The 72,089-nt window shown below is 41.6% G+C and overlaps 1 protein-coding gene across 1 annotated transcript; it reads right to left on the bottom strand.

Moving 5' to 3' along the window:
• Positions 1–15,525: 15,525 nt before the first annotated feature.
• Positions 15,526–28,150, bottom strand: LOC117870858 (killer cell lectin-like receptor subfamily G member 1). Its single transcript, XM_034758273.1, has 6 exons — positions 28,070–28,150; positions 19,914–20,009; positions 19,436–19,534; positions 19,213–19,364; positions 17,553–17,656; positions 15,526–17,330 (listed from the first exon to the last, which is right to left on the bottom strand). The coding sequence occupies exons 2-6, from the start codon at positions 20,005–20,007 to the stop codon at positions 17,219–17,221; spliced, it is 561 nt and encodes a 186-aa protein (XP_034614164.1). The 5' UTR covers positions 20,008–20,009; positions 28,070–28,150; the 3' UTR covers positions 15,526–17,218.
• Positions 28,151–72,089: the final 43,939 nt, after the last annotated feature.

Raw genomic sequence — 72,089 nt, 5'->3', positions numbered from 1 at the left:
CAAGTAGTCCAGCTATATTCACCTCTTGTACCAGATCCTGTGCTTCACTTAGGACTAAATTAAGAATTGCCTCTCTGCTTGTGGGTTCCAAGACTAGCTGCTCCAAGAAGCAGTCATTTAAGGTGTCAAGAAACTTTATCTCTGCATCCTGTCCTGAGGGGACATGTACCCAGTCGGTCCAGGGATGGTTGAAATTATTATTGAGTTTTTTTATTTTTATAGCCTCTGTAATCTCCCTGAGCATTTCCAATCACTATAACCATCCTGGTCAGGTGGTCAGTAATATATCCCTACTGCTATATTCTTATTATTGAAGCATGGAATTATTATCTATAAAGCTTCTGTGGTACAGTTTGGTTCATTTAAGATTTTTACTTCATTTGATCCTATGCTTTCTTTCATATATAATGCCACTCCCCCACCAGCACAACCTGTTCTGTCCTGCCGATATATTTTGTACCCTGGTATTACTGTGTCTGATTGATTATCCTCATTCCACCAAGTTTCTGTGATGCCTATTATATCAATATCCTCATTTAATATGAGGCACTCTAGTTCACCCATTTTATTATTTGGACTTCTAGCATTTGTATATAAGCACTTAAAATTGTCACTTTTCAGCTTTCTGCCATTACGTGATTTAATTGAATGGGACTCTTTTTCATTTGACTGTTTCTCATCAGATCCTTCCCATCCCTTAGGGAACGTAATAAATAAGAAGCTCCAAGGAAACAGATATTCTAATATTATTCAAATTCCCCACAGTAATAATGAATTAGAGGGAGAGAAGTATGGAGAACAACTGAATATCACTAGAGTTGTATCTTTGTAGGATGCTTTGCAATGGGCCTGATCCATCATATGTCAGAAATGTACAAGTAGATGAACAGAACCGAATAGTTTCTACCACTGGGCAGCACTTACAGGTCACTGGAAGGAGCTGTGCCATCCTCCCACACCCAGGAATCATAAACTGCATTATGGGATAGTCCAATCCAGTGATAAGAATGTGTTTTTGAATTTATGAAATCCTGCATGGAAGGAAAATCAAATCATTTAATAACAATACAAAATATTCTGCCATCTTATCAATGAATAGACTTCAGGGAAGGGATTGTGGCTGGGGAGTTCTGGCTAGAGCTCATTTACTTCCAGGGCCAGTTCACAGACACCATCCTTCCAGCTTAGGAGACTGGATGGGATTCTCTGGAGAGCCTGTCACTGTTGCTTCATAGTCATCCACAGGAGGTGTTGTTGAGCAATGTAAGACACCTACTTCTCTGGAGATCAATGGCCCATTCCTCTAGGATGCCCAGCTGATACCAGACCTGGAGTGCAAGAGACTAGAATAGGGAGTATAACCAAACTGTCTTGGATGGCAGTGAAGAGTCCTAAACCCTAGGGAAGTAAACCATCCCCATCATATTTCTTTCAATACTTTTCATGGGGACTAGACTGTCTATTCACACTTTCCTCTAATTATGTCCAATGTCTTGTTATAAACAGGTGTTCAATATATTTCACCACAGTGGGAGAAAAGCTCATGGAATAATCGCAGTCTTAAGGTCAACAGAGAAATGGAGTGAAATGTCACCTAAAGACTTAATTGAAATTGTAATGGGATAATATGTCCCCTGAAGAAGCTTCATTGTAGAACTTTAAAAGTTACGTTTGTTAAATCTGATAAAAAAGGGAAATTCTCTGAGGGGCCAGGTAAATGTACTTTAAATTGCAGTAATGTGGGTTTTTGGGTCCCTTCTAGATGAAGTGTTTCATGACACGTTTGATTGTAGTATGAAACCCCTGAGATAAGGGAGGTGTCTTTGGTTTTGTTATTATCATCCCTTTTCCATGCAAAGAAATTTGAAAGGATACACAGTACCAGTATACAGATTGATTGGGTGAAAGGAACAAATTATTGGGCTACACTTTTTCAGGACGTTTGGTGTGGGAAGGACCTATTGGTCTACACACACACATTCTAGGTATAGTTACATTTGGGAGTGTCCCCCCAATTGTCTTCTCATAATTCCTTCCCAAATTCTGAGGCTGCCACATGCATTACAGTGTGTTGGTGATGGACAGTAATGAGCTGCATTTGGGAAGAGGGTTGTGGCAAAAAAAAAAAAAAAAAAACTGTTTTGTAGACCCATCCAGAAATGCTAAGGATAGTACTGGGAACTGAAGGGAAATAAATTACCCATTCTTCCTTGCTGTCAATTTTAAGGAGGTTGGAGCCCAAAGAAGTGCAGTAATCTTTACTCCTTTGCCAAGTCATCCAGTTTGTAGAATAGAGGTAACAGGAATTTCCAAGTTGCCTCCAGTCCTCTGGGCAAGGGCTGAATTTATGTCCTTGAAGAAAAAAACACATTTATACACGCCACATGTTTCTGTGTTGATGGCTGTGATGTAGGTAGAGATTGAATCTGGTAATGTACTGACTTGGCATGTGCCTCACTGTTGCTCTAGTGTATAGAATGAAGCCTACTCAACTATTTGTCTCATGCCCTAGTGACTGGAGGCCTGAAAATACAGTATAAGTTCAAGTGCAGTGTTTAATTTGTAATGAAAAAGGTGTGAGGGCTCAAGCAATTAGGTGCTGGGGCTATGAGCTGCCAAGCCTAGAGGTACTGGGGCTCAGCCCTGGCACAAATTAAGCACTGCTCAAGTGACAGAGGCCTGTGATTTCTGAACTGAAGGCTACGATTCCTATTCCAGATACAGTATATGTTTGGTTTATCTACTGAGTAATGTTAACTTTCTCTATGTGGGAGCGTATTACCGGCTGACCATACAAACCACCTCAAAGTCCACATGTATTATTTCTGGCCTGCTGATATTGTACCTCTCATAGCATCTGTGTTGGAAATGACACCTAGTTTTTCACCCAGTTCACATTGGATTATTCACCATTTCCCATCAGATCACCAGTAAATGAAACATTGTGTTTAAATGACAGGTTATATCCTGGGATGTCTATTTACAGTAACTTCAACTTTACTTGCTCTTTCCCTGCTGTGGTGTTTCCAGCAGCTATAGGCTGATGTTCCAGTTAAAGTGAATCCCTCCTACTGAATTAATAATATGACATTATCATTGTGCATAATATCAGAACACTAGAGGACACAATGATCTCTGCATGTCCTCTTTCCCTACGGCCTAACAGAACAGAGTAAATGTGACAAGGATCACAGACAAAATTTTCAGAAGCAACTTAGTGCATTTTAGGCACCTAAATACCTTTAAAAACCTGGCCCTAAGTGCCACTGATTTTCAATGAAATTTACAGATTTTACCCCACATTAATTCCTGCCTGAGCTATTAGGGAAACATTGGGTACATAAGCAACAGATGTGCTCTAGTCCTGTTCATTCCAATCATGGCTGTGCCAAGGTGCTTTTACAACTTCCTCAAACTGGTCATTTGATTTTGTTACATTTGGCTCTGTTATTATAAACTGGAATGTTATTGGATACATTGATGATTTTATGCAATATTTGCGTCATTTTAAAATCAACAAATAGGAAGCTACCCAGGGGAGACAATGCAGAACCCACCAGACTACTTACCTCCAGTTTTCTTGTATGTTTCTTGGCTGGGGTGTGTAACCAGTTGCTTGTGGGTGAAATTTCCTGATGGATGGGATGCCTGGAAAACTTAAATTGACAATGAGAGCATAATGAATGATGCTACTTCAAATTAAGCTACAGTTGAGACAAATTAATTTTCCTTTACATTTGAAGGAATTGGATTTGTTATTTTTGATCTTTTTTGTAGTATTATTTATCTCAAAACTTCTATTTATTTATGTTTGCATATTTTGGAAAATTTATTTTAAAATTGCGTGGCCAAATCCTCCAGTCTTGTGAAACTTGGCACAAGACTAGTGAGGAGCGAAAAGTGGCTTTAAGTCTCCTTTATGTTCACCCAATCCTGGAGCCAGCTGCATGGCCACATCTGTGTGCTGGGAGCAGGAGGGAGGAGGTTCTAGGAGTCAGTATGGGAAACTCCATGCCACCAGAGGACCCCTTTCAGAAAGCAACCAGAGTGTGAATAAGGTTCTGGCCCTCAGATATAGATCTGTTCCATCTCCAGGAGAAGGATTCCTATGAAACAAATCTTGCCATTGCTATTAGGCTTGGAAATATAGAGAGCTTTTCTATGCTGAAAGTTAATAGTGCAATCACTAAGCGGTTGCTCCAATTGTTTGTCAGAGCTCAGGATTTTAAAGTATTTTGCTGCACATAGCATGACTGCTAACTATCTTATTACATGGTACCTGGTGTGTGTGTGAGAGAGAAACCCACAGCCCACAAAAAAAGTAAAAGAAAATATACTACAAAACTGAGCAGAATAGATCTGACTGACCCTTTCATCAGCCTGCAGACTACAGGAAACATGATGAGCAACTAAGAAATATTCAAGGAAATATTTTACTGTGCTTACTAGAAGCGATGGGCCTGAACCAAATCTCTATATCTGAACAGTAGATCTTTGGAGGGGATTAAAAATCCAGCTCTGACATCCAAATTTTGCAAAGGACCCATATCATAATAACAGGCTGAACAAAAATCTCAGATACAGAATTTGCTCTCCAAGTTTGAGCTGTTCAAAACCCCACTTTGGATCTACATTTCACAAATAGTCCGTGTTTGTAAGAGGCCGAACCAAAAATTGAATACAAACAACTTTAAACTTTGGGGTGTTTAAATCCCTGATCTGGATATAAATATTGTGATTTGGGGGCATCATAAAAACTTTGGAGAAAACAAAAAATCTGGTGAGCATAATGTTGCTAGTTTATGTAGCTGGGGTTCAAGCAAATTTAGATACATAATATGTGTATACACTTATCAATAAAATACCATGGATTCATCAGCAAAATGGTGTCTTCAAAATATTTATAGAGGCTGAGGTCAGATTCTTAGTGTCTCTTCTACAATTACTTACACTTGGCAACCAAGGCCACCACTGCTCCCAGTGACACCAGGCAGGAGATCCCCAGAATCACTGCAATGATTCGCCAGGGAGGAGCTGGAACTGATGGGTCTGAAGGGAAGAAAATGAGCATAAAGATGGGCAGAGCAAGCCTGTGTTCTGAGTATCTGTGTCAGACTGTAGTTAATATGGGCAGCAACTAGATCCCAGAGTCAGCTCCCACCTGGGCAGGTCTGAAAACCAGCTCCAGTATAACTGCCATTGATTACACACTCAGTAACTCTGGCATCTACGGACAGTGCTTGGAACAAACAGGTACTTCTAATTCCTGCTAGAACAGAGAATTCTGTGTTGTCACCCCTGTGTGAGAGCTACCTCCTTTCACCCCTGTCTAACCCATAAGGAGCTATCATAGCCCCAGCAACATGGCAGCAGGTGACAGATTACAGGAATATTTAAACTTTACTATTTCAGAACATATTCTCAGGGCAGGTGAAAGAGGGGGAGGGGTTTGAAATAGAAAGTGGTGATTCAGCAGCCTGTCATATACAGTACCTTTGTTCTTGATGGTCTTTGGTCTCTGTATTCTCTGCTGTTTGGAAGTAGTGTGAAATTTCAGTTCTGTGTAGGTCACTTCCGGCTCACTCATTTCTGGTGGGTTATAATGGTGGGAAGTTTAGGCTCTTTTTTAGTGGCCTAGAGTGAGTGATGGCATTTGATGAAAAACTGATGAATCTATGGGACATTCATCACAGCAACTCAGCTCTGTTCGGTGGTGAAGTGAACAGAAATGTTGACATAAGGCATTTTGTTCAATATATATATCTATATATCTGAACACCTCCTTCTGATGCCCGTCTATCTATGGTTATATAAACAATGAAAAACTTTAAATCCAACTTTTCACTCTTCAGCACAACCCATCTTGGGGAATTTTCATGATACTGCTACTAGATAAATCCAGTTGCTAAGGGGCTTACAGGAGACATTTGAGAGGAGATAGGATAAAAATCTGGAGCCGGAACAATTAAAACTCAGCCATGAGCTAATCTCAGAATATGTCTTCTTCTGACAGCACCTGTTACATACAGATATGCAGGCACCTTAGTATCAAAAGGTAAATCAGGAAATAATGAATAAATAAAATCAGAGATTGGTTTATGTGGAAAGATTGAAAGAATTAAATGTGTGCAACTTCAACAAACATTGTGTGGCTGGGGATTTCATGAATTATGCTACAGGTATTTGAAGAATTGAAATGGTAATGAAGGTGAGAAATTGTGTAAGGAGATCTGATAGTGTAATAACCTGAAAATGGGCATAAAGGACATTTTCAGCTGATTATTAGGGAACATTAATGAGTGAGGAGATCTGTTGTAAAGTTAAAAATCTACTAAGGGAAATGACAAATGCTTTAAAATCTGGACTAGATGGACGGATGGATTCTCCCATTGCTTTGATGGACAAGTGTTCAGCTAGCACTGACAAGTTCTGGATTTATTTGTTTTTATGGCTTCTCACATGGGAAACTAGTCAAATCCTGGATTTGCTAACCTGGTTGCATGTGTGTTCTTCATTCTGGTCTTGGTCATTGTGAAGGGTTCTGAGATTCCATGACCTCAAAATCAGTCTGTGAATCTTTGCTTTATTTTGACCACTGAGTTGGATTACCAGCCAGGAGCGATATCCTGACAAAAGGTAGGCTGTGTTTACTGTTCCTTTTCAGTCCCCTTTTCCCAGACTGGGGAGAGCAGCTCTGTGCCTAAAAAGGCTGCTCTGTCAGCTCAGGAGGATGCGAACTCCATATCTGCCCTCATCTGTGGAGAATGACCATCACCCTATGGCGGCCTTTGTGCAGAGTTGTGACTAAGGACTGCCAGGAGCATCCTCTGCCTGTCCCCATCACTAAGGCTACATTTATGTCATGGAAGTCATGAAATCTGTGACTTGAAGAGACCTCTGTGACATTTCTGCTTCAGCCCCAGGGGCTGCGGGGGTCTGGAGCTGGCAGCCAGCGGGGCCCTGGCAGGGTTCCAGCAACAGGCAACAGCAGGGACAGGGGGTTCCAATGACAGGTGTCAGACTCCTGAAGGGGCCCTCCTTGGGGTTTCAGCGTCGTCCGACAGCCTTGTGTGGGGGAAGGGGACGCCTCAGGTTGTATTTATTATTTATTATTAAAGATTATTGAAATCCTGGACTATCCAGATTAATCTTCCTCTCTTATTCTTTCCTTAGTATTTATAAAATTACTGTACATGTAAACTGCTTCATGACCTTTTTAACTCACTACTTCCTCATTGTTTAACTAAGCTGGTTTATATATACACACTTAATTAGTTCTTTTCAGATTTCTTCATACCCTATTTGTCAATCACTCCTTTTAATCACTTCTTTTTCCTCTTCTCTGAGTATTTACCAATTCGCCTGCATCTCTCTGCTATCCTCCAGGTGCCCAGAATACAGAACACAGTGTTTTAGGTGTGAGATCTCAGTTTTGTGACGAGATACCAACTTGTAGACAAATCTACTATTGCAAACTCATATTGTTTGGTCCATTTTCACCCCTACATCTCTTGGCAGTGATGATTTTGGAACGTCTTTTGTTCCTTAAATTCCTGCGTTTCAGATGATTTTTCTCTAGCCACATTAACTTCTTTTTGCCCTGTTAAAATCTTACGTTTTTATTGCCTGCTAATATTTCTAGCCTCTCTAAGAACCTTTGAATTATATCTCTGTTGTCAATGGTGTCTACAACCCCTTCCAGTTTAATTACTTTGCTGTTTACCCACCCTTACGTCTTATTAATGAATATGACAGATAACCCCAGATTTAACAGATTGCTGTGATACCCCTCTAGACACTTCTTTCTCAGCTTCATATTGTTATGGAAGGTGATGCTGTTACACGTAGTCTTTCAAGTTCCTTTTCTTACCACGAGAGCAAGTTTTTAATCTTGGAAGAAACACCAGTGTTCTTGATTACACAAGGGTCTGGGTAGAGGGGGACTGTATGAGTGGCAGGAGAGTTTGCTCTCTGCTTAAATTCCTGAGTCAGAGTTCCTGTCTGGGAACTGGGCATTTTTGTTGGACTGAGATTACTGGAAGGAGGGATCGGCTTGCATGCTATGTTACAACCTCTGTTCCAGGACTGCTGTTTATGTGTCAATTAAGCAAGTTACACTTAGAATATACCCAGACTCTAGGTCACAAATTTTTCCTGTATTAGGAAACTGACATGCAAAGCCACTGACATCTGCTACCACTCAGCAGAAGGATGACACTGATGTCAGAAAGAGGAGACGCAATATACGGCTATTTATAATTTTTTACACCTTCAGACAATTTTCAGTACCAATGACATGTTCATATCCTAGCTAATGTGATTTTTTTCCAAGCATGTTTGCTTGACACACTGAATCAAATAATTTACTAAACTCCAGCTATAGTACATCTATAGACTTCCTTGGCTGGTGCTGGTCTTGGAGATTTTATATATAAAAGTAAAAATAACTAAAACTGGAGCCAGATAACTTCCTCAATTTGAAAGTTGTTCAGATTCAGGATTTTAGCTTGAACCCAACTCAGAAAAGATGAATAGAGCACAGACCTAAAAACAGAAAACTATGCCACATGGACAACCCTAACAATGAATTCTTAAAAAGCAACAGAGGGTCCTGTGGCACCTTTAAGACTAACAAAAGTATTGGGAGCATAAGCTTTCGTGGGTAAGAACCTCACTTCTTCAGATGCAACTTCAGCTTATGCTCCCAATACTTCTGTTAGGCTTAAAGGTGCCACAGGACCCTCTGTTGCTTTTTACAGATTCAGACTAACACGGCTACCCCTCTGATAAATGAATTCTTAAATACACCATGCCTACTGCTTGTACTGAACTTTAACAGAGAAGAAATAAAATCAAAGTTACACATCTATATAATCCCTTTTGGTGTAATAAAGCCACCATTTTCTGAATTAGGTATATTTTATTTATGTACATTTATCTAATACTGTCACATTAAAAGCCCTGGAAGCATTTGGGTATGACACCTTAGTTTGTACCTGTAGGTCCTTAGGAAGAGGCTGGAGAGCTGGAATTGAACTTTCTGAGCTGTATTTGGTCTAGTCCCAGCAGAGAAATTGTGGTATCACCAGCAGACTGTCCTGTTAGAAGATGGATAGAATGACCCAAGAAAGGCAGATGTATTTGCTCTGCAATTTTCCATTTCAGACCGCACAGGAAGTTTTCAAATTGAAGTGAAATGTTCTACTCCAATCCAAATAGCTCAGAGCAAAGGGGCTTACATCTATGAGAGTTAAAATGACACTACCTAAGGCTACAGTGTTAACTTTAAAATCTCGCTGCAACTAGTTAAATGCAGAATTTATTAAGCAACAATGCAGACTAAACAATCTGTGACACTTAATGTTCATATAGCCTGATCAAAAGCCCATAGAAGTCAATGGAAAGACTCTCAGGGTATGTCTACACCATGGGATTAATCTGAATGTACAGAATTCGAATTTTGGAAACAGATTGTATAAAGTCGAATGTATGCGGCCACACTAAGCACATTAATTCGGCGGTGTGTGTCCATGTACCGGGACTAGCATCGATTTCCGGAGCATTGCACTGTGGGTAGTTATCCCATAGCTATCCCATAGTTCCCGCAGTCTCCCCCCGCCCATTGGAATTCTGGGTTGAGATCTCAGTGCCTGATGGGGCAAAAAACATTGTCGCAGGTGGTTCTGGGTATAGCCTCACCCCTCCCTCCATGAAAGCAACAGCAGACAACCGTTTCGCGCCTTTTTTCCTGGGTGAACACAGCAGACGCCATACCACGGCAAGCATGGAGCCCGCTCAGCTCAAGACAGCAGTCATGAACATTGTAAACACCTCGCACATTATCGTGCAGTTTATGCTGAACCAGGACCAGAAAAATGAGGCAAGGAGGAGGCAGCGACGGCAGCGCGGCGATGAGAGTGATGAGGACATGGACATGGACACAGAATTCTCTCAAACCGTGGGTCCTGGTGCTTTGGAGATCATGTTGTTGATGGGGCAGGTTCCATCCGTGGAACGCCGATTCTGGGACTGGGAAACAAACACAGACTGGTGGGACCACATAGTGTTGCAGGTGTGGGACGATTCCCAGTGGCTGCAAAACTTTCGCATGCATAAGGGCACTTTCATGGAACTTTGTGACTTGCTTTCCCCTGCCCTGAAGCGCCAGAATACCAGGATGAGAGCAGCCCTCACAGTTGAGAAGTGAGTGGCAATAGCCCTGTGGAAGCTTGCAATGCCACACAGCTACCGGTCAGTCGGGAATTAATTTGGAGTGGGCAAATCTACTGTGGGGGCTGCTGTCATGCAAGTAGCCAAAGCAATCATTGAGCTGCTGCTACCAAAGGCAGTGACTCTGGGAAATGTGCAGGTCATAGTGGATGGTTTTGCTGCAATGGGATTCCCTAACTGTGGTGGGGCGATAGATGGAACCTATATCCCTATCTTGGCACTGGAGCACCAGGGTACCCAGAACATAAACCGCAAGGGTTACTTTTCAATGGTGCTGCAAGCACTGGTGGATCACAGGGGATGTTTCACCAACATCAGCGTGGGCTGGCCGGGAAGGGTTCATGACGCTCGCGTCTTCAGGAACACTACTCTGTTTAAATGGCTGCAGCAAGGGACTTACTTCCCAGACCAGAAAATAACCGTTGGGGATGTTGAAATGCCTATAGTTATCCTTGGGGACCCAGCCTACCCCTTAATGCCATGGCTCATGAAGCCGTACACAGGCAGCCTGGACAGGAGTCAGGAGCTGTTCAACTACAGGCTGAGCAAGTGCAGAATGGTGGTGGAATGTGCATTTGGCCATTTAAAAGGTCGCTGGCACACTTTACTGACTCGCTCAGACCTCAGCCAAACCAATATCCCCATTGTTATTGCTGCTTGCTGTGTGCTCCACAATCTCTGTGAGAGTAAGGGGAAGATGATTATGGCGGGGTGGGGAGCTGAGGCAAATCACTTGGCTGCTGATTACGCGCAGCCAGACACCAGGGCAATTAGAAGAGCACACCAGGAAGCGCGGTGCATCAGAGAAGCTTTGAAAACCAGTTTCTTGACTGACCAAGCTACTGTGTGAAAGTTATGTTTGTTTCTCCTTGATGAAAACCCGCCCCCTTTATTGACTCATTCTCTGTAGGCAACCCACCCTCCCCCTTCGATCACAGCTTGCTTTCAAAGGAAATAAAGTCATTATCGTTTAAAAATCATGTATTCTTTATTAATTGATTATAAAAAGAGGGAGAGAACTGACAAGGTAGCCCGGGTGGAGTTTGGGAGGAGGATTGGAGGGAAGGAAAAGGCCACTAAAAAAAGGTTAAAATAATGACAGCCTTTTGCTTGGGCTGTCCACTGGGGTGGAATGAGAGGGTGCACGGAGCCTCCGCCCCCGTGTTCTTGCACGTCTGGGTGAGGAGGCTATGGAACATGGTGAGGGGGGAGGGGGCTTATACAGGGACTGTAGCACCAGTCTGTGATCCTGCTGCCATTTCTGAAGCTCCACCAGACACGGGAGCATGTCTGTTTGCTCACGCAGCAGCCCCAGCTTTGCATCCTGCTTCCTCTGATCTTCCTGCCGCCACCTCTCATCTCGAGCGTCTCTCCTCTCCTCACGTTGGTCCCTTCTGGCCTCACTTTGGTCCCTCCTGTCCTCACATTCACTGGCATCTTTCCTATACTTTGAAACCGTGTTCTTTCACTCATTCAGATGAGCTCTTTCATTGCGGGTGAATTCCATGTTTTCCGCGAACATCTCATCTCGCGTCCTCTTTTTCCGACGCCTTATCTGAGATAAGCCTCCCTCCTCCATCCCAAAGGCTGAAAAATTTGCAGCTGCTGGAGGGAGGGAAAAAAGGAGAGAATTTTTTTAAAAAGATACATTTTACAGAACAATGCTTATACTCTTTCACGGTAAACAACACTATTCACATTACATAGCACATGTGATTTCTGTGCAAGGTTGCATTTTGCCTCTTAATATTGAGTGCCTGTGACTTTGCTGCTAGAGATCACAGACGCAGGTCCGGGCAACAGAATTTGGCTTGCATGCGGCCATGGTAAGCCATCGTCTTTCGGCTTCTGCGTCCTCCTTTCCCACATACCAAGCAAAGCCCGTTGAGTGCTGCAGTTTTCCTGTTAACCTTCAGCAGCAGAAAACAAACTCCCCCCCACCACCCAATTCTCTGGGATGATCGCTTTATCCCTCCCTCCACCGCATGGCTGGTATCAGGGAAGATCCCTGCTAGCCACATGTGAAAAGCTCAGTGCCAATCCCCCCTCCCGCCCGTGTGCTTGGCTTACTATAGGGAAGGATTTCTTTTCAGCCACAGGCAAACAGCCCAGTAGGAAGGGCCACCTCTGTCCCCTTAACTAAATTCCTGTATTTCAACCAGGTTACCATGAGCGATATCACTCTCCTGAAAATTACACAGCGAAATAAAGAACGGATGTTGCTTGAATGCCAGCAAACACTGGGACCATACGCTACCAGGCTTTGTCATACAATGATACCAGATTACTTGCAACTAGCATGGCATGGTCAAGTGTCCTACCATGGAGGATGCAATAAGGCTGCACTGCCCAGAAACCTTCTGCAAAGGCTTTTGGAGTACCTCCAGGAGAGCTTCATGGAGATGTCCCTGGAGGATTTCCGCTACATCCCCAGACACGTTAACAGACTTTTCCAGTAGCTGTACTGGCTGCGAATGCATCCCAAGACCTCAGGGCAAAGTAATCATTAAAAAACGCTTGCTTATAAACCTTGTTTTATATTTTAAAAGGTAAACTCACCTGAGGTCCCTTCCATGGGGTCATGGTCTTGGGTATTTGCTTGGGAGGGTTGGGAGGGTACTTCAGTCAGGCTGAGAAAAAGATCCTGGTTGTTGGGGAGAATGGAGTGCTGTGTGCTCTCCGCAAGATCGTCCTCCTCCTCCTCCTCCTCCTCCTCTTCCCCATTCGCAGAATCCTCATGTGTGGCTGATGAGATTACCCCCGCCTCGGAATCCACAGTCAGAGGTGGGGTAGTGGCGGTGGCCCCCCCTAGAATTGCATGCAGCTCAGCGTAGAAGCGGCATCTCTGCGGCTCTGACCCGGAGAGACCGTTTGCCTCCTTTGTTTTCTGATAGGCTTGTCTGAACTCCTTGACTTTCATGCGGCACTGCTCTGAGTCCCTATTGTGGCCTCTCTCCATCATGCCCTTGGAGATTTTTTCAAATGTTTTGGTATTTCGTCTTTTCGAACGAAGTTCTGCTAGCACTGAATCCTCTCCCCATATAGTGATCAGATCCAGTACCTCTCGTACGGTCCATGCTGGTGCTCTTTTTTGATTATCGGCCTGCATGGTTACCTGTGCTGATGAGCTCTCTGTGGCCACCTGTGCTCTCCTGTGCTGGGCGAAGAGGAAATGAAATTCAAATGTTCACGGGGCTTTTCCTGTCTGCCTGGCCAGTGCATCCGAGTTCAGATTGCTGTCCAGAGCGGTCACAGTGGTGCACTGTGGGATAGCTCCCGGAAGCCAATACCATCGAATTGCGACCACACTAACCCTAATTCGAAATGACAATATCGATTTCGGCGCTACTCCGCTTGTCGGGGAGGAGTACAGAAATCGATTTTAAGAGCCCTTTATTTCGAAATAAATGGCTTCGTTGTGTGGATGGGCGCAGGGTTAATTCGATTTAACACTGCTAAATTCGAATTAAACTCATAGTGTAGACCAGGCCTCATTGATATCCATGGGCTTTGGATAAGGCACATTTTACCTTACATTTTTTACCATCCAGGACAGGCCTTTTGCTACCTATTCTACAAACACAAGTTTTACAACTCATAGGATACATCTACTCTGCGCGCACACGCGCGCACACACACAAAAAACCTTGCAGCAGCCAGTCTCAGAGGCCTGGATCAATTGAATCTGGGTCATGGGTCTAAAAATAGCACTGTGGATGTTCCCATTCAGGCTGGAACCTGGGCTCTGAAACCTGGCGAGGCTTTTTTAGCTTCATAGTGTGAGCCCCGTGAGTTCGAGTCAGTTGACCCACACTCTCAGACTCGTTGCCCCACTGCAGTGTAGATGGACCCATAGTCCCTGGACTGTAAAGAACTGAAGATCTCTCTGCACTTTTATCCTTTCAATTGTTCCTTATATTTTTCTGTTCCTCATTTGGGTGAAAGAACCCCTGGAATTTGGAAAGATATTGACAAATTAGTGGGAGTTCAGAGAAGAACAATGAAAATGATTAGGGGTCTAAAGGGATGGAATTCTGAGAAAAGATTAAAATAACTAAATATTAGAGGTAGTTGAAACTTGGAATTTCCATTCTGCAGGAAATCCTGATGTTCTGAAATTTATCTTTGTTTTGAATAAGAACAAAACCAAGACATTTCAAAATTTCTTATGAAATGAATTTTTTTGAGGATTGTTTTTAATGTAGCTTGAAATGTTACATTTTGATAAAACTGAAACATTTTTTCCAGTTTCAAGTTTTTAAAATTTAAAATATAATATAAAGTTAAATGAATTTTTAAATGAAAATTCACTTGGAAACAAACATTTGAAAAAGCTTAATTTCTTTCTTTTTTTTTTTTTCAAAATAAAATTTCAACAAAATTGATATGTTGCCCAGGGAAAGTTTCGATTTTAAGAAAAAGACATTTTCCTGTGGAAAATGTTTCAGGTCTACTAAATTAGCAAGATTGGCTAAGTGATGAATAAGTGGAGATATGAGAAGAGTGTACAAAGAGATTAAAGTTGTGAATCCCGAGGAGGGGAAAGAATTATTTATGTGGGGACACTGAATTATGATTAAGAATAATGGGATGAAATGAATAAAGAAAAACTTCAGGCTAGACATCAGAAAAAAAATCCTGACATTGAGGGTCTCTTAGATGGGAAGTAGTCTTCCCAAGTGAAGTATCTGAAGGCCCAGTGCTGAAGCATTTAAAACAAGGACTGGGGAGAAAAACAATGAAAGCCAGAAAAACAATTAAATCACCTGTAGCACCAACACCAGTCCTGTCAGCATCTTCAGCCCTCTTTACCCAGACACTGCAATCCACCACCCCAGTGGGTAATAAACGAATGCCCTGAAGAATGAGAACCTTATAGTCCTGCTATCTTTTTCTCTAGCTGTAAATGCTGCTGTAACCCACAGGCTCATATTGCAGCAATTCTTTTTAAGTCTAATGTAAGGGAGAAAGCAGTGGGGAGGAGACATGAATTTTTGTTGAATCCTACATATCTCTAGTCCACACATATGCAGAGAGCAGGCCAAGACACTTAGTTAGAAGGGCCCAACCCTAGAACCATCTAGAGGTGGTGGTGGGGAGGTATAGTAATCTCTGGGTATGTATGCTTAGTAATTGCCTCTGAAGTTGTGCAGAGAGTTTCCATTAAGGCCAAACTGTCTGCCAGGTTCCATACATCCACCAAGAGCAGAGTGGGGAAAATGGTATGAACAGAAGGAGCAAGAGACTGACCTGTGGCCTCAGCAGCTGAACCATGCAACACTAAGAAATGTCTACTGAGAAAGCTACATCCCAGAGCCTTGTGCCACTTTGGATCCAGATTACAGATGCCCCATCTTGCTCAAAGCTGAGGAGATGCCAACTGTTGATGCCAGAAGTGGAGTTGGCCATGAGGAGTTTCATGGAAAACTGTGGAGCTTCCATTGCCATCTGGTTCTGTGGCATTCAAGTGACACATGCACTATTGATGGCACACTGCGGAGACTGAGAATTCATCAGAGTGTATGCGTGTGTGCATGCTAAGGTGTGCAGCTGGCACTATAATTCATATAACAGAAACAAAGTGAGGAGTTTGTGTGGGAAAACGCCAACTGAGTTACTGCTTACTAGTTTTGTATAAAGCAAAGTTTTAAAAGTATTCCAAAGTCTGGTTGCAGATGTTTGTATCGATATTAAATGTTCATCCTTAAGAAATTCTATGGCACTCTCTCTCAGTGGTTTAAATCTGTGTAATCCTTTTTTTCTAAGTCCTGAAAAGACTGAGCTCTGGCCTATGCTTCAACAGACAGATGGGTTGAGGCGCAGATAAAAAGGGAGTGTATTAGTTACACATAATATTACCTCAGCACACTTCTAAACTGTTACACCTGATTCTCTCCTTATTTTGGTGCAAGTCAGGAATAAGTCCTTTGAATTCAGTGGAATTACTCCAGAGTAAAACCAATGTGAGAAGAGAATCAGATCCAAAATAGTCTCATCCTTGTTCTAATATTACTGAGCTAGTGGGGTTATTGCTTCACAATGTGTTACTCAGGAATATCCTGAAGCATTGAATTCCACGGGTTAATTTTACATTTTGTTAATGAAATACTGTAAATTGTAAATGGATAAAATGTACTATTTTTAATTTAATTGAGAATCCTCTGGTTCTATTACATCATAGGAGCAAGCTAAGAGATGTTTTTGAAGGGCTTCCCGTGTCCCATTCTTGGTTTTACAGATCTCCATCACATCTCCTCTTAGTCTTCTTTAAAAAAAAAAATTAAAGGGGATATCTAAGTATAAGTAATAATTGCTGAAGGGAGTAAATGTTAGAAAAAAGGGGAGTAAATGTTAAATCTATTTAGCTTGAAATATGAATCATGCCAGAGTATTTCCCTCCATTTGGGAAAAGTATTGTATCTAAACGTTAATTGAGTAGAGTAGGAGTGAGTAAATGTAATAATTACTTGAGAACACTAGAGCAAGCCTGCTAAAGAAAGAGGAAAAGACACAGTGTAACTGTAACATTTTGTGAATGAATAAAAAAAATCCAGTTTAATCCTACTCATGCTGCTTACTTCACTCCAAATTCAACAGTGAGATATCATCTTTAAAGGAGAAATACGTAATATTGTCCCATTATTTTCCTTTATAGAGTTTTTTAAACAAGTTTTAATTTCTGGTAGTCTGAGCCACTGTGCTGAAAATATAAATACAAAGATCATCAACAATATGTGTATTAACAAGAACTTTAGCTTTTTTAGCTGATGCTGCATTCACTAGGTGCTTAGACACAATTGTATACCTACACTACAGCTGGAATCAAACCTTGGTCTCCCACAAGGCAGTGCATGCTGCTAACCATCTAGGAACAGTATCAAACCTATCCCACATGAACAAAGGAAGGAGCATCTTTAATGGGTTCATGATTCAGGTCCATTGGCTGAGTCTGAGTGAAGACTATTCGGTGGGAAAGTGCAGCAGGAGGTTACTTGGAGGATTTCTCACAGATGCATGGGAAAGGAACTGCACAGCTGGAGGCATGGAGGGCCCCCGTCACCAGGACACCACAGTGCTGCACAGGGCTGTTAGAGGTGACCCTGCAAAAGACATAAAAGGAACACAGATGGGGTCAGGGAAGAATAGTGAAAGATTCCCTGCCAAAAGAGAAACAGGCTCATGTTTTACTCCACCCATATTCTGGTTAATGACTTCAGAGGGAGTTTTTTCCCTGAGTAAACACTGAGTAAGGTGCTCAGGATCTGTCTTATGGACTTAAAAACAACTGAAAATCCCCAAACTAAAAATTGAATCAAACCAACTTTATATCGCTGAATGTTGAGCCATCTTCCCAGGCCCAGCCAGAGCCATTGAGATTTGTCAATCCAATCCAGTGTTCTTCTGTATGGATCCCCAGGAACAGGTTCTACAAGGGGAAGGAGGACAGAAGGGACAAAGGAGTTGAACAGAATCACCCTGGGCAAAAACAGCAACATAATGTAAGGGAGTAAAATATTCCAACCTTTCAAAAAGACCACTGTGATTCCCGCCGACTAAGACCTGCTCTGTGAGCCAAGCAATTTCAGTCATATTCAGTCAGCAATTGAGTCATAGTACTTGTGGGAAAGACTCACAAGAATTGAGAATTTGGGAACTAGTGGTGATCCCAACTAGTGGTGAAGGGGAGCAAAGATTCCACACCTTCAGGGTGCATGTAGAGGAGCAGGAGCATGTCCCAGCACTCACTTGTGTCATTTTGCATGTCTGTTAACTAGAAACAAAAGGGGCTAAACAATTCTTTACCAGATGTCATTCATCCCATAATCTTACAGGTCTCCATTTCTGATGCCTGTACTCCCATAATCATATGGGACTCTGCACTAAATGTCAGTCTCCCATAATCTCACAGGTAGATTTGGTCCAAAGATGGTATTATTTTCTGTAGAAAATTTCTACTAAAATGGAAAATTCTGACTATCCATTGGTCATGAGGCAGGACTCACCCCTGTGGCACCTCCTGCTGGTCGTCCAGGGAATTAGCTCTCCAGCCTCTGGAGTGCCCTCTGCAGGCCAGTGTCCCACTGTCCTGCTGGGCCTGAGTCCCTCTTGTGCCCCAGTGCCCCTTTCAGGCCGGGTTGCTGCCCCCTGGCAGTACCCCCACAGATCTGGGTCTCCCCTCCCCAGGGAACCCCCACCTCACCTCAGACTATGGCTACTGCCAGTCTCAATCATTCACTGGGTCAGAATGCAGTGTAAATGCCACTCATCACCAGCAAGGGGGGTTTGGACCTGCTGCCTCTGCCTACCCTTGGGTTGCCCCTCTGCAACCCCAGTACCCTTTCCGGCCTTTAACAAGGCCTTCAGCCTGGGGTGGGGGAGGGGAGTTCCAGGCTGGAGCTGCTGGAGCTCCTCTAGCCTTCCCCTAGCCCTGCTCCAGATTAAGTACTCTGTTCAGCTCCCAGGAAGCCAGGCCCTTCTCCCTCAGCAAGCTAGAGAGAGACTCTGTCTGCTCCTAGCCCAGTGCCCTCTTATAAGGTCCAGCTGGGCCCTGATTGGGGCATGGCCGCAGCTGAGGCAGCTTCCCCAATCAGCATTTCCCCAGCCACAGCCCTCCCCAGGGCTGTTTTTAACTCCTCTGGGCAGGAGCAGGGTGACCACTCGCTACACCATCTAAAACTCCAACCAACAGAAACTAGAAATATTTTGATTTTCAGAAACTTAAAACTGAAAATTTTCAGATTAAAACCAAAACATTTCAGTCAAGCTCCCAAAATTTTAAGTTTTGGGGTGTTCAATTTTCCAAAATCTAAAAATTGTGAGGAAAACAGACACTTGGTATGAAAATGGTCATTTAGTCAAAACACCCATTTTCTGTCAAAAAAGTTTTGATGGAAAATTTTCAACCAGCCCTACCTCAGAGCTCCAAACTATCACATCTGCCAATCGGATTGCTACAGATTTGGCGGCATTACTGTCATATACCTTTTCCTTGGTGTCACTGATTACCAAGAGCCCTGAGTCTTGGGCAGAGCAGAAATTCCTGCTAGAATTCCAATCTTTCTTCATGTTGGAGAAGTAGTAACAGCTGTCTCTATATCGTACCCACTGGTCAGGGCATCCCGGACAGGAATGATCTGTAAAGGAACCATAAAATACTTATAATGGCTCAGGTCAGAGACTCTGTGTCTTTACTGAAAATACTTACGCTTGATAGCCAAGGCCACTGAGATTCCTAACAATATCAGGCAGAAGATCCCCAGAATCACTGCAATGATCTTCCAGGGAGGAGCTGGAGCAGGGGAATCTAACAAAAAAACAGGAAACATAAATATGGGCAGAATGAGCCACTGCTCTGAGTATCTGAAGTCAGATAACACATGACCATATCTGAAAACCAAACAACATTTCCATTCACTAGATGCTAAGTAATTCTGGCAGCCAATGAGAGTGCTTGCAACAAATTTGTCTTGTCTGTCAGAGCCCTTCATCTGCAAACCTCTCTGCTTCTGTGCTATGTGCTGCTTTTTATCTCCCCACTACTACGGTGTTGATTAATATAATAGAGTAACATGCTTATTTTAATATCCTTAAAATCTCTCTTGGGGCAGAGGAAGTAGTAAGTTGTTTAACTAAAGACAGTACAACAAAAGGCAGAATATCAGCTGCTTGATAATTTACTGTACCTTTGATTTCTGCATTTTCAGGTCTTTGATTCAAGTGCTGCTTAGGAGGAGTGAGACATTTTGTATTCGTGTAGATCGCCTCTTTCTTTCTCATTTCTAGTGGGTTATAAGAGTGGAAATTTAAGACTGTATTTTGCTGCGCTAAGATAAGAAATTAGTAGAGAGGTGACTAATTGCAAAATCTGATATGGATCTGAACTTCCCCAAGTTTGATTGGCTTTTGGATCAAGTTTTCAGTTTGAGTCCCTCTCTAAAGACAAATCATAATACATTAGAACAGGAGAGAACTGTGTGTCACATGAGTTGCCCCCAAAAATAATTTCTTTACTATACATTTTTCTTGCTGCTTGTACTGCACTGTACCACAGAAGAATTAAAAAGTTACACATTTATACAATCTCATTCATTGTAAGTATCATCACACCTTTCTGAATTTATAGCACAAGTGCATTTGACTTATGGCGGTGATATACTTCTCTAAAGATAAAAGCACCAGGAGCATTTGGCCAGAAAGGATATCTTTGCACCTGTAGATCCTTAGGAAGAAGCTGAAAATTTGGAACACATGTTTATGTGGTGTATCTGTCCTTGTCCTGTATTCCTAGAGAAGAAGTAACCTGAGTACACTTCTGAGTAACCTGATAGAAGCATGACAGTGGAGAAATGAAGAGTTATTAACTCTGGAATGAACAATACCAGTTGTAATGACACAGGAAATGTGTACAACTCTATCCCAACACAAACAATTCAGTGCAAAGGGGCTATCCTCTCAGATTTCAAATGACACTCATTATGCTCAGGATGTTAACTTCAAACTCTAGCTGGAACCATTTAAATCAGTGGAGAGCAAACTACAGCCTGTGGGCCGGATCTGACCCATCAGGGCTTTCAATGCAGCCTGCGGGATTGCCAGCCCCATTGCGCAGTGGGTCTAAGGCAGGCTCCCTGCCTGCCCTGGCCCCACACCACTCCCGGAAGCAGCTGGCACCACATCCCTGTGGCCCCTGGCAGGGGAGGGGCAGAGGGTTCTGTGCACTGCCCTCACCTGCAGGCACTCCCCACCCCCTCAGCTCCAATTGGCCGGAACGGGGAACCGCGGCCAATAGGAGCTTTGGAGGTGGTACCCACAGGCAAGGGCAGCATGTGGTGGAGCCACCTGCCCCACCCCACCCCCAGGAGCCACTGCCGGACATGCTGGCCACTTCTGGGAGCCTGCCTTAGCCCCACTGTGTGCTGCTGCCACACTGGAGCCGCTTGAGATAAGCAGCGCTGGGCCGGATCCTGCACCCCGAGGCCTTCCTGCACCCTGCACCCCAATCCCCTGCCCCGAGCACCCCTTCCCCGAGCTCTCTGCTTCACCCCGCACCCTTGCTGCACCCCAATCCCTTGCCCTGAGCCCCTTCCTGCACACCACACCCCCTCCCACACCTCACACTCCCTCCTGCACCCCAACCCCCTGCCCCAGCCCAAAAATTCATGGCCCTACATGCAATTTCCCTACCCAGATGTGGCCCTCGGGCCAAAAAGTTTGCCCACCCCTGATTTAAATGGTGAAGTAATTAAGCTACTCTATGAGACAAGAAAATAAATTTGTATACAGCTCAATAGGCAACTTCTGGGTGATTGTGCTTAAGTGACATTATGATGAAATAGGAACCTTTCCCCAGTGTCCTATAGATAGGCTTGGAAGAATGCATTTTTTTTTATATAATTTCAATGGATAATATTTATCTTTATTTTTAAGTTTTTAAATTTGATCAATTTAAATTCACAGTGGTGCAAAATTATGAGTTTTAAGCTATTTTTTCCAATATTTTGAAATTGTTTCCATTTTGCAGGGTTTTAAATTGATCAATTTTTCACTTTTACAAAATTGTCCATGAAATATTTTCTTAGAATTTGTTTTTTTAAATTGAATTTTAAAATTTTGATTTTCTTTCTATCCTAGTTTTCCTTTTTGCCATAGAATGCAATGAAAAGAATGATGTCCAGGGGTTTTTCCCTTCATTTTTTTTCATGTTTTCCTTTTTCCTTACATTACTTTGTAACTTTGCAAAACTTCTACAAATTTGGAAGAACTGCAGTATGGTGTTTAATTTTTCCTTTTGCCGTTCTGCAACTTTTCCATAGTTGAGGACGTTTTCAAAAGCTAGAGCGGTCAAAGGAAAAAGGAACAGCAGAAAAAGGAAAATGTGGGGAAAAATCTAGACATGATACATTATATTGTATTCAGTGGCAAATCAGAAAAGAGGAGGATCAAGAGGGGAATATGAAAATATGAATATTTAAACATTTAAAAATTGTTTTTTTCAATTAACAAATAGATGCTTAAAGAAAATCTTTCCCCCAAAATGTTACATTTTTTTAAAAGTCAATTTTTATTGGAAACATTGCAAACAAAAATGTCAACCAGCTCTCATAAAATCACATTTAGCTCCTTTCATCCCAAAAGTTCTCACAGAGGTTTAAGATGTATTAACAAGGACCCATATGCCCCTTGACAAGATGAGATTAAATTCTGCAGCAAGTTCCTTGGATTCTCCAGCATTCTGGTGCAGCAGACTGGACATTTCGTGGCAACTTCATTTACATTTAAAACATATTATAAATTTAAAAAATATATCAAACAAGGAAAAAATTCACAGTGAGCAATTACTGCTTTGTCTCAAGCTGAGTTTATGTACTTTTTCTCTTTATTGTTACATGAGAAAGACTGTCTGGCTGTCCTTTTATTAGAAGGTTGCAGCAGCCAACAGAGGAAATATGAATGTCTTTTGAAGTCTTATACTTTATACATGGGGAAGTAGCTTACTCACATTACTCATAAGAATCCCTGCACCCTACCCAGAGCACTCAGAACTAGGAGACTTTTAGAGTTAAATACCAGTAAGTAACAAAGAGTAAATCTGTAATGTTTTACTTCCTCGTTACTTACTTGTGAACAAATATGAGTTAATGTTGAAGTTAAACATTACAGTTTTACTTCCAGATTAACTCATATTAGCAAATTAATTGTTTACTCTATGTGTGTGTGTGTGTGTGTGTGTGTGTGTGTGTGTGTGTGTATGTACAGAAAATATAAAGCGGGGAAAAAAAGTCCCACAATTAAAGAGACAAGGTGGGTGAGGTGTAGCTCGGAAGAGACAAGCTTCCGACCTACATAGAGCTCTTCTTCAGCTCTTTTACCAACAGAAGTTGGTTCAATAAAAGATATCACCTCACCCACCTAGTCTCTCTAACACCCTGGGACCAACATGGCTACAACAACACTGCCCAGTCCCATAATATTTAGAGGCTTTCTACTGTATTTTCTACTTTCTTCACATTCTGAGCCTTCTCATACAAACAGCAGACCTCACTTTCACTCCTGCTCCCAACACAGCAATTTACAGCTGTTTCCGTGCTGCAGAGCTTTCACAGATTAACCAATGCTGCTAACCTGGTCACCCAATTTTACAGGAAACTGTCTGCAACCAAACATCAATATCTGAGAAAAATAACTCTGGTAGTCCCACTCTTCACCTCCCAAACACACAGGCTGTTTCTCCACCAGAGAATGGAACTGTTTGTTATTTAAAAAGTAGAATAGACATGGTTTAAGCACAAATGATTCAGTGTCACCTCACTTCCCATGGTGATTAATATTAAGAATCATTGCAAATTTGCCCTGCATCCATGCTACCACTGTTATAAACCCATTCCAGTCACAGTGCTCTCTGGGTACCTATCCAATAGTTCCCAGTTCAACTCTCAGAAGCAATGTAGAAAAAATCATTTAAAATTGACATTTTGAAATGAGAAAATTAATTTCACTTCAATTATTAATTATAAACATGTTTTTCTTTTGATCTTCTTGATGAAAAATAAAACAAATTCATAAAATTGACCATTTCCAGCTCTGTTAGAGACACAGGCAGTAAAATGCTTTTGAAAATGTATTTGCTTTTGAACTACTTACCCTTTCACAATAAACTACAGTTGAATTAGCAGTGGAAAGACAGCCAATTGGGATGCTGTGAGTGCTCTGATTGGCTGGTTAAAATCCTGAATGGTTTGTGGTTTAGCAGATTTAAGCATCTGCTTCTTATTCTGGCCAAGCTCCTGTTGGTGTTGTCTTAAGTCTTGTCTACATAGTGAGTCAAAATGCAGTAGATTCACACCTTGACTTCTGCACACTAACTCGCAGTGTAAGATACAGGTGTCATGGTTTTCATGTTCCTTCTTGTACCAATGTGTCAGGCTTTGATGAAAGAACTGACTACTCATAAATATAGCACTCTTCATCCATGCAGTTGCCAGAGAATACCTCTTCACCTGTGACAACTGCACAGTCCCCATCAATGTACCCTTTCTTATGATGGGAAAAAAATGTTACTTCCAGTCATTCTAGTTATGGAATCATAGAATTGTCGGGCTGAAAGGGACTTCATGCAAATCAATTTATCACCATCAACTTTATGACAATATTTTATGTATTTGAAAACTGTTATCATGTCATCAGGGTCTGCCAAAATTTGTCCTAGGGTACTAAAGGAACTAGATGAAGCAATATTGGAAACCTTAGATTATCTTTGAGAACTCAGAGGTCATGGATGAGGTCCCAGAATGTGGGCAAGGGAAAACAGAATACCTTATCTTTAAAAGGGGGAACAAAGAGGAATTATAAACCAATCAGCCTAACTTCAATAGCTGAAAAGATACTGCAACAAATTATTAAATAAGCAATTTGTAAGAACCAAGAGGATAATACAGTAATAAAAATAAGAACCAACATGGATTTGTCAAAAACAAATTATTCCAAACCAATCTAATTCCTTCTTTCACAGGGTTACTGGCCTTGTGGATAGGAGGGAAGCAGGAGGCATGATATACATTCTTTTAGTAAGGTTTTGACTCACTTGCGCATGACAGTCTCATATGCAAACTAGGGAAATGTGTTCTAGATGAAATTACTATAAGGTTGGTACACAAGTAATGGACAAACTGTACTCAAAGAGTAGTTATCCATGATTCACTGTCAAACTGGATGTATCTAGAGAGTCCCACAGGGGTCTGTCCTGCATTTGGTACTAGTCAATATTTTCATTAATGACTTGGATAAGAAAGTGGAGAATACACTTATCAAATGTGCAGTTGACACTAAACTGGGAGGGATTGCAAGTGCTTTGGAGGAAAGGATTAATATTCAAAATGACAGACAAATCTGAGAATTGGTCTGAAATCAATAAGATGAACTGCAATAAAGGAAAGTGCAAAGTTCTACAGTTAGGAAGGTTAGATCAAATGCACAAATACAAACTATGGAATAGCTGGCTAGGCATAAAAGGTTGTAGAAGTTATAGTGGATCACAAACTGCATATGAGTCAATAATATGATGCAGTTGCAAAAAAGGCTAATATAATTCTGGGCTGTAGTTAGAAAGTTTTTTCTAATGTCTAGCCTAAATATCCCTTGCTGCAGATTAAGCCTATTACTTCTTGTCCTAGCTTGGTAGACAGGGAAAACAATTGATCCTCATCCTCTTTATAACAGCCCTTAACATATTTGAAGACTGTTATCAGGTTCCCAAGACTAAACAGGCCCAGTTTTTTTACCCTTTCATCATAGGTCAGGTTTTCTAAACATTTTATCAATTTTGTTGTTCTCCTCTGGACTTCAATTTGTCCACATCTTTCTTATAGTGTGTTGCCGCAAAGCAGACATATTACTCCACCTTAGGCCTCACCAGGGCAGAGTATAGTGAAACAATTACCCCCTGTGCCTTACATATGACACTCCTGTTAATACATCCCAGAATGACATCTGCTTTTCTGTCGTGGTGTGACACTGTTGATTCATATTAAATTTGTGATCTGCTGTAACTTCTAGATCCTTTTCTGCAGTAGTACTGCCTAGCCAGTTATGTCCCATTTGATTTTTCCTTCCTAAATGTAGTACTTTTTTCAACATCACTATCTTAGTTTCCTGAAGGTGTTTAATTATTCTGGAATCTAAGAGCTGTGGTATATAACAATGCCAAATAATTTTAGTAATAAGAGAACATTTTTGGAGAAGCATATACATATCTCAAAGGAATGATGAATGAAGTCAAGGGAGATCTAGAGAAAGCAGTAGAATTTTATCTATGTAGCGCAGATTATTTTTCAGTCCCTACTGACACTGGGCACTGACTGAGATGAGGGATCATTTGGATCATATTGGACTCTGACTCACGTTAATAGAAATATTTTTGACAGCCTATGTCCCTTGGCTTCAAAATCAGACACTACATCAAAGTTCCTGGATGTGCCCGGGCCCTTTAGGCTCATAGACTTTAAGGGCAGAAGGCACCATCGTGATCATCTAGTCTGACCTGCACATTACAGGCTACAGAACCTCACCCATCCACTCCTGTAATAGACCCCTAACCTCTGGCCAAGTTACTGAAGTCCTCAAATCATGAATTAAATTCTTCAAATTACTAAGAATTCACCATTTACACTAGTTTAAACCTGCAGGTGTGCCGCGTCCCATGCTGCAGAGGAAGGCAAAATCCCCCAGGTCAGATTGACCTGGGGTGAAATTCCTTTCCAACCCCAAATATGGCGAGCAGTTAGACCTTGAGCATGTGGGCAAGACCCATCAGGCAGATACCTGGGAAAGAATTCTCTGTAGTAACTCCGAGCCCTCGCCATCTAGTGTCCTGTCTCCGGACACTGGGGATTTTTGCTACTGGCAGTTGCCAATGGGCCACATGCCGTTGTAGGCAGTCCTGTCATACCATCCCCTCCATAAACTTATCAAGCTCAGACTTTTAGGTCTGTAGAGAGAGCTGCTGCCTCCCCACATGCAGGGCCTGTAGATCTTATCACAGGTTAATCACAGTGAAAAGTTGTCAGTGGGTTTATGAAATTCAGTGCAAGAACAATAGCAAATCATAACTAGCTTCCCAACTTTGCTCTTTCATGCAGGTATGGATATCAGGTAACGTAATGTGGTTAACAAGTCCTGATGAACTGAAACTTCTCTGTGGTTCAGAAATCAAATTGGCCAGATCAGTCACATTGTTCATTTTCTCCAAGAATATTGGCTACAGATTTCATATTGACAACATTCCCCACACGCCCCTCCTTTACCCCATTTTGGCCATGTGCATGCCCAAAGGCAGAAATTCAGGCACCTAGGGAAATTTTATTGTAAAAACTTAGACATTGAGTGATTTTAGGTGCTTACAGGATTTGTCATGGGGTTTTGTACATCACAGTGGAGCTAAAACTAAGATATAAGCACCTAAAATACGGTCTTAGGTGCCTGACTCCCTTTGAGCATTCTGCCCTTAGTACCTATTAAATTCCATTGTTTCAGATTATTTTTCCCCAAATGTAGTATTTTTCACTTTGTTCAGCTTGATTCTTATTTTATTACCTGTCAATATTTCTCACTTCTCTAGGGTGATTTATATTATTTCACTGTTCTTAGTGATATTCTCAGCACTTACCCCATTTAATAATTCATTATTGTGTTATTTACTCACTTTTACAGATTATGCATAAATATGTTAAGTAAATGCAGCCCAACACAGTCCTATGTGGTACCCCTTCGCAAGATCATATGTTGTCATTTTCCTTCTCCCGTTGCTTACAACCTTCAACAGTTTTCAGGTGAAATTTCTTGATTCATAGGCAAACCAATGTAAACTGTTTTCTCAAGCATGTTTTCTTGACAGTCTATATCAAATGTTTTCCTACTATCCCTATATGTTCCTTCTACCACCTTCCTTGTCAGTTGCTGAACTTGTAGATTTTGCCTTTAAGGGTAAAATAATTAAAGATGGGGTGAGATGATTTCCTGAAAGTTCAAAATTGTGAGAACCAGGAATTTAGATCACACTCATCTCTATGTCTAATTAATGTTACTCTAAAGTGGAGGAGATCACAGAACTATAAACAAAGGACTATATGTCACAGAGACTCTCACAACTATACATCTTTAAATACATACTCCCTAAAGAGAAAAAAAAATAAAATCAAAGTTACATGTCTGTATAATATCTTTCATGGAAACACTTTCACTCATTTCTTGAATTAGAAAACACAAATACATTTTACCAACATTAATGTTCTACTCTAAGAATAAAAGCTTTATATGTATTTGGTCATGATACCTTCTTCTGTACCTGTAGTTAAATTTGTGCTCGATCTTTTCTGGTCCCGTATATATGAATCCCCAGGGGAGAAAAGATGATACTTCACTCTGGCTGTCCTGATAGAAGATCAACCATGCAAGCCAAAAGACAATGGCTTATTTACTTCATGATGTTCCAGCGGAAACCGCACAGGAAGGTTATTGGCTGTTAAGTTGAAAAGACCTCCCTTGATGCAAAGTGCTCACTGAAGATAGTTCATTGCTGGAAGTGCCTGATTCTTTCCTGACTCAGATGTAAATCAGGTGTAATTTCATTGAAATCAGTGTAAATGAGAGGAGATTCAGGTCTAATTCTTATTTTAATCTCAATGAACGTGTGGGGTTCCTTCTCAGCAGCAGGTTACCAAGGAATATCATGGAGTTTGGAGTTCCACAGGTTAATTTATGTCACATCAATGGAATATTTCATTCTAGCCATTTACAATGTACTGAATTTTTAATTTCACTCTGAACCTCTATGTTTTTTTGTTTCGAAGGAAAGGGTAAATAGAATCTCCTGAATGGCCTCCCCTGTCTCATTCACTGTTTTATAACCCTTTATCACATCTTCTCTTAGACTTCTCTTTTTAAAAACATGATGGGGAAAATACATAAGTATAGTTAATAATGATTGAAGGAGACTTAAAAAAAGAAAGACTGCTGAACCTGTTTAGCCTGAAATATGAGTTATATCAGATTATTTCCCTCAATATAGGCATATTAGTGTATTAATTGATTCCAATACCATCTGGGTCTCAGCTGTGTATCAATGTAATACCTGCTGGACAAATGTGTGTAGCTGCACTCCCTAGAAGTGTGGCTCATTTCACAATCTCTGCCAGTATTTTTCTCCAGAGTCACTAATCTGTCCACATTACCAGCCTGTACAGCACTTTCATCTGCAGTAGCATCCTAGGCCCAGTGCACTGTTTGCACTTCTTCTATTAGAGAATGAGTCAATCAGATAGCTGAAGATTCCTTCTCACTAGGTTACAGTAATAACCTGCTCAAAAGTAACCAGGTGGATAATCTTCCTATCCCAGTTTGGATAAGAAAAGTGGAGGATTTACTGACAGACTGGTCAGTGCAACCTATTTAACATCTCCTGTGACAGTCCCAGACCTGAAGAAGAGCTCTGTGTGACTCCTAAGCTTCCCTCTCTCACCAACAGAAGTTGGTCCAATAAAAGATATTACCTCACCCAACTTGTCTCTCATAGACACCCAGGCCCTGGTCCTCAAAGATAGGAGAAGCACTCAAAAATAACCAGAGCTTCAAATTCAGTAGGTCCAGTTTAAGGACAGCCTCCTACACAATAAGGAGCCAATGTAAACAATGTAATGAAAGATGAAATATGATCCCAACTTCTCAAACCAGTAAGCAGAACTACAGGTGGGTTGAGAACAAGTTCAGAGCTAGGGAGAGCCCTGCTATGAACTCTTATGCTTACAAGGATAGAGTTTGTTGTTGTCATAATAGGATAAGTAAGGGTGCACATGTACAAACTACAAAACTGTGTGTTGGGGAGAGGGAAACCCACTTTTGTACCATATTTAATAAAAGTATGTCCATGATATGGTCTAACGTGATGCAAAAGTTCTTAACCTCATCTGTGAATGATCCCCATTGCAAAATGTGGTATGACAGAAGAAGCAAAAGCATAAGGAAAACCTGCCCACCAGCAAGAATTCCATCTGTCCATCCTTCCAGGGTTGAAGACAAAGTGTCTCTGACACAAGCATCTGGGAAGGCCCCAAGGCCTAAGCCTGAGCTGTCAGAATCCACTGTGAGGAATTTGTCCACCCTGTGCTTGGGACAAAGCTGTCCTTGCTCCACAAGATGGTCCCACTGCTCATGATCCAGGCACCTCACCCTTGTCTATTCTGGAGAAATGTACCATGGTTAGGAACCCTGTGGTCCCCTATTATATTTATTATCTTGTGTCCACTCACAAAAGCACTCCAAATGCATGACAAATTCCATTTGGAGTAGACTTGCTTTCAGCTGTGTTAAATGCTGTGTGGTTCTCTTAATCCATTTTTATCTGAATTATTTTAGTGTCAGTGTGAGTGGTAATGGTTCAACCGTTCGTCAATGGTGGCATTTAAAAAATCTCCAAAAATACACTGGTTTTGGGAGCTGTGTTGAGCAAGGCACCAAGAAACCATTGTAACTGGAAGGGTTTATAACAGTGCTATTGTGGATGCAGGGCAAACCTGCAATTGGTTTATCATGAATCAGCATGACTAGAGAGGATGCACTTAAACAATTCCTGCCCTGCTCATTCAGTAACAAAACAATTCAGTTCTCTAGCATGCAAACAGCTTAGAGCAAGCTACAGCTGCCTGAAATTTGAGAGATTTTGTATGTACATAACAGAGCTGCTTCTCGGTTGTTGCTATTTGACCACAAGGTGAAGTAAACATATTAGCAGCATCATTGACCCTATGAAAGCTTTGCTCCATGGAAGATATAAACTACTCTACTGTGGCTTCCTTGTGTGTTTGTTTGCTGTGTGTTTCTCTTTGAAGGCTCAGAACCTAAAGAAGTAGCGAAAACACCGTAGAAAGGCTCTAGAAACTGAGGGATTTTGATTTTTTTACTCTTGCAGATTTCTAGTGTCTACAAACACACACACACACACACACACACACACACAAACTTTGAAAAGATAAATTAATCTGCAAGAGTTTTACTTTTCTTAGATGATTTGTCTTTAACTCTAAAAGTTTCAATGCTCTGAGTTCTCTGGCCAGGTGCAGGGTTTCTCACTAGCAATGTGAGTCTGATGCTTCCTGTGTGGTATAAGCCAGTGCCTTGAATAGATATTCATATTTCCTGTGTTGGCTGCTATTGACCCTTTAATATGAGGATAGCCAGAGAGCCTCATTTAAGAGGAAAGAGTAGCCACATGTAATCAAATTGTTTGCAACCTAAGATGGAGCCAGCATTTGTTGTTTGTGACATCTTTCTCTGTTCAACCTTCTCACCACTATGGAGAGCATGGTCCTCACCTTTAAAACAGTGTTGCTGTTTAGTGGGGTAAAAAGCCAGCCTCTCTTGGTTGAATTTAACACTGTTTCACAAGCAGGACCCTAGAAGTATGTGTTGCTCTCAGAGAGCACAGAAGTATATATGGAGTGAGTTTATTGATATCCCACCTGGAGCCAGTGAGTGATCCTGACTCTAATACTGAAGAAAGTCCCTCAGTGAAGTCCTTCACTTAAGTAAGTGTGTGGAGGTTTGTCCATTGTTTTAAACAACCTTCCCCTGTTCTGTGTAGACATACCCTTAGTGTCAGGAAGTTTCCCTTGATTTTGGAATAGATCCTCTGGTCTAGCTGAGCTGCACTTGGCATGAAACTGAAGGGGGGTATGGGTTGGAAACCAAGAAGGTTTTAGGACCCCATTTATTCCTTGGATAATGGAACAGATCTGCATGGGTCTAGAGCCCTGGTGCAAGTTGGAGCAACTTGAAGTCAGATCTGAACACTGACTGTGAGGACCCATTCTGGCAGCCAGTGACTGCCTGGATTTAGGGATCCCAATGGAGCATAACAAAGCAGCTCATGTGGAACCCTGTATCTCATCCATTTAGACTTAATTTTCCCTTTCTTAATTTAACTCATTACTCTTAGTTATATGCCTGTGAACCACCCAAAATAATTCATCCCCCTCATTGGTGTCTATGTGTATCAAACCGTAGTAGAGTATGTTATGGCCTGTGCAATCATTGTCTAGCTAAACTCGGCTTCCATGGAGTTGCCCCAGTAAATGGGAGGAAAATTGGGCCATATACATTTAGTTCATTTAACATTTTCCTGTTAAGTTAGTTCTTCCAATGCAGCTGATCGGTTTTGTTGCTGACCTCTGAACTCCCTCCAGTTTGTCAATATCTTTCTGGGGAGATGCACAGAACTGAATGTTTCAAGTCCAGTGAAAAGGAGAACACATTTTTTGACCAAAACCCTCCCCCCGCTTATTCTTATGTATTATTTGTATTGTCGTAGTGTTTACAAACCCTAGTAATGGACCAGGATCCCTTCATGCTAGCCACTGTACAAACACAGAACAAAAAGACAGACCCTACCTGTGATGGGGTGTTCATCCCACACTAGCCCTGGAAGGGTTAATAGAAGGAAGAACAGCCAGTTAGCCACAGGCTGCACCTGGAGGAAGCCAAGATACAATGAGACTTAATTGGGGGTGAAGCTTACCTGGGAAGAAACAAGTAGGGCTTCTGTAAAGACAGCTAGCAACAGAGAAGAGGGCTTCATTGAAGAAGCCTGCAGTCACACTCCCTGATACAAGGAGGAGATTTAGGAGCCTGTAATAGGAGTGTAGGATGCAGTCCAGGGAAGGAGCAGTAATGGCTGAAAGAATATACCTGAACTGCTGGTTCAAGGGCCCCTGAATTAAAACCTGATGTAGAGGGTGGACCCAGATCTCCCTACAAGGCACTGTGGGAGTGGTTCAGTCAGCACAGTGGATATAGAGACTGCCTGAGACTGTGTGGAAGGAGACTCTGGTGACACCCCAGAAGGTGAGAACAAGTGTGATTTGGCCAGAGGGCTAAGGCACAAAAGAGAGGCACTGTAGCTCCTGATTAGCAAGAGAGGGGCCGCCGAGGGAGTGACTGAGATAACGGGCTGAGTTGGGAAGGGGTGCAGACAGTGGTGAGCTAATTCTTAAGATGAGCCACAAGGAGGCATGTGCCCATTACACTGCCCAGTATGATTTATAATCTTTCTTTCTTTCTTGGAAAATCCATTTTTGAAAATGACTGAAAAAAGGGAAGAGAATGAAAGGGGGAGGAAGGACGAAAAGGAAAGAAGAAAAGGAAAAAAAAACAAATTCTGATGAATAAAAAATATAGAAATAAAGATTAAAAAAAAAAAGAATTGAAAAAAATCCCAAATGGGTCCATTTCAAAACCTGCTAATCAAAACAGTTCTGTAATTTTTCAAAAAACTGGCTCCATTTTTGGACCAAGTTTATCAATCAAATGGAAATTTTTTAGGAATGAAGAGAGATTGTCAATTGTGATAGGCATACTCAAAAAGCTCTCTGTGCAGTTCTAGAGTTATTGTTGTTTCTAGTTGTATTCTCCATTTAAGATAGAATCAATGATATCTTTAAAACATGAATGAACTTTTTAAGTGAACCCACTGTACCTCCCCTCCAACTGCTTTGATTAGAAAGTGAATTCATAGCAGTGAACAGATGACAGAAAACCCATTCTGGGTGGTAAATAGAAAGGCAATAGGACCATAAAACTTAAAAAGGATATTCTTGGAGCTTGTGTAGTGCCATTGACTGTGTAATTTACAGACTCTGATACTCAATAAATACAGTATGTTCCAACCAGGCTTTGGGATTAACACCATTTTAACACTTACAGATAAAAGCCCCTTTGCTCTCAGCTCTTTGGGTTGGGGTAGCGGAGTACAAACTTCAGCTGAAACATCACACAGCAAATAGTTCTTCCTGTCTTAGCTGTCTTGCTTCTATCAGGGCAGTCTGATGGTGCTATCAGACTTGCTCTTCCCTGGAGATTCACCTACAGGACCAGGACAGATTTGACATTTCATACACCTAAGACTTCAGGTTCTTTCCAAAGACCTATGGGTACAGATAATGGCTGCATAATCAAATGCTTATCAGATTTTTATTTTTAAAGCAGTTGTTCATTGGTGTAGATAAAAGTTACTTGTGGTGTATAATTCAGGAATAAATGACAATTCTTACAGTGAAAGAAATTATATAGATGTGTAACTTTTAATTTTAAAAGAATGAAGTTTAGCCCAAGCACAAGGAAAGGCATATTAAAGGATTTGTTATTTCAAGCAGCCCATGCAGCACATAATTCCCTCCTTGAAGCTTTGGGTGTCATTTTCCTCTAGTGAATTGTACTTTGTCTTTAGAAATGGGTCCAATCCAAAAACTTGGTGGCAAACTCCATTGAACTTCAGCGAGTTCAGGTCCAATCCAGATTGTAGCTAGCCACAACTCTAAAATCCACTTAAACAGAGTCTAAAATTTCCACCATTATATACCACCAGAAACGAACCATCAGGAGCTGAGCAATGCGAATTTGGAATGTCACACTCTTTCCAAGAAGCAAAGGAAACAAAGACCTAGGGAAACCAAGAGCAAAGGTACTGTCTTAATAATCCTCTGACTTTATACTTTCTTTTACTGACCATAGTCAGACCTCTTCCTCCTTTCACAGCCCTGACTTTTTATATTTGGAATGGTAGAGTAAAAATGTCCCTCTGTATGTCACACAGCATCAAGTTATGGGGGGAGGGAGGCTGACAGCACCAAGACCAAATAGGGTTGATGTTCATGGAGGTTTCAAGATGGGGGCTCACAGCACTGGCAGGCATAACAAGTACCTATTTCCTCCAAAAATTCTCATTGGATGCCAGAGTTATTGAGGCTCAGATGTGTGAGACCAGGAGTGCGAATGAAAGATCATTGGGATCCCAGAAGCATGCTGAGGGGAGATGAAGGTCTTATTGCCTACCCCGACAAAAGGAAGGTTTAAGACAAATTGGTACTTACTCAAGTTGTTCACATGATGAGAAGGTTATTTTAAAACAAACCTGCAGGCACATAATGATGGTGGGGTCCTTCCCTCTCAGATTGAGGCACTGAGCATTTTCCTCAGTATTAGAAAGGCAACCTCCCTCTAGCTTTCACTGTACAGGAAGGATGTGGATCCACTCCACAGACAATGCGCCTCAGACCAACATGCATTTCCTGAATCTTAACAAGGGAAACAGCCTGAAGTTCTAAAAAGAGCCTGGATGTTTGAATTATCATGATGCAACATTGTTACAAAGTGGGGACCATGCCCCTTGAGCTAGTATTTGGTGGGAAAATTGAAAAATGTCGAAGTGAACAAATGTTGTCTCTCTCTCTCTCATGTTGAAAACAATTCTGGTTCTGCTCCTCTTTCCTTCTATATAAATCCCCAAGGGAGAGAGATCGTCTGTCTGGCCTCTTTTGTAGGGCAGTAGCAGCCAAGAGAAGAAATGAGAATGTCTTTCAAAAGCACTGGCTTAAGCCACATTGGAAGTGAGAAGCTCTGCACACTAACCAGAGCACTCAGAGCTAGTTAAAAATGAAAAGGTGAAGAGGAGTAAAATTCTACAGTTTAATACTTCCATAACACTCATGTTTGTTTACAAAATCAATCCTATGTTTTAAAGTGTGTGTGTTTGTGTACATGTAACAGCAAACATTAGAAAATTGCAGGTGCAAAGAATCAGTTGGGAGGGCCCTTCCACAGTGTTTTCTGCATTCTCCAACTTCTGAATCTTCAAATACAAGCAAGAAACAAAAGAAAAGAAAAAAACTACCCAACCAACCAACCAGCCAGCCAAGGCTTCCAGCATGATAGTTTATAGTTGTTTCTACTGTGCAGGGCTTCACTGTGTAGCCAGTGCTGCTAACCTGATCACCCCATCTTACAGGAAACTGGTGGCAGCCCAACAGCATTAACTGCAAGTATCCAGGGAAACAGACATTTTATATTTAATTTTGGATACAAGGAAGGAATTGGTTGCGAATCTGAAGGTGACGGGTAACTTGGGTGACCGTGACCATGAAATAATACATTTCAGGACTCTAAGGAAAGGAAGGGGTGAAGGCAGCAGAATAAGGACAATGGACTTAAAAATGTAGATTTTAACAAACTCAGAGAACTGGTAGGTAAGATACCATGGAAAGAAAGTCTGAGGGCAAAGGGAGTTCAGAAGAGCTGGCAGTATCTCAAAGAGACAATATTAAAGGTGCAACAGCAAACTATCCCAATGTCAAGGAAAGATAGGAAGAATAGGAAGAGGCTAATATGGCTTTATCAGGAGCTCTTTAATGACCTGAAAATCAAAAAGGAATCCTACAAAAACTGGAAACATGGACAAATTGATAAGGATGAGTACAAAAGAATAGCACACGCATGTAGGGACAAAATCAGAAAGGCTATGACACAAAATGAGTTACACCTAGCAATGGACATAAAAGGCAATAAGAAGTGGTTCTATAATAAATACATTAGGTGCAAGAGAAAGATGAAGGAAAGTGTAGGTCCTTAGCACGAAGGAGAGCTAATAACAGATGATATGAAGAATGCTGAGGTGTTTAATGCCTATTTTGCCTCAGTCTTCACAGGTAATTTTTGACCAGATACTTAAATGCAATTAACAACAAAAGGAAAGAAACAAAAGCCAAAACAGGGAAAGAGCAGGATAAATATTAGTTAGATAAGTTAGATGTATTCAAGTCAGTGAGGCCTAATGAAATTCACCCTTGAGTACTTAAGGAACTCATTAAAGCAGTCTCAGAACCATAAAGAATTATCTTTGAGAACTCCTGGAGGAGTCTATAGGACTGGAGAAGGGCAAACATAGTACCAATCTTTAAAAAGGGGAGCAAAGAGGACCTGGGGAATTATAGAACAGGCAGCCTAAGTTGGATACCTGGAAAGATACTGGAACAAATTATTAAACAATCAATTTGTAAGCACCTAGACCATAATAGAGTGATAAATAACAGACAACATAGATTTGTCAAGACAAAAAAATATACCAAACCAAAATAAATTCTTTCTTTGATGGGGCTACTGCCCTAGTGGATAGGAGGGAAGTTGTAGATGTGATATACCTTGATTTTAGTAAAGCTTTTGACACAGTCCCATGTTAATCATAAGCAAACTAAGGTAATATGGTTTAGATTAAATTAATGCAATGTGCATACAAAACTGGTTGCAAGACCATACTCAAAAAGTAGTTTTCAATGCTTCAATCTCTTGGGTCCAGTACTATTCAATATTTTCATTAGTGATGTGGATAATGGAGTGAAGAGTATGCTTATGGATGAAACCAAGCTGGGAGGGGTTGATAGCACTTTGAAGGACAGGACTACAATTCAACATTACCTTGACAAACTGGAGAATTGGTCTGAAATCAACAAGATGAAATTCAGTTAAAACAAGTGCAAATTACTACACTTAGGAAGAAAATATCAAATGCACAGCTACAGAATGGGATATAATTGGTAGGTGGTAGGATGGCTGAAAAGGATCTGGGGGCTTATTATGGATAATAAATTTAATATGAGTCAACAATGTGATGCAGTTGTGAAAAAGTCTAATATAATTTATGGATATATTAACAGGAGTGTTGTATGTAAGACAGAGGAGGTAATTGTCCTTTTTCTATTCAGAACTGATGAGGCCTCAGATGGAGTCCTGAGTCCATTTATGGGTGTCACGTTTAGGAAAGATGTAAGACATACTGGAGAAAGTCCAGCGAAGAACAACAATAATGATAAATTGAGAAAAGGTTGAAAAGACTGGGCATGTTCAGTCTAGAGAAGAGAAGACTAAGTGGGGACTTGATAACAGTTTTCAAATATGTTAAGGGCTGTTATAAAGAGGATGGTGATCAACTGTTCTCCATGTCCACTGAAGGTAGGACAAGTAATCAAGAGAACTTTGAAGCAAGAGAGATTTGCATTAGTTATTAGGAAAAAATTGGAATAGGCTTCCAAGGGAGGTAGTGGAATCCCCACCAATGGAGGTTTTTAAGAACAGTTTGGACAAACACCTGTCAAGTATGGTCTAGATTTACTTGGTCCTGCCTCAGCACTGATGGATGAGGGTTCGTAGTTCTTTGTCTCCTCTGCTGCTCATAAGCCTTATGGTATTTCAGTTCTGTGTAGGTCACCACCTCTTTGTTTCATTCTAGTGAGTTATGGCATAGAAATAGAGAATTCCATTCAGTGCACTGACAAAGTAGATAGTTCTGATTAACATCCAATAGAGCTATGAGACTGCTGCTGCAGTACATAGGGCATGGCAGGACTTTTGTATTAAAAAGTTTAGTCCCACAGTACAATGGTCTGCAGGAGCCTGTCAGTGTACTGGAACCAACCAACATCTGTGAATTCAGCACATGCATCTTATTACCTTTTTTCCCTCCGATCTCTGAATATTCTTTATAGTCCTACCTCAAAATGTTAACTTATACTGAAAGTTGTTCAAGTGACTAATATAACCCTTTGTGTATGCTCTGTAATCAGAAAATTACAGTTAAAAAAGCCAAGTTGTGGAAATCACTAGTTAATCAGTTCAGATAGTGCATCTACTCAATTACCCTTATGACTCATGCATTCTGCTTCTGACAATCTTGAAATGTAAAATTTCACTTTACATACTTCAAAACAAATTGAACTGTGATCCACAACACATATTTATGAACTCATTTGACATATCCAGGGCTACTTCCTTAATTTAAAGCCTGCTCCTGCTCCTATTGAAGTCAATAGCTGTAGTAGGAGGGCTTTAAACTAGGTTCACCGGGGGAAGGAGACCAAAGCCCTGAGGTAAGTGGGGAAATGGGATCCTGGGAGGAAGCACAAGCAGGAGAGCGCAAGAGGGGAGGACTCCTGTCTCATGCTGAGAAAGAGGGACGATCGAGGAGTTATCTTAAGTGCCTATACACAAATGCAAGAAGCCTGGGAAACAAGCAGGGAGAACTGGAAGTCCTGGCACAGTCAGGGAACTATGATGTGATTGGAATAACAGAGACTTGGTGGGATAACTCATATGACTGGAGTACTATCATGCATGGATATAAACTATTCAGGAAGGACAGGCAGGGCAGAAAAGGTGGGGGAGTTGCATTGTATGTAAGAGAGGAGTATGACTGCTCAGAGCTCCGGTATGAAACTGCAGAAAAACCTGAGAGTATCTGGATAAAGTTGAGAAGTGGGAGCAACAAGGGTGATGTCGTAGTTGGAGTCTGCTATAGACCACCAGACCAGGGGGATGAGGTGGATGAGGCTTTCTTCTGGCAACTAGCAGAAGTTACTAGATCGCAGGCCCTCGTTCTCATGGGAGACTTTAATCACCCTGATATCTGCTGGGAGAGCAATACAGCGGTGCACAAACAATCCAGGAAATTTTTGGAAAGTGTAGGGGACAATTTCCTGGTGCAAGTGCTGGAGGAACCAACTAGGGGCAAAGCTTTTCTTGACCTGCTGCTCACAAACAGGGAAGAACTAGTAGGGGAAGCAAAAGTGGATGGGAACCTGGGAGGCAGTGACCATGAGATGGTCGAGTTCAGGATCCTGACACAAGGAAGAAAGGAGAGCAGCAGAATACGGACCCTGGACTTCAGAAAAGCAGACTTTGACCCCTCAGGGAAAAGATGGGCAGGAGCCCCTGGGAGAATAACATGAAGGGCAAAGGGGTCCAGGAGAGCTGGCTGTATTTTAAAGAATCCTTATTGAGGTTGCAGGAACAAACCTGTTCTGTGACTGTTCAACAAGGACAAGTGCAGAGTCCTGCACTTAGGACGGAAGAATCCCATGCACTGCTACAGACTAGGGACCGAATGGCTAGGTAGCAGTTCTGCAGAAAAGGACCTAGGGGTCACAGTGGACGAGAAGCTGGATATGAGTCAACAGTGTGCTCTTGTTGCCAAGAAGGCTAACGGCATTTTGGGCTGTATAAGTAGGGGCATTGCCAGCAGATCGAGGAACGTGATCGTTCCCCTTTATTCGACATTGGTGAAGCCTCATCTGGAATACTGTGTCCAGTTTTGGGCCCCACACTACAAGAAGGATGTGGAAAAATTGGAAAGAGTCCAGCGGAGGGCAACAAAAATGATTAGGGGTCTGGAGCACATGACTTATGAGGAGAGGCTGAGAGAACTGGGATTGTTTAGTCTCCAGAAGAGAAGAATGAGGGGGGATTTGATAGCAGCCTTCAACTACCTGAAGGGGTGTTCCAAAGAGGATGGAGCTCGGCTGTTCTCAGTGGTGGCAGACGACAGAACAAGGAGCAATGGTCTCAAATTGCAGTGGGGGAGGTCCAGGTTGGATATCAGGAAAAACTATTTCACTAGGAGGGTGGTGAAACACTGGAATGCGTTACCTAGGGAGGTGGTGGAGTCTCCTTCCTTGGAGGTTTTTAAGGCCCGGCTTGACAAAGCCCTGGCTGGGATGATTTAGCTGGGAATTGGTCCTGCTTTGAGCAGGGGGTTGGACTAGATAACCTCTTGAGGTCCCTTCCAACTCTAATATTCTATGATTCTATGATTCTATAGTCCAGTTGACTTCAGTGGAAGCAAGCTACTATGCATTACACTCTTCTAGATGGGGACCATGTTTTATTTCTGTTTTTTTTAAAACATTTTTAAATGTCTCCACCCCACATCACCCCACCCCACCCCACCCTGATTCCTCTATCCTTATACCCCCTTACAATTCTGGAATACCCCTCCCTTACAATTCTAGAAATGTCCCCCTACTGATTATGTTTCTACGAAAAAAGCTTATATCAATCATTCATATAAGTGATAATGTCCCACTAAAACCAGTATGGACTGGTTTAGCCTTTTGCAAGACAACTGTGATCATCCATATTTTATTTACCAGGTTAAATATTCTAGAAGCCAAGATTCTTTATCTTAACATTTGTATGGTTTGATTTAGTCCTCAGTACTAATAAAACGATCCAATTTAACAGTTTGGCTTGTACTAATCCAAAGATTCGAGTTTACAGTCCCAGCATTGCCTGTCATAAATAACCAGCAATTCTGAAAAATATTGACAGCAGTTCTACAATGCAACATTTTTCTTTTTGATTATAATTAATTGTCCAAATAAAAATAATTCATTTTTATTTTAATTATTCTTCCCTCTCGCTGCCCAGGAGAAGAAAGGCTCCTGGGTCTTGGGCAGCAGGGAAGCACCAAGACAGTGGGAGTTGGGGGAGGAAGGAATCAGAGAAAAGTTGCTGGTTTGACTTAGGCATTTTTAAAAATCATGGGATTGGACGAGATCCTTGTGTTATTCCAAGAGCTCCTCCTGTGGGCACTGAAATTCTGTGACTTGTGATTAATTCACAAGAGGTGGCAAAAGTGGGTTAAATGCCAACCAGGACTATATAAACCCACAGGTAGCCTCCAATACATAGGAGGTGAGTGGGAAGTGATTAAGTTGAAGGTCTGGAACATACAGGCCCTGGGAATTGTGGGATGATATTGAAGGACTCTATAATCATGAACTCAGGAATGTGTACTTTAATTGCCTCCTCACTGCAAAGTGTGCAGGTAGGACCAGACCTTAAAGCAAAACCCACAAGTGAGCATGGATCCAAAGCATATTTAAGCACATGCTTAAGGATTTGTGTGTGGATAGAAGAGGAGGTTGGACTAAAACACATAAAAACACAGGGTAAGTCTATAGCACAGACGCACCCTCACTGACAGGGTTGCCACCTGGCAAGGTCTTCCAAGAATTATTCATTTTTAAGGTAGAATTCCCAGGAAGTCTGTAAGGGTGTTCAGTACACACTCCCAGCCATCCAGTTTTGTGGGCTCAGGATCATCCCAGATGTCCTGGTTGTTTTTACCTCAGAGGTGGCAACACTACTAACTGATGCCATGCTAAGAAGAGGATCTGAGTGAGCAGTATTGTATTAAGGTGTTCACTGTTAGCATTTACTATTCTGAATGAACTATTATTATATATTACCCCATCCCTGGGGTGTGGCAGTCTTCTCTTATTTCTCCTCTGGGTTATGGGTCCTGGGTTCACCTACAAGGGCTCCTGGTGCCTCCATTCAAGGAAACCCCTCCTAGTGTAAAGAACACAGAGGGCCTGTCCCTTGGGAAAATATCTGACACCCAATCTCATACGGAGGAGTGTCAGTCAGAGCACACAAAAATAAAATAGCTATCCCAATTCCCAGAGTAATAAAACAGGAACTGGGGCTTTATTGGTTATTTGGAACTCAGGATAAGGGACAGTGGAAAAGGGGATAAGGATAATAAAAGACAAAAACAACAATACATAAACTATACCCCTCCAACCATTTACAGATGCTAAAAACCACCATGTGCTCCATTCCAGCACTTGCCTAGACAGATAGTGAATTTAGGCTCAGTCTTTGATGGGTAGTGCAGAACTGAAGTCAGTGTCCATCTTAAAATAAATAGACATTTCTTAAAAGTATTCACACCAAGGATGGTAAGATCGTCCATGTGGCTCTCTGTGCTGCATTCAAATGTGTAGTTAGCTTGGCTCTTGGTAGCCTGGATGTGACTCTTCTCTGACTCCCTGATTTCTGGTGAGATGATACTGTTCAATGTCCCAGAACTCCCAAAAGGACTCAATGTCTTCCTTTGGGTAGGAATGTGGAGGGTAGAAGGGTCCTCCCTGACTGTGATGCTTCTTTCCCTGTTGCACTCCAAACAGAGCCAAAAACAAAAGTAAAACCAAACCCTTTGTCTCTGAGTTCTGGTTTATGATTGGTTCTGGTTGTGCTGCTCCCCAGTTCTCTCTCTGCTCTGGACTGTCAGCAATGTGGGAAACAGCATCCTGAACTTCTGCCACCATTGCTGCTATAGTCTAGAGGGGTGTCCCCTAGACACTCAGTGTGGTATTTGAGGAGTACCCCCTCCAAATGGGGTTACAGTTATATAAGTACCATATTTATTAACTTGATAGTGCACTAACTGGCCCCTTAAAATAATGTTTCACTGATAGTAATGGGATTGGTAGTTGCTTATTTTATATTTTTTATATATTTTTTCCAAACACAAAGACCAGCCATAAATTTAATCTAAAATGAGTTTTATTTTAGAGAAAGAACAAACGAAAGAAACAAAACTGAAATCTCCAGTAGAGAGTACAGGGTGGAACCCCCACTCCACAGAGCAGCAGCTATCCTATCCCCATGAGCTGCGATTGATGAGGGGATATGCGGAGGAGAGCTCGCCACAGAGAGATGTTGGTTAGAGGAATAGGAATAAAACTCTGCCCTGACTCCCTGCTCCCAGCCCACCTCTCATGGGAAGAGAGGAATATCACTCCAGTGAAGGGACTGAGCCCTGCCTAACAAAAGGTCAGGAGTGGAGAAAGCACACACACGCAGAAGGCTGTGCACATGTTGCTGCTGCTAGAGAAGAGAGCAGGCTCAAACAGCCTGGATATAGGGCTAGGTGATTGCCCCAAGGAGCAGGCTGGAGGCACAGCTTAGACCCAGCCCAGGAGTTCTCACCAGCACACGGAGCTGGGCGCCAGAAAGAGCAGCAGAGGCAGGGATTGATTCCCTGAGCTTGTACCACAGCCAAGCACCAGTGACCAGCACAAGGAGCAGAAAGCATCTTATTTGGAATCAAGAGACTGGGGCTGGATGGCACTTTGGACTCTTAATTAGAGTAGGTTGGGAATTTTTCATCAAAACATTTTTGGTTGGAAAATGTCAAGTCATCACACCTAAAACTGTTCACAGGAAAGAGTCAGTTTCAACAAATTTTCCATTTTGAAAGAACTGTGAAAAAAAGTTTTTTCCAATGGAATAGTTGTCAAATTACTTTTTGTTTTGAAATTTAAGTTAATAATTGTAGCATAATACAATTAAATATTTAAATAGGTCAAAAGCTAAATCAAACATTTCCATTGACCTGATCAATTTTTCCCAGATATTTGGTGAGGGAAAATATTAGAGATTTTGACTTTCCATCCTGATTTGGGAAAGAATTTTTTTTTATCTCAAAAATTCTCACAAGAAAGGAAAATGTTTCATGCCCAACTCTACTCTTAATTGAGTTACGGAGCAACTCCAAAGCTATCCACCAGAGCAATCTGAAAACCAGCACCTCTATAACTGCCATTGCCAGGTGCTTGCGCTCATGGGTACTGTTCATGACTGCCAGAGCTGTGAGCCTCTTTCTCAAATCTCAATGACCATCATCCTGATTGGTTGTAGATGCTGTTATCATCTTAGTAGCATGGCATTGGGCAACATAAACAAACAAACATTCTAACTTTAGTATTCCAAAAATCTAGTGTCAGTTTCCGAGGATAGGGATAGAGGTTTGATCATGGATAGTAAAACAGAAAAGATGTTACCAGCTAGTTAACATACAATACCTTTGCTCTCAGAGTTCCTAGGTCTTTGTCTCCTCTGCTGCTCAGATGTGTGACATTTCACTTCTGTGTAAGTCACTTCCTGCTCACTCATTTCTAGAGGATGGTGAGTGTGGAAACTGTAGACTTTTCTTTAGTGGCCTGTGATGGAAGATGGCATTTGATGAAAAACCAATGGACCTAGAAGTATCAGGTAAAAAATAACTGGATATTGCAACAATTGGTTTTAATTTACTGCATTACAATAGTCTGTAGTAAGAGGAACAGAAATGCAGGATTAAACAGCATACTGAGTTCAGTACATACATCCTATCATCTTTTTTTATTATCTGCCCTCTATTTAACTATGTGATCACAATATATTCTGGTTACCTCTGAGTCTCAGAAAACTGGATATTAAAATGGATCAACCAAGACCACCTTTAATACTATTCACAGTGGTTTAGATTGCAAACACTTCAGGGCTGGAACTGTCTCTCACTGTGTGTTCACACAATATCTAGCACAATGGCACCCATAGCTTGTATGTTGCCTCCAAGCTCTACTGTAATACAAATATTAAATGGTCATAATGATTCTAAACCTAATATTTTGCTCTCCAAAGTGCTACCCATCAGCAGAAGAAGTGAGAGGCTATTATTACTTGTTAGATTCAGGTTATAAGAGGCTTGAAGGAGACAGTCAAAATGATACTGGATAAAAAAATTGGTGCTGGAAACCCCATTGCATGAGTCTGTTTAACATGGACTGTAAAAAAAAATTACTTTGGGCGAGCAATCCAGTAGTCTGAGGGATGTGTTTATGTGTGCAAGGGATAATGGTCAAGATAGCCTTGTCCTGTAGGTCTTTTCTCATTTCTGTATTTCAATAAAGTTAATTAATGATAATATAAAAGCATCACCTGCATTGTCTGTCTCTAAAAGACATTATGCAGTGTCATTGTAGTTGTGTTGGTCCCAGGATATTAGAGAGACAAGCTGGGAGAGGTAATAATTTTTATTGGGCCAACTTCCAATGGGGAGAGAGACAAGCGCACTTGCAGGTCGGAAGAGCTCAGTGTAAGCTTGAAAGCTTGTCTCTCTCACCAACAGAAGTTGGTCCAATAAAAGACCTCATTCACATTTGCTCTGTAAAAGATACTGACTAATATATAGAAAAAAAGGGAAAAATTTCACCTCCTGTTGTCTATTGCACTTAGACCAAGAATGTTTGGCCTTTTTAGCAATATTAGTTAGAGGTTGGTATTCTTTTTTCTTTTGCATAATGCGTTCCTTTTCACCGAAGCAGACCAAGTCACTATTCAGAGATCAATATAATGCCAGTACAGTTCTGTTCTGCTTGCTCCTACAATTTGCTAAGTAACTTTTTTTATATTACTGAGTACCATTGATATTAATAGAATTTGAGGTCACTCAATCTTTTGAGATATCAGGACTCATCCTTTCCATTTTTAAATATCTCAAGTGATTGTGTTCTCAGCAACTCCTTCAGAAAGCTATTGCATAGTCACTCCCTGATAGAAACTGTTTCTAGTATCTAGCTTAAATTTTATTTTTCTTAATTCTATACCATTATTCCATATTATATTTGGAATTATCTGAAACAAACTCTTCTTCTGTCCTTTGTGTTTACATCTCTCAAATATTTGTAGTCTGTGCCAAGCTCTTCAAACTGCGCTCTTCTTTCATCACTAGTTAGCAACCTTAGCCCATACCTGTTCCCTTCTTTTCATTTTACCTCATCCCTCATTAGACAATTGTTCTAGCCTTTTACTCACTAGTGTTTCCCTTCTCTGAATACCCTCAGATTTAATGCATGTGGTTAGTATGGAGGTATTCAGAACAGAATGCACTATTCTGTGTATAGTATCAAAGGGGTAGCCATGTTAGTCTGGCTCTGTAAAAGCAGCAAAGAGTCCTGTGGCACCTTATAGACTAACAGACGTATAGGAGCATGAGCTTTCGTGGGTGAATACCCACTTCTTTGGATGCATGTAGTGGAAATTTCCAGGGGCAGGTATAAATATGCAAGCAAGAGTGAGTAAGGCTAGAGATAACGAAGTTAGTTCACTCAGGGAGGATGAGGCCCTCTTCTACCAGTAGAGGTGTGAACACCAAGGGAGGAGAAACTGCTTTTGCAGTTGGCTAGCCATTCACAGTCTTTGTTTAATCCTGAGCTGATGGTGTCAAATTTGCAGATGAACTGAAGCTTAGCAGTTTCTCTTTGCTGAGCTTCAGTTCAGCTGTTCAAATTCTGTCACTCAGAGGAGTGCTCTAACCACTAGGCTATGGCATAGTCTGATGTGGGGCTCCTTCAATCTCTCCTGTTGAAGCTGTTGCACTCTGGATAAATAATGAGCATTGGAGTAGGGGGACTGGATGCCCATGTCTCTGAATGCTCTAACCACCAGGGTATAGAGCCATCATGACTGTGTTCTCTCTCCTTTTCTCTGTCTCTTAAAGGCTCATTTGGGCCTGAGAAATAGAGAAACCAAGAGTGAGAACACAAACATGAGGATGACTGTATAGCTTTGTGGTTAGAGCACTCAGAGACGTGGAACCCCCGGATCCAGTCTCCCGGATCCAATGACTAAATATTCATCCAGAGTGCAACAGCTTCAACAGGAGAGTCTGAGTGAGCCCCACATCTGAATGTCCTGCAGTCCAATTGTTAAAGCATGCTCCTGAGAGATGGCAGGTCCCAGTTCAAACCTCTTCGCTACCTCAGGTGGAGGGTGGGGAAGGGCTTGAACTGGGAGTCTCCTACATCCCAGGTGAGTACCCTCAGAGATGCTGGAACAATTTGTATAGTGGGGGTCCTGAGAGCCATTGAACCAAACTGTAAACCCTGATGGAAACCATTTCAAACTGGGGGTGTGGCAGCACCCCCAGAACCCCTAGTTCCAGCACCTATAGGTACTCCAACCACTGGGTTAAAATTCATGAGAAGTCATGCTCTTTCCCCTCCGCCCCCACCCCAACTGTTTTGTGTGGCGTTAGGCAAACCATAACACACCTAGCAGATCAGGCCCTGAAGATGAATACCTGTCTCCCCCAGGTTTGTGAATCACTCTGGAGTTTAGGCAGGAGATAGGTACCCAGACGCTGACAGGGAGGCAGCAGTGTGCATGCCCAAAGGCACAAATATAGGTGCCTAGGAAACTTTTCTTGCAAAAATATAATTGCTGAGTGAGTTTAGGTTCCTACAGGAGTTGGCAGGGGTGTTTGTGCATTGTAGTGGAGCCAAAATTTACCAAAGCTGGGGATTTAATATTTCAATATTGTGTTATTTACAAATTAAGAATAAATACGTTAGGTAAACCCAGATCTAACAAAGTCCTTTGTGATACCCCACCGATCACCTCCTTCACAAGTTCATATTATTGTCTTTTATCTTTCCCCTTTGGTGACAGTCTTCAACAGTTTTCAGGACAAATGATTTCACTCCAAGCCAAGCTAAAGTGAACTCTTTTTTCAAGTATGTTTTCTTGAGAGACTATATCAAATGCTTTCAACTATTTATATCCCATCTATCACCTTTTGTGTCTGATGCTGAGCTTGTAGCTTTTGGTTTTCATGGTAAAAATAACTAGAAATGGGATACAAATCCAGAATTTTAGATCAGACTTTTCTCTACTTTATATCTAATGCATGTTACTTCAAGGAGGAGTAGATCACTGAATTATAAACATAGAACTATATGTCATCTGGACTGTCTCACCAGTCAGTCTTTAAATACACCATCTCTACTGTTTGTACTGAACTATAATGAAAGAAAAAATAAAATCAAAGTTACACATCTATATAATATCTTTCATGGTAAACACTTTCACTCATTTCTTGAATTAGTAAACACAAATGAATTTTATGTACATTTATGTTCTATTCTAATAAAAATAGACCCAGAATCATTTGGCCATGATATCTTTTTTTTTTTTTTTTTGTACCTGTAGTTGTTTGAGAAGACACAGGAGAGCTGGAATAGACTTTTCTGTTCTGTGTCTGATCTGGTCCTCTATATATGAATATCCAGAAGTAATTATGTGTCCCTCTGGCTGTCCTGACAGAAGATGGAGAATGCAAGCCAAAAGAGGAAGTTTTAGTTACTTTATGATGTTCTGTCTGAAACCGCACAGGAAATTCATTGGCTGCTGATTTGAGAAGACCTCCCCCAGTCCAAAGTGCTCAGAATAAAGGGACTTTCATCCTGAGTTACAATGATGTGACTAGGCCCATGGTGTTAAATTCAAAGTTAATTTACAGTTTTTTAAATGCTGAAGTTAGTAAGCAACAGTCTCTATGACACACACAGTAGCTAGGCCAAACAATGTGTTACACTTTGTGCTCCTAGGTTCTCAGTCTCTTGTAACAGTCTCCACTAGGGAAGTACTTGAAGCCTCAGACTTTGGGACATTTAAAGTGACAGGACAGAACTAGGAAAGTGCTACAGGGAAACATCCTGCATTGCCCCCTGGGATATAGGCTGAAGTTCCAAGATTGTCTCATTTCTAACTTCTCCGACTGTCTGATCACCAGGCTCAGCACTAGCCGCTTCAGTGTCACCAACAGGTGTACCAGCAGCCCCAGCAAAACATCACCGCACCAGTAGGCCCAATACTAACCCCATCATCATCTTCAGTCTTCTTTGCCCAGATCATGTGACACCAGAGTCAAGGAGAATGGGAACAGAGAGAAGAGAGTCAACCTCTGAGGCAGATCAATGGACAGTTTTAGGGTCACGGTGCCTAAGGCTACGTCTACACTGTGAGCTGGGGTGTGAGTGTAGCCATGGTAGCATGGAGAGTGGCAGCAGAGGCCTGGCTTAGCTATGCCAAGCACACAGCCACCTGAAATACCAGTACGAGTACATACCAGTGGGTACGTATTCAGCACAGTTAAGCCATCCCTACACTGCTGCTATCCTTGCTATTGCAGCTACACTGCTATTTACACTTGTGCTAGGTTGATGAGTGCCATTGCGAGTATGTGTACACAAGCAGGAGAGTCATACACCGACCTTGTGGCGCAGGCATAGCTTAAACGTGACATGGAGTGAAGCAGTAACTTTGTCCTGTTATCATAGAACTTAATATGATGCAGGACTCTGGGGGAGCATGATGGGATGAATTTTAGATTGGACCCACCTCTGCTCTATATCTAATGCATTTTACCCCAAAGGAGGAGTAGATCACAGAATTATTAACAGAGAAATACATGTCACCTGGACTGTGTCACCTGTAAATCTTTAAATACACCATTCCTACTGCTTGTACTGAGCTATAAACAGCAAAAAGATAAAATCATGATCACATATCTATATAATATCATAGCTCCAGGAGTTACTGCACTTCTTGTAGGGAAGGAAAAGTGCCTGCTCTGCCCTAAATGAAGTGCATGAGCTGTCAGTTCTGGATGGAAGGGTATGAGCTGGGACTCTTTAGAGAGTTAAGCCTTTTAAAAGGACATGTTTGGAGTATGGGAAAGACCCCTCTGTCTAGAGAGAAGCGTGCTCTGCCTGGATCCCTGACTAAGAAAAACTCTGCCTAGGTCAGTGTAAATGAGAGGAGAATTAGCCCATAAATATCTAATGCTCATTTGAATCTCAGTGAGCTAGAGGGGTTACTTCTCAGCAGTGGATTACCAAAGAATATCATGGAGTGCTGAGTTCCACAGGTTAATTTTATGTTATGTCATGGAATATTTAATTTTATCCATTTACAATTTATTGCATTTTTAATTTCCCTGTGAACCCCCATTTTTTTGTTTCCAAGGAAAGGGTAATTAGGAACTGTAGAATGGCCTCCCCTGTCCCATTCATTGTTTTATAAACCTCTATTACAACTCCTCAGTGATGCTGCTTCCTGCATAGCATACATGATTGCACTCGATAGTCAAAGTCCTAATATTTAACCTTATTGGCTAAAATCAATTCTTATTGTGCTTTAGTTCTGTTTGCACTATAGTGCTGATACAACTAAGAATGGGTGGTCTGAATATTTTCTTCTTCTTCATCATCATCAGAATTGTTTATTAAGTTCTAATTGGTTATACTGCAAACCCAATAAAGACAAACAACATAAAAATATCCTTGCAGCTGGCAGTACCAATAGACAATTCCTTTCTCAACTAACTAATATCTAGAGACAGTCAAATATTCAAATGTTTGATTTTTCTATGAAAAACAGATTTTTTTTTCAGTAAAATGTACTTGTTAAAGCAGTGGGTTTAAAAAAAACACAGATGTGGCTGCAAATTTTCACTTTTGTCACCCCAAAAATAACAAACGTATTATGAAAGTTTAAGCAAAAATTTCCCCATTTTGAGACAGCTTTATTCCTCACAGTGGTGCAATAGAGAGAAACACTGTCTCAGGCCCTTTCTTGTAGAAGACTCCCCTCAAGCTAAAACACGAGTAACAAAATTAGCTCTGCACCATGCCCCAGTGGTCAATAAACTCAGGCTCTAGCAGAACAACAAGGACCCTCTACTGAAATTGGCCTGCCTAGTGTTCCCAGGAGATTGTATCTAAATACCATTAACAGATTGAATGCAACTGATCTGAGCTATGGGCATGTTGCATAAGGATGATGCATTTGTCTACATTTCATTTGGTTATTACCCATGTATATTGCTAACATCTTTCTGTCCTTTTGAATTATTTCCCTCACTTTGCTAGGATTCAGAACTATTAAGAATCATTTCAAATTTTATTAACATGTTGCTTACACTCGCTTCCAGATCATAAGTGCAAAAGAAATCTGATGAAGTTCAACAAGGACAAGTGAAGAGTTCTGCACGTAGGAAGGAAGAATCTCATGGAATGCTACAGGCTGGAGACGAACAGGCTAAGCAGCAGTTCTGCAGAAAAGGACCTGGGGATTACAGTGGACGAGAAGCTGGATATAAGTCAGCAGTGTGCCCTTATTGCCAAGAAGGCCAATGACATATTGGGCTGTATTAGTAGGAGCATTGCCAGCAGATTGAGGGAAGTTATTATCCCCCTCTATTCGGCACTGGTGAGGCCACACTTGGAGTATGGCATCCAGTTTTGGTCCCGCCCACTCCAGAAGGGATGTAGAGAAATTGGAGAGAGTCCAGCGGAGGGCAACGAAAATGATTAGGGGGCTGGGGCACATGACTTACGAGGAACGGCTGAGGAAACTGGGGTTATTAAGTCTGCAGAAAAGAGTGAGGGGGGATTTGATAACACCCTTCAACTACCAGAAGGGGGGAGGGGTTCCAAAGAGGATGGGTTAGGCTTTTTTCAGTGGTGGCAGATGACAGAACAAGAAGCAATGGTCTCAAGTTGCAGTAGGGGAGGTCTAGATTGGATATCAGGAAACACTATTTTATTGGGATGGTGGTGAAGCACTGGAATGGGTTACCTAGAGAGGTGTTGGAATCTCCATCCTTCGAGGTTTTTAAGACCTGGCTTGACAAAGCCTTGGCTGGGATGATTTAGTTGGTGTTGGTCCTGCTTTGAGCAGGGGACTGGACTAGATGTCCTCCTGAGGTTTCTTCCAACCCTAATATTCTATGATTCTATGTTAAGTACAGTGGTCACACTTAAAAAGAGTCTTCCATTTGGAAATATGGTCGCTCAAACCAGTAGCATATTTAAAAATGGAAGAATCTTTTCATGTAAATGCACACATACAAAATGGGAAATGACTGCCTAGGAAGAAGTACTGCGGAAAGGGATTTGGGCATCATAGTGGACCACAAGCTAAATATGAGTCAACAGTGTAACACTGTTGCAAAAAAAGCGAAAATAATTCTGGGATGTATTAGCAGGAGTGTAGACACGAGAGGTAATTCTTCTGCTGTACTCTGTATTGATTAGGCCTCAACTGGAGTATTGTGGCCAGTTCTGGGCTCCACATTTCAGGAAATAGGTGGACAAATTGGAGAAAGTCCAGAGAATAGCAACAAAAATTATTAAAGTTCTAGAAAACATGACATATGAGGAAAGATTGAAAAAAACTGGGGTTGTTTAGTCTGGAAAAGATAAGACTGAGAGGGGACATGATAACAGTTTCAAGTTCACAAAAGGTTGTTACAAGGAGGAGGGAGAAGAATTGTTCTTCTTAACCTGTGAGGCTAGGACAAGAAGCAATGGGAGGTTTAAGTTGGACATTTCATGGTGGTTAAGCACTGGAATAAACTGCCTTGAGAGGTTCTGGAATCTCCATCATTGGAGGTTTTTAAGAGCATATTAGACAAACACCTGTCAGGGATGGTCTAGAATAGATAATACTTAGTCCTGCCATAAGTGCAGGGGACTGAACTAGATGACCTCTCGAGATCCCTTCCAGTCCTGTGATTCTATAAGAAGGTGCCTGAATCCTACAGCACCTGACCAAATGCAAATCTTTGATATTTATGATTATCTTTTGCTTATGGTGCCTCAGATAATTTTCAGTCAGAAAGATTATGCTCACTTCTAAGCCAATTAGGAACATTATTTCCAATAATACCTCGAGACTTTGTACCAGATACTTTACTAATATCAAGTATCAGAGGGGTAACCGTGTTAGACTGTATCCACAAAAACAACAAGGAGTCTGGTGGCACCTTAAAGACTAACGGATTTATTTGGGCGTAAGCTTTCATGAGTAGAACACCACTTCTATGTGAAGAAGTGGGTTTTTTTACCCATGAAAGCTTGTGCCCAAATAAATCTGTTAGGCCTGGTCTACACTGGGGAGGGGGGCGAGGGGGGAGATTGATCTAAGTTACGCAACTTCAGCTACATGACTAATGTAGCTGAAGTCGACGTACTTAGATCTATTTACCACGGTGTCTTTACTACGGTGAGTCAACTGTTGCCACTCTCCCGTCGACTCTGCCTGCACCTCTCGCCGCTCTGGAGTACAGGAGTCGATGGGAGAGTGCTTGAGGGATTGATTTATCACGTCTAGACTAGACACGATAAATCGATCCCCACTGGATTGATCGCTTCCCCCCAATCTGGCCAGTAGTGAAGACATATCCCCACTCTTTAAGGTGCTACCGGACTCTTCATTGTCAAGTTTAATCCCATCTTCTGCCTTCCCTCATTAGTGATTATCTTGTTAGACATAATGATGAAAAGCAGACTCAGTTACACATGTAGAACTGTATGCTACAGTATAAAACACTAAATAATGGATTGCAAATATCTGGTTTGACACGTGTATTTTTATTTGTTTTGTAGCATCTAGTACAAAAGTTATAATTGAATGAGATCTTTTGAAATATATAAATTTGTCTAATTCAGGAAAGGTGTGACAAGTGAGGTAATCCTTTAATGTACAGTAATGATCAAAGTCCCAGCAAGTGATGATAATTGTGCAGGTCTTCCAAGGTGTTTGTAACCCCTCTCATCTTGGTGTCATTTGCAAATTTAGAAGCCTACTCTCCATTCCACCAACCAAGTCATTAATGAAAATGTTGACTAGTACTAGGCAGCAGCAGCTGCATCTGTCTGGAGCTCAAGATGTATGAGGTCAGGAAGCATGCTCAAGGCAGATGAAAAGTCAGTAGGATCCCAGGAACATACTCAGCATAGATGAATGTATGACTCAGTCCAGCTGCCAGCTCTTGCCAAGACTTTAGGCCACTGACAAATTCATTGATGGAAACCAGTCTGTTTCACCTGTTAGTATGGTGAAGATGGATATTGGACTTATAACAATGTGTTTAGACTTTATAAAATTCTTGTAAATTCTTGCATGCATTAATCTCACTTATAATTTCTTTATCATAGAAGATTAGGGTTGGAAGAGACCTCAGAAGGTCGTCTAGTTCAATCCCCTCGTCAAAGCAGGACCAACCCCAACTAAATCATCCCAGCCAGGGCTTTGTCAAGCCGGGCTTAAAAACCTCTAAGGATGGAGATTCCACCACCTCCCTAGGTGCTTCGCCACTCTCCAAGTGAAATAGGTTTTCCTAATATCCAACCTAGACCTCCCCCACTGCAACTTGAGACCATTGTTCCTTGTTCTGTCATCTGCCATAACTGAGAACAGCAGAGCTCCATCCTCTTTGGAACCCTGTTTCAGGTAGTTGAAAGCAGCATCAAATCCTCCCTCACTCTTCTCTCTTCTGCAGACTAAATAAGCCCAGTTCCCTCAGCTCTCCTCATAAGTGATGTGCCCCAGTTCTCTCCAATTTATCCACATCCTTTCTGTAGTCGGGGCCTCAAAACTGGACACAATACTCTATATGTGGCCTCACTATACCTTGAAAGAACACCTTTAAACTATTTTCCCCAAAAAGGTATTTTTAGTCTGACCAATGTTATCCTCATATCTGAATATTTTTCTGTGATTGAATGAAATGTAATAAAGTAAAAAATATCATAAAATCAGCTTTTACTTTTTGCCATTTCCAGTAGTCTTACAGTACAATCATGTTAAACAGCTGGAATACAAACATCAGCAATATTTTAATTTATGAATAATTTGCCTTCATGCACATCAAAACAATGCTGCTCTTTCTAGGGCCTCAGATACAATTCCATTCAAATACCTATAGGATTTCTGGAATCCTGGCAGTCTCAGCTACTAACTCCTTTGAAGTACTAGCAGATTTTGCCCACTATGAAGAAGCTTTAGGGGTGTCCTTGCTGGGTGATCAGGATCCTGCAGCCATGAACAATGGACATTTTCTAGGAAAGCTCAGCAGTAGATTATTTCAGGTCTCTCTCACATATCCATGGTGAGGGAATTTCACAGCTGGAAGCCCGGAGAGAACCATTCAACAGGACGACACAGCGCTGCACAGGGCTGTTAGAGATTACCCTGAAAAATAAATGCATAGAATGCACACACACACACAGGTGAATTAGCAGGAGATTCGCTGCCAAAATAGGAGGAAGAAAAACTCAAAACTTGGTGGTAAGAGAGAAGCAGCTCCATGGCATGTGACAGGGGTGATTGAATCTGAAGTGGACAGTCAGACAATGGATAAATAGTGTAATCTTCCACGGACTACATTAACACTAACACCTTGCCTTAGACACAGATTATCATGTCAAATTTGGTAGTATATAATTTACTTGGTTTTCACAGACAGCCAGTTTGGGAGCCTGGTATAAAAGTGGCAATACTGGAGGCCTCCTCCTCAGGGGGAGATGATCTCTTTACTCAGAGAAAATAAAGTGGGTAAATCCAGCATAAACAGAGGCAGAATTAGAGGGTGCATGGTGTAGTGGTCAATCATACAATCGAAGAATCATAGAATATCAGGGTTGAAAGGGACCTCAGGAGGTCATCTAGTCCAACCCCCTGCTCAAAGCAGGACCAATTCTCAACTAAATCATCCCAGCCAGGGCTTTGTCAAGCCTGATCTTAAAAACCTCTAGGGAAGGAGAATCCATCACCTCCTTAGGTAACCCATTCCAGTGCTTCAATGCATTGTACTGGGATCCTGAGACCTGAACTGTGACTCCACCTACTGTGTGAATTTAGGCAAGTCATTTACTTTGCATATCCATCAATTCCCCACCAATAAAACTCATAATAATACTAACGTTCCACCAAGGTAATTTGCAGCTTCATTAATTAATGTTGGTAAAGTGTTTGGATATCTTCAGAAGGAGCATGCTAGAGAAGTGTTATATTATTATTATTATCATCATCATCATCAAAACCATTGGTCAAAATCCCGGAGTCCTTAATCAGTTTTTAACCTTGTGTTTATTCTGGCTAACTTTTCCATGATTTCAATGGGACCATTGCGTGTATGAGGACTGATTATTGTTTCGAAAATTGGCCTTACAAATTAACCCTAACTGGGAGCTCAACTGTAAAAATATGTGAAATGTATTTCTGGAAATGTATTTATGAGACAATGTTTTGTAACAAATGTTGAAGGGGAAAGATGTGATAGAAAGGCTGAATTAGTGTCAACAAAAAGGCCTACTAATATGGTTCAAAGATTATATTGAAATCATGCTTGATGAAAACAGAATATGTGCAACCAGAAATTAATAAACCAAAATTGGCGTATAAGAAAATAGGTGTAATTATTTAGTTCAACAATGTGGGGATGGGATAATTGCCACCATTCCCTTTGTGGTTCCTTAAAGAAAAAAATACTTTGGGGAGAAAAGATGAAGGCTACTAGAGCAAGCTTCACCATCCTGGCTGCTACCCCCACAGTTTTCTAGGACCCCAGCCCTTGATGATATTGATCCTTAGAAATGTCCTGACCAAACAGGGCCAGAGAGAGGGCTCCAGATGACATTGCCACCCCTACGAGCTCCAGCTGAATCCCCCAAACCACCTGGGCTGAAATAGGATTGAACTTTAACAGCAGCAGCAATCTCAACTAACTTATTTTCTTTTCCCCAAAAGGCCAGTTACTATCATCTTTGATACCCTCTAAGGGCTGGTCTACACTGGGGGAGGGGGAGGGGGGAAGATCGATCTAAGATACTCAACTTCAGCTACGTGAATAGCGTAGTTGAATGCGAAGTATCTAAGATCGAATTACCTGGGGTTCACATGGCACGGGATCGATGGCCGCGGCTCCTCCGTCAACTGCGCTACCACCACTCACTCCGGTGGAGTTCCGGAGTCGACGGTGAGCACGTTCGGGGATCGATATATCGTGTCTTAACGAGATGCGATATATCGATCCCGGATAAATCGATTGCTATGCTAGATGTACCCTAAGACTGTCAGACAAGGGGAGGTTTCCTTCTAAAACTCTCTCCAGCTAAAGGGAAAGGGAAGAAGGCATGTTGTAAAATAAAATCATACTTTTACTTTACATTTCAAATGCTTTATCTGTTTTTCTTTCTTTTTTGGATCTTTAATAAAAGGTTTAAAGGATTTTTAATTATGTATTTGCCATGATAGTAAGCTGGATCAGGTCTCTGTACACCAAAGACCCAATATTGTTTAACATTGTTTAAAGTTGGTCAGTGATTTGCTTTTGGTAACATGTTTGGCATATATATATTTTCCTATCTAAATTAACACAACACTAAACACTAAGGATCTCAAGACTTGAGCCATTTTTTAAACCACAAAATCCCCACCACCATTAATAACTAATATCAAACTGACTTCATATCATTGACTCCTGAGCCATCTTCCCAGGCCCACCCAGAGCCAGTGCTGTTCCTCAATCCAATCCAGTGGGCTTCTGTGTGGATCACCGCAAACAGGTCCTAGAATAGTTTTCAGAGAGACAGAAGAGACAAAGAATCTAAATGGGAGCAGCCTGAAGATTCAAATCCCGATGGGCAAACGGAGCAATCTAATGCCAGGGAGAGAAATAGTACATTTTCAAACATCCAATAGGCCATCCCTTATATTTGGACCAGCCCTGTGAGACAGATAATTTCAGCCTCTTTAATAGTCCAGTGAATTCTGGGTCTTGTGGGATAGACCAGTGAAGAACTGGGAATTTAGAGACAGGTTGTAACCCCTCTTGTGGTGGAAGTAAGAGAAGTCCTTGCATCTGCAGGACACATGAGGATCACAGGTGTGTCCCAACACCCTGTTGTTGTTCTTTACATATCTGTCAATGTTACAAATGAATCACTACTGTGCCAGATATCGATTTTCCCATAATCCTACAGGTCTCCAGGACAGATGTCCATTTTCCCCATAAACATAAAGGGCTCAGAATCTTCACAACTGCCAATGGTACTGTTGTAATGTCAGGTCACAAATCAAAGTACACAGCTATTTACCATTTCCTGGGCATCACTGATCACCAGTAGATGTGATCCCTTTGCAGAACAGGATTCCTGGCTAGAAAGCCAATCCTTTTTTGTCCTGGAGAATAAGTAACAGCTGTGTCTGTAAGCCACCCACTGATCAGGGCAGCCTGGAGAGAAGTAACCTGCAAAGAGATCATAAATGTATCTTATACATTACTCTTTTCATCCTAGAGGGTAGCAAAGTGTGCTGTAGATTAAATAAAGAGAATGCTCCCTTACTCACTGTAACATGGCTAGTCCTCGGAACACCAAGGAATCATGATTCATGTGGCCTCTGTAAAACCACCTCTCTCTTTGCAGTAACATTCCCTAAAGAACTATTTAAAATGCTCCCATCCTCCACACTGGAACAAATGACAGGAGGGCTGGTGGGCTCCTCAGGATTCTGGGAGAGGATTCTTGTCCATTTTGTTCATTTCCTTAGAATCCAATGTATGTTCTTTCTTCTCTTCAGTGGTCCATCTTCAACCAACCTGCCTTTCAGTGCTAGGGTGCAGCCAAAATCACGATGGCTTATGGGTCAGCTCTACTGGTAGGAAGTCTCCCATTTGCTGTACAGCCTTGGGCAATGTGGAAACTGGTGCCAATGCACCCACATCTGCACCTTTGCTAGGAAACTTTTGAAATCTGCTCCAGTACCAATACACTAATTGATTCCACAGCCATCTGAGGCTCAGCCTTGTATCAATCTAATACTTGCTGGACAAAGGCATGTGGCTGTGCTCCCAAGGAGTGCGGCTTATTCCACAATCTCTGCCAATACTTTTCTGCAGTGACCCCCATCTCTCCACAATAGCAGCCTGTTCAGCCTTGTCATCTGCAGTAATATCCTAGGCCCATTGCACAGTTTGCTCCTCTCCTATCAAAAATGGAACCAATCTAATAGCTCAGGATTCCTTCTCACTGGGCTACAGTAACCACCAGCTCAAAAGTAACCAGGTGGATAATCTTCCAATCCCATTTGGGGCAAGGAAGTGCAAGGATCTATTGGCAGACTGGTCAGTGCAGCCATGCACTAGTTAATCTCTCATGTGACTTTGAAGTAGATGCTCCTGGAACTGTTGCTGCTGTTCCTGTTTGTCCTTCATAAATCACAGCAAAGCTCCACCTGGGCTTGTTTCTGTCTCACCAGGCAATTCTGGGTCTTTTCCCCATTTCACCTTACTCCAGACAGTGTTCAAATTGCACTCTGGACATGACATGCAAATGGATGGGCACCCAACACAGCATAGGCACCTTGTGTCAAAGTCCAGATTTTCAATGACCTTGACTGGGAGCTTTCACAGACAATGGGAGAGGCTGTTTGTACATTCCCCATCTGATGTGCTTTGCCCTTCCCTTGTGCACTCCTTCCCAGGCCACGGAAAACCAGGAGAAAATGTGCATTTAGACATCACAGGAAAAGATAATTAAGTGCATTGATAAGAAGAATGGTTACTTGAAATTATTTCTAATGGTTCAGAGCAGATTCCTAGGGCCAGATCCTGCTCTCAGTCACAATTGTAAATCTAGAATAACCCCCCTATTTTCAGTGGTGTCAGTCTGTATTTAGACCAATGACATTAATATCAGAATTTTGCTCCTAGTGTCTTTCCTGAAAATACTTACCCTTGGCAGCTAAGGCCACTGCTGCTCCCAGTAACACCAAGAAGAGGATCCCCAGAATCACTGCAATGATCCGCCAAAGAAAGGTTGGAGCTAAAGAGTTAAACAGGAAGAGAATGAACATAAATATGGTCAGAGTGAGCACCTGTCCCGAGAATCTGGAGTCTGACTACAGTTCGGGCAGCACCTGGACCCCAAAGCTACCCACCAGATCAGGTCTGAAAGCCAGCTTCAATCTAACCGCCATTGCATGTTGCTTGAGCAGTTGGGTACATTTCATGACTGCCAGAGCTGTGAGTCCTATTTTCAAACCTCAGTGACCGTGACCCTTATTTGGTAATAACTGTGGGTTAACTTCTAAGTAGCATCGCATTGGGTAACATAACAGAGGAACATTCTTACTTTACAATTCCAAAAGTCTACCGTCAGTTTCCAGGGGTGGAGGAGTAGAGGTTTGATTATAAACATAAAACAGAAAATCTGTTAGCATCATGTTAACACGCAATACCTTTACTCTCAGAGTTCCTAGGTCTTTGACTCCTCTGATGTTCAGGAGGAGTGTGATATTTCAGTTCTGTGCAAATGACTTCCTGTTCATTCATTCCTGGAGGACTGTAAGTGTGGAAATGTAGACTCTGAGTTAGTGGATGATGATGGATAATATGCAGTGTAGTTACAGATGTTTCTGTCCCAGGATATTAGAGAAACAAGATGGGTGAAGTAATATCTTTGACTGGACCAACTTCCACTGGTGAGAGACACAAGCTTTCGAGCTACACAGAGCTCTTCTTCAGGATGATGACATTTAATGAACAACTAATAGATCTATAAGACATTCATCACATCAGGTAAGAAATCTCAGGACATTGCAATGATTGGTTTTAATAACTACATTACAATAATCTGTATTAAAAGGAACAGAAATGCGAGAGGAAATGGCATAATGTAGTATGTAAGTACAGCACATGCATTTTATTTTTTTGTGTTGTTATCTGCCCTCTATTTAAACATATGAACAATTAAAATATATTTTGGCTACCTCTGAGCCTCACAGAAACTGATGTTAAAATGGAACAACCTAACCCCCCTTTAATATTTTATACAGTGGTTTAGATTGCAAACTTTCAGGGCTGGGACTGTCTCTCACTATGTGTTCATACATTATCTAGTACAATGATTCCCTGATCTCGGTTGCAGCCTCTAGGCTGTACTTTCATACAAATAATAATCATAGTAATTCTATATGCAGCATTTTGCTCTCCAAAGTGCTACCCATCTACAGAGAAACGAGGGGCTATCATTACTAGATAGATTCAGGTTATAAGAGGCTTGGAGGAGACAGTCAAAAGGATACAGGATAAAAAAAATTGAGGCTGGAAAAAACATTCCCATAAGTCCTTTTAAAAATTGACTTGAAAAATCCTACTCTTGGGAACAATTCAATAGTCAGAGGGATATGTGTAAGTGTGAAAGGGATAATGGACAAGATGGCCTTGTCATTCAAGGTCTTTTCTGCTTTTGATTTCTAGATTTCATTAAAGCTATTTGATAATAAGAAATCGTGGAACGGGATCACCTGTATTCACTACCTCTAATAGATATTGACTAATACACAGAAAAGTAATCTTCAACTCCAACTGTCTATAACACTTAGAACAAGAGTTTATGGTTATGGTAGCAATATTACTTTTAGTTCTGTATTCTTTTATCCTTGGTGTAATGTGTTCATTTTCATTAATACAAACCAAGTCAATATTCCTAGATCCATTTAATACCAGTACAGGCCTGTTCTGCACACTGTTGGTTTTCTCCTGCAATTTGCTGAGCATCTATGACATTAATAGGATCTGAGGGCACTCAGCCTCTTGCTGAAGCAGACCCTAAATCCACTTGACCGTTCCATTTTTAAATAACTCAAGTGATTGCATTCTCACCGTTCCTTTGGGAAGCTATTGCACAGTCACTCACTGTTGCAAAATGCTTGTATTGTCTAGTGTAAATTTTTCTTAATGCTATACCATTATTTCAAATTGTTCTGGATATTCCAGAACATAATCTCTTTCTCTGTCCTTTGTATTTACATCTCCCAATATTTGTAGACTGTTTCATGCTCTCTAAACTCTTTTATTTTGTCATTAGTTAGCAACCATAGCCTATACCTACTCCCTTCTTTTTAGCTTCCCTTGGACCTCATTAATAAAATCAATCTAGCCCTTAATCACTGTTTTTATTCCTCCTCTGAATATTCAGATTTGACTACATATTTTTCATATGGAGAATGCAGAATTCTAGGTATGGCATCCTGCTCTGTGACAAGCTATTTCTGTTTAAACAAATCTAAATTAGTTATTGGCTGCTATATTATTCTGTTCATTTTTACCCTATATGTCTATTAGATCTCTAAAATGTCTTTTGTACTATTAAATCTCATTGTTTTAGAATATGGAATCTCCTTCCATAGAGGTTTTTAAGGCCAGGCTTGACAAAGCCCTGGCTGGGATGATTTAGTTGGGGATTGGTCCTGCTTTGAGCAGGGGATTGGAGTAGATAACCTTCTGAGGTCTCTTCTAACCCTGATATTCTATGAATATTTTCCCCAGATTCATTTTGTCTGGCTTGGTTCTCACTTTATTTCCTGTCAATGTTTCTAAATATTCTAGGTTGCAGAGTCCTTAATGTGCACTTTCCCATGTAATGTTTCATTACTGTGTTATTCACCCATTTTTACAGATCATGAAAAAATACATAAGTAAATCCAGAGACTATACAGTCCTCTATGGTACTCAACTAAACACCATCTTCACAAACAAGTGCATATGTTATCATTTACCTTCTCCCTTCATTTACAACTGTGACAAGGCTGGGCAACAGCAGCTGTACCAGCATTCTGATCACAGGAGCACCAATTAAATCACCCCAGAGTAAACCTGAGGGGCAAAGCTGTGCCTAATCAATAGTTTGTGGATGGAATGGAGAGAACTACAAGGCTAATTAAGCCATTAGCCCTGAAAGTAGAAAGGCACATGGAGAAAGTACTTGAGGGGAAAAGAGAGTGTTAGGCTCTTCAGAGTCAGTGCCAGGAACAATGTCTCAGGGGGAAGATAACTTCTGTCTCCTTAAGGTTAGTATGCTATTGTAAATACAGAACTGTGTGTCTGTAAAGGTGGTGGGAAAGAGCAATGTAAATTAATTACACAAGGTGTTTTGACCAGAAGATGGTCTCCAAGTTAGAAAAGAGACAGGTGTGGGACCATGCCCTGTCGAAACAGCCTTCAACAGTTTTCAGAATAAATGACTTAATTCATAGCCAAGCTAATGTAAACTGTTGTCTCAAACATATTTTCTTGAGAGTCTATATCAAATGTTTCCTATTATCCCTGTATATTGAATCTACCAATTTCTTTGTCAGATGCTGAACTAGTAGATTTTTGTCTTTAAAAGGCAAAATAACTAGAGATGGGGCCAAATGATTTCCCTAAAGTTCAAAGTTGTTGAGACCCAGGAATTTAGATCAGACATCTCTATATCTAATGCATGTTATCCCAAGAAGGAGTAGAGCACAGAACTATAAACCGAAAACGACACATCACCTGGACTGTCTCACCAGTAAATCTTTAAATACACCATCAGTACCACTTGTACTAAACTATAAACAGAGAAAAATAAAATCAAAGTTATACATCTATATAATATCTTTCATGGTAAACACTCATTTCTTGAATTAGAAAACACAAATACATTTTGCATACATTAATTTTCTACTCCAATATTAAAAGTCCCAGAAACATTTGGTCATGATACCTTTGTTTGTACCTGTAGTTATTTGGGAAGAGCCAGGAGAGCCGGAATGTACTTTTCTGTGCTGTGTCTGATCGGGTCCTGTATATGTCAAATCCCAGAGAGAAAATATCTGTCCCTTTGTCTGTCCTGACCGAAGATGGAGAGCCCAAGCCAAAGGAGGAAGGTTTAGTCGCTTTGTGATGTTCTATGTGAAACCGCACAGGAAATTCATTGGCTGCTAATTTCAGAAGACCTCCCCCAGTCCAAAGGGCTCAGAATAAAGGAGCTTTCATCTTTGAGTTAGGGTGATGCTGACTAGGCCTTCAAAGTTTAGGCACAGCTATTTAAATGCTGAAGTTAATAAGCAGCAGTACCTATGACATGCACAGTAGTCAGGCCAAAGCGTTTGTAACACTTTCTTCTCATAGGACCTCAGCCTCTTGGAACAGGATCTGCAAGGGAAGTACTTGATGTTGCAGAGTTTTGGACATTTAAAATGGCAGGATGGCACTAGGAAAGTGCTACAGGGAAACACCCTGCATTGGCCCCAGGAAATGAGCTGGGGGAATCTAAAAATCTCTCATTTCTAACTTCTCTGACTGTCTGATCACCTGACTCAGCACTAACAGCTTCATTTCCACTGACAAGAGCACCAGCAGCTCGAGCAAAACCAAGACATCATCAATATTGCCAACCCCAACACCATCATCTTCATTCCTCTTTGCCCAGGTGGTGCAGTGCCAGAGTCCAGGAGACTGGAAACAGTGTCAGTCTCTGAGACAGATCAATGGGTCATGGTGCTTAAAAGTGACATGGGATGAATCAGGAACCTTGCCCTCTTACCATAGAGGCTAAAATGATGTAGGATTCTGAGGGAGTGAGGTGGGGTGAATATGCCCTCTGTGTCCTCAGAAATGAGAGGAAGGAGTTACTGTGATTCCTTGTAGGGCAGGAAAGATAACTGCCCTAACGGGAGTGCACAAGCTGTCCGTCCTGGATGGAGGGGTAAGAGCTGGGTCTGTTAATTGAGGCAGACTATTAAAGGAAATGTTTGGAGTGTGGATTTCCTGACAACCTGTTGTTTCTGTTATGTCTGCTAATTTTACAAGTGAAAGGGGCTAATCACTGTTGTGCCATGTGCAAATTTTACAATAATCCTGTTTCCCTGTTACCCTACAGGGCTCAGAACTTTCACATCTACTAATGGTATTGCTGCAATGTCAGGTCACAGATCAAAATGCACAGGCACTTACCATTTCCTGGGCAGCACTGGTCACCAGTAGATGTGATCCATTTGCAGAGTCCAGGGAGAAGCACACTCTGCCTGGACACCTATCTAAGAAAAGCTTTATCTAGAGGGCATCATGCTAAAAGACAGACCATATAAGAGGCTGCACCTGCTCTGTCTTGGTCTCAGTTTCTTGTAAATTAATCCTTCCAGTGGGTCTGAAATAAAACTATTTAATATCTACAGCTGTATCTTTGCTTCACGCCACAGTGTACCTTATTATGCACTACTATTCCATGGAGAAGTGTTTTGCTGGCACTGCCTTCCACCATCTTAGCTTTAGGAGTGTCCTTACTAAGCAGTCAGGATCCCGCAAGCATGAACAATGGACATTTTCTGGGAAAGTGCAGATCTGTCACAGATCCATGGGGCAAGAACTTCATAGCTGGAGGCCTGGAGAGCACCACTGAACAGGACTCCACAGTGCTGGTGGAGATTACACTGCAAAAGACATGAAGAGGGCATGCACAGTGAGGGGAATTAGTGAGATTCTCTGCCAAAATAGGATGAAGAAAAGCTCAAAATTTAGCACTGACCCCCACTTGGTAAGGCAACTCCCATCTTTTCATGTGCTGTATATTTATACCTGCCTACTGTATTTTCCACTCCATGCATCTGATGAAGTGAGTTATAGCCCAGAAAAGCTTATGCCCAAATAAATTTGTTAGTCTCCAAGGTGCCACAAGGACTCCTCATTGTTTCTGCTGATCAGACTAACACAGCTACCCCTCTAAAAGAATCATAATAATGACCTTCCAACAAAGTGATTTGCAACTTCATTAACTAGCATTTGTAACATGTTTCAATATCTTCACATGGAAGGCACTAAAGAAGTGGTATATCATTGTCATAAAGCCACTGGGCAAAATCCTTGAGTCCCTCGTCAGTCTTTAACCCTGAGTTTATTCTGACTAAACTTTCCCTGACTTCAGTGGGAATGGTGAGAGTATAAGAACGGACTAATCACACTAAGGCTCACAAGATCTGACCTATTTTTGTTTTTTAAAACCACAAAAAGAAAAGCCCATCTAATGTCAAACTAACTTTATAGCATTGACTCCTCAGCCCTGTTCCCAGGCCCACGAAGAGCTGGTGCTATTCCTCAATCCAATCCAGTGTGCAGATCACCAGGAACAGATCGCAGATGGGGGTTGGGAGGGACAGAAGAGTCAAGGGAACTAAACAGATCAGGCTGAGTATTGAAATCCTGATGGGCAAACAGAGCCAACAAATTTCAGAGTGAAATAGTTCAGCATTGAAAAACATCCACTGGGGTTACTAGGGCTTCCTTATTCCTGGGACTTGCTCTGTGAGACGGATGATTTCAGCCTCTTTAATAGTCCAGTGACTGATGGAGCTTGTCGGGGAGATCAGTGAAGAACTGGGAATTTAGAGACAGGTTGCAACCTTTCTTGTGATGAAGGATAGAGAAGTCATCACATCTGCAGGATGCACGAGGATCATGGGTGTGTCCTGACAACTTGTTTCTCTTTATATGTCTGCAAATTTTACAAGTGAAAGGGGCTAACCACTGTTGCGACAGATGTAGATTTTCCCGTATTCCTACAGAACTCCTGGACAGATGCCCATTTTCCTGTAATCTTACAAGGCTGAGAACCTTCACCTTTTCCAATGGTATTGAAACAGTGTCAGGTCACAAATCACAGTGCACAGGCATTTATCATTTCCTTGGCATCACTGATTACTAATAGATGTGATCCTTCTGCAGAACAAGATTCCTGGCTGGAATTCCAGTTCTTTTCTGGTCTGGAGAAAAAGCCACCTCTTAAAGCCACCCACTCCATACAGGAGTGACCTGTAAAGGGATCATAAATGTATCTTGTACTTCTCTTCTTTCATCCCAGAGGATTTCAAGGAGCGCTGTAGATTCAAAAGAAAGAATGCTCCCTCCCCCACTGTAACAAGGCTACTCCTGGGAATCCTGAGAGACCTGACTCGTGGCCTTTGTAGGACCATACATCTCCCTGCAGTCACATTCTCTAAAGAAGTTTTTTTAAATGCTCCCATCATCCACACTGGAACAGATGACAGGAGGGGCTGGTGGGCCTCTCAGGATTCTGAGTGAGGCTTATTTTCCCTTTTGTTCCTTCCCTTAGAAAATACATTGGATTTTCTTTCTTCTCTTCAGTGGGCCATCTTTGACCCATTCCGACTGCCTTCCAGTGCTAGTGAGGCCAAATTCATGATGGCTTATGGGTCAGCTCTGCCTTCAGAATTGCCTTTTACTGTACAGCCTCAGGCAATGTGGACGGCTGGTACCAGTGCATCCACGTGAGCACCTTCACTGAGAAACTGTTGAAATCTGCTCCAATATCAATACATTAATTGCAACAGCATCTGGGTCTCAACCTTGTCCAGCAGATACCAGAGTGGTACAATGGCATGTAGCTGCATTCCCAAGGAGTATGGCTCATTCCACAATGGCTGCCAATATTTTTCTGCAGAGGCCCTGCATTAGCAGCCTGTACAGCCTTATCATCTGTAGTAGTATCCTAGGCCCACTGCACAGTTTGCTTCTCTCCTATCAAAAATAGAACCAACCTAATAGCTCAGGATTCCTTCTCACTGGGCTACAGTAACTACCAGCTCAAAAGTAACCTGGTGGATAATCTTCCAATCCCATTTGGGACAAGGAAGGAAGTGCAAGGATCTATTGGCAGACTGGTCATTGCAGCCTAGCTAACCTCTCATGTGACTTTGAAGTAGATGCTCCTGGAACTGTTGCTACTGTTCCTGTTTGTCCTTCATAAATCACAGCAAAGCTCCACCTGGGCTTGCTTCTGTCTCACCAGGTAATTCTGGGCCTTTTCCCTATTTCACCTTACTCCAGACAGTGTTCAAATTCCACTCTGGACATGACATGCAAATTAATGGGTACCCAACACATCAAAGACACCATGTGTCAATGTCAAGACTCACAGCAACCTTTACTGGGGGCTTTCACGGGAGCTGTTTGTACATTCCTCATCTGACGTGCTCTGCCTCTCCTTTCTGCACCCATCCCTGCACTGGGGGAAAAACAGGACAAAAACTGCATTTACATGTCTCAGTAAAAGAATTGAGTGTACTGATAAAGAGAATGGTTACTTCAAATTATTTCTAATAGTTTAGAGCAGATCCCTAGGGCAAGATGCTGCTCTCAGTCACTACCATAAAGCTGCTGTAACTCCCTTATTTTCAGTAGCATCAGTCTGTATTGAGACCAGTGACATTAATATCAGAATTTTGCTCTTGGTGTCTTTCCTGAAAATACTTTACCCTTGGCAGCTAAGGCCACTACTGCTGCTCCCAGTGACACCAGGCAGAGAATCTCTGCAATGATCCGCCAGGGAGGAGCTGGAGCTGAAGAGTCAAACAGGAAGAAAATCAATATAAAGTTGGGCAGAGTGAACCCATCCTGAGAATCTGGGGTCAGACTTTAGTTTATCTGGGCAGCACTTGGATCCCAAAGCCAGGACTCACCTGACCTTGTCTAATAACCATCCCCAATATAACTGTCATCAGTATGACACTCAGTCCCCCATCTTCAAAGGTATTTAGGTTCCTAACTCACATTGATTTCAGTGGGAGCTTGGCATCTAAATGCCCTTGAGGATCTGGGCCTAAGGAACTGTGGCAGTTAGTGAGAATTCTTGGAGGAAATAGCTTGGGCAAGCATGACAAGTACCTATGAGTCCCTATCTTCAAACCTCCATGTATGTCAACCCTATTTGGTTCTAGGTGCTATTACCCATCTACCTCCCCCCCCATTACAGGGTGCTGTGTGACACAGAGAGGAACATTTTTACTTTACCATTCCAAATATCTAATGCTGGGCAGTGAAAGGAGGAAGAGTTTTGATGATGGTCAGCAAAAGAAAGTACGAAGTCAGCCATTTATGAAGACAGTACCTTTGCTCGTTGTGTCCTACGACTTGGTTTTTCTGTTTCTTGGAAGGAACATGACATGTCAGATTTGTGTAGGTCAGCTCTTGATTGCTCAGTTCTGGCATTCTGGGGCAGCTTCATAGAAATGTATACTACAAAGGTGTGTAATGAAGAAAAATACAAAAACCATTAAGTGCAATGTCTCCACGTTATATTTTGATATTCAGTTCAGCTTATTTTACCCTGTGTCCCACATGGTCAATATAATGACTACACATGGTTAGGGCCACAAAAAAAGGACATTAAACCAGCACAGCTCCTCTCACTGCAAAGTAGGGCAACGAGGGTCAGAACTGATCCAGAGGAAAAATGTCCACTGCTGAATGACCAACAACAATTCCCACAGTACCAGGTTTTACTTGGAAATTGCCAATCCAAGTTCACAAAAGGCATGACCTTATCAAGTAAAGAAATAATTATGGGTTTGACAGGGATTATGATTGTTACCTATGGTGAAACCATACTATGTTCAGAGCCAGGTTTGCAGTCAGGGGGGGTTATTGGATCCATCACTGAGCCTTTTATTCCTATCTGGAGATGTCACTAAATAAAGTATCCATCACAGTATCTAGACTATACACAGGGAATACAGAAAAGCAGTCAAATCTATCCAAGGATCAGTTGCTGGTTTCATTTATCTTTGAATTCACTGGCAGATTTTTCTTCTGCCTTGGCTTTCTGGGGAACACTGGTAGGGAAGAGCTTTATTTTACAGCCTGATCTGAAGATGTTAGGAGTTTGAACTTTTCCTGATTTTCTTTGGGATTATATTAATGAGAGAGAAGAACGTGATGTGGGCAATCCAGATGCCAGCTCTTCCCAAAGCTGAAGGCATTAGCTAAGAACTGACAAACTCCTAGCTGGAGACCAGACCAGTTCACTTTTGTTCAAAATAGGTATTAGTCTTATAAGAATGTATTTAGTGTTTAGATACTATTGAATGTTTGTAAATTACTGCATGCATTAATCTTATCTGTAATGTCTGTATTCCACACTATAAGGAAATAGTTAAGTTTTGCTTCATAACATTTGCCTTAAACTTGTGAACCAGATGGAGAGTGTCTGCCCACCTTTTTGCCCATCTGGAAGAACTACCAACATGATATGGGCCATCAAGGAACATCACAATACAAAGGACTGGATAATGGCCCTATTGCAGCCTGAAAAGTCTACATGTAAGGAAGACAAGAAATTTTCCCATCTCTTTGCTTTTTTAACTTTTACAGGACCAGAGACACCAAGCTGGAGCCAGAGGTCTTCTCGGGTTACCTGCTGAGGCCACCCTGAAAGACACTTTGAAGTGACAGATCACTATAACTCATTTGTGTATATGTCCGCTTGCTTTAACCTGTAAGCAACTCTCTCATTCCTCTTTCCTAGTTGATAAGTCTTTAGATAGCATATTACAGAATTGGCTACAGGTGTTGTCTTTGGTGTAAGATCTAGGGTACCAATTGATCTGCAATAAGTAACTGGTCTCTCAGAATTGGAAGCAACCTGAATCTTTTGTTTGTGGTGTAAGTGACCATTTATTGCTAAATCCAGTTTGCTTGGGTGACTGGAGAGTCTAGGGAGAATGTCTGAGTCCATGCTGAGACTGTTATAGTGATCCAGGAGTTCACATTTAGTACTGGGTTGGTGAAATCTAATTAGAGACTATCACTAGTTTAGGGTGTCTGCCTTGTGTTTGACAGTCTGCCCAGAGGTAGGCATGCACAGTCATGAGCCACTACAGTGTGACAGACAATTCATTAATATTAGAGCTGGGCAAAAGTGTTCTTGCAAACTATTTTATATATTTATTTTACAGAAAAATGCAGATGTGAATTTCAGTCAGTTTCAGGGAACTGGTTTTGTTGAATAAAAATACATTTCTGAAAATTTTGAAATCCTTCATTTTGACTTTTTTTAAAAATGTTTTGAATTTGTTTCAGAACTTTCCTCAATTTCATTAAACAAAACCCATGTAAAAGATTAACCCCCTCAAAAACAAAAGGGGGTTTTCGTTTCTTACTTTATTGTTTTGCTGTAAAGAAAAAAAAAAAGCCTGAACTAACTTTGTTTCCATGTTATCATTCTCGCCACTGAACCAAAAAAAGCAATTATTTGTACAGTTTTAATTATAGTGCATCCCCAGCACAGATTGTCAGCCACATTAACCAATGCAAGAGAGAGTGTAAAGGTGCAAAGAAGCCCATCAAGTCCTGGTGTGTCTGAAGCCACCCACTGACTACTTACTAATTCCTGTCCCCCACAACATGAAGGTTAAAGGCTGGTTGGTCATTAATCAGGTTGTTCATATGAGATAGGATCTCCCCACTGCTTTGAACCCTCCTCAAGGGATATGGATCCACTCCACAGGTACTGCTGTGGGATCTGAGAGCAGCAAATACTTCCCAGGCATGCTTGAGAAACAGTGTTAAATTCAACCACAAGAGCTTGGGTGTCCCACTACATGGCAACACTGTTAGGAAGGTGAGGACCATGTTCTCCAAACAGATCTTTGATAATAAGTTTGAACAGGGAAAAATGTCACAGGCAACAAATGCTGACTCCATATTAGCTGGCAAACTATTTATTTATATGTGGCTACTCTTTCCTGTTAAATGTGGCTCTCTGGCTACCCTTATATTAAAGGGTCAATAGCAGCCAGCAGAGGAAATATGAATGTCTATTGAAGGCACTGGCCTGTACCACACTGGAAGCATCAGGGTCACATTGCTAGTGAGAAACCCTGCACCTGACAAAAGAATTCAGAACATGGAAACTTTTTGAGTTAAAGAGTGTCAGATAAAAAGAGTAAAATTCTAATATTTTTCTTCTAGATTAATTTATGTTTGCAAAGTTAATTTGTGTGTGTGTGTGCACACGCATGCAGCCACTACAAATCTGGAAGAGTTAAAAAGATCAGAAGCCCTCAGTTTCTGGGAGCTTTGTGCAGACTTTTCTCTGCTTCTTTAGATTCTCAGCCTTCATAGAAAAAACACACAGCAACCTAACACAGGAGAGCCCCACTTGAGTAGTTTATATCTTTTTCCATGGTGCAGCACTTTCACAAAGCAAATGATGCTGCTAATCTGTTTACCTCACCTTGCAGGAAACTGGCTGTGGTCAAATATCAACAACTGAGTGTAACAGCTCAGTTACTCATATGCAACGTCTCAAAAATTTCAGGCTTCTCAAACTTACAGCGGGCTTTTTTCCCCACACTAGAGAACTGAACTGTTACTGAATGAGCAGGCTAGGAATGATTAAAAGTATCCTCTCTAGCCATGCTAATTCATGTTAAGAGCCATTTCAGCACTGTTTTATACCCTTTCAGTTACAGTGGTTTCTTGGTACCTCACCCAGTCCAACTCGCAAAAGCAGTGGATTTCTGAAATGCCACCACTGAGGAATGGTTGAACCACTTCCATTCACACTGACACTAAAACAGTTCAGATGAAAATGGATTAAGAGAACCACACAGCTGAAAGCAAGTCTACCCCAAATGGTATTTTCATGCATTTGGTGTGCTTTTGTGAGTGGACACAAGATAATACACGTACTAGTGGGACCACAGGGTTCCTACCATGATATATTTCTCCACTGTAGATAAGGGTTGTGAGCAGCAGGATCACCTTGTTGTGCAAGAACATCTTTGTCCCAACCACAGACTGCTAGGGTTAGAGTACTAGACAAATTCCTCACAGTGGATCCTAAAAGCTCAGCCTTAAGCCTGGG

This window comes from Trachemys scripta, chromosome 1, assembly GCF_013100865.1.
Source record: "Trachemys scripta elegans isolate TJP31775 chromosome 1, CAS_Tse_1.0, whole genome shotgun sequence".
In the NCBI taxonomy this organism is placed as follows: Eukaryota; Metazoa; Chordata; order Testudines; family Emydidae; genus Trachemys; species Trachemys scripta.
Note: the sequence above shows the minus strand (reverse complement) of the source record. Positions and strands in the feature narration are given on the sequence as shown.

Excerpts from the sequence above, each read along its gene's own strand:
- LOC117870858 (XM_034758273.1), bottom strand. The coding sequence starts at position 20,007 with ATGAGAAAGAAAGAGGCGATCTACACGAATACAAAATGTCTCACTCCT. Across the intron at positions 19,535-19,913 it reads TGAAAATGCAGAAATCAAAG|ATTCCCCTGCTCCAGCTCCT; the intron begins GTACAGTAAATT and ends TTTTTTTGTTAG. Across the intron at positions 17,657-19,212 it reads TCAGTGACACCAAGGAAAAG|AACCTGTTCCTGGGGATCCA; the intron begins GTATATGACAGT and ends TTCCCCTTGTAG.